Below are 69,891 nucleotides of genomic sequence, written 5' to 3' on the forward strand. Positions count from 1 at the left end.
GCGCCATTGACTTTAATGGGTCGCGATGACATAATTCATTGTCTTAAGTTGATATAGTAAATAAGGCTGTATTAGTATTACTAAATGTGTATGTATGAAGTTGATTTTTTAAAATACAGTTTATTATGTGTATTTTTACAGGACTTACATTTTAATAGGTAACGATGTCCAGTTATTTCTCAAAAATACGAAGTAACAACGGGCAAGCACCAGCTATGATAATCGCAGGGATTCATCAATTCGTTTCACAATTTCCTAGTGAGGTTACAAAGTTAAATTATGTATTTTTACTAATTTTCGAAATATAGTTTGTTCCTGAGGTCAGGTTGCACCCCACAGCACAACAACCTGAGCCCAACATCAGTCTGTTCATCAGTTTAACTTTCACTCCATTTGTAATCGGTGCCATATTAGCCAGTAAACACAAACCCAATAATAAACAAACACAGACCGGAAGTTAACTTAGGGCCAAGCGCACAACCTTGGCAACGCGCGTGCCACTGATGAAACCGTCTATACTAGAATTAATATTGTTTCTCAAGATGTATTCTACTGATTGTGCACCAGGTGTCGCTATAGACACTCAATATGGATTAACGGGTCCTAAACGTTCTTTCCACCTTAACCCCACTATAACTGTTTAGAGCAGTTTCAAAACATGGTCCTGGGGATCCATTTGTATTCTGGTCTATATTGAGCCAATCAACAGATCAATTAAGGGTGTTGTAAAAAGCATTTATATAACATACATATTCAGCACCATGCAGGTTTACCCCATTGCTCTGGGAACTTTTCATTTTCCATATAGTTTAAAGTCAGTGACCAGGAGACTGCGCACTTCCAGCAATTACTACCCCACTGATTTCACCTGCCATTGAGTAATCAATTTACAACTGGGAACTGACCGATGGTTAAAAGTTCTGGGATTTGATTATGGAACATGTATTTTTCATGGATTCTGTTTTTTCTGATTCAAATTTTTTTTAACCTCATTTTCTTCACAATTTGTAATACCCAGTAGTTTACAGTCAAGTTCATACTGCAGTCTCCCCAGCTGGTGCAGGAACGTGTAGAACACGGATACTGAAATCTGTCCCTCGAGGCCAGTAGTACTGCTGGGTTTCACGCTTCCCTTCTAATCAAGACTGGAACACCAGGTGAGCAAAATCTCTGGCCAATCAGAGCTAAAATTGATCAATTTTCAATCAATTATTGATCAGGTAAGAAAGAAACTCAGCAGTACTATTGCCCTCGGGGGCCAGGTTTGAGTATCACTGGTGTAGACAGAAACACTGAAGCTAACAAACCAAGCTTGTGTACAGACATCAGTCACAGGAGGACACTTCCTATGTAGCTTCAGCAAGCAGCCCGCAGGCAAGCGACCAGCAGGGGGTGCTAGAGAGCAATGAGAAGCAGAACCTGGACAAGTGAAGTGTCCGTGACCCTGGACAGCATTACTGTTAATAATGCATCGCCCTGTGAGGCTACTGGTCACTGCCGGCCTAAAGATGGCAGTCATTCAGCAGACATTAAAGCCTATAAAGCACAACTGAGAACAGTTAGTAGCGAGTCACAGTTCAGAGGTCAGGATGTGTCAGCTGACCTACTACACAGCCCCAGTGCCCAGAGAAATCCATACCAGGGCACCTCACTGCCAGGATACACTACCAATGCAACCTTGCTTCAGTGTGATGGAATTTACAGTATATATCTATACAGCAGGTGAACATGATCTTCTCACAACGCTAGAGGGCGGTATTGCCAAGGGAACAATCACATGGAGAGACAGGTAAAGTATGAAAGATGATCGGCTCTTCGTACATCTCGACAAACTGTACTTACTGGGGAAGGCTGATCCAAAGGTCCCAGTCTAATGGAAGCTGTGTACGCCGCTGATCTTTTGTCTGCTTCAAATCTACTTCAAAATGGAGTCTGTTATATTCCTTCATGCAAGGGTCTGGTGAGGCAAAACACGAACATCTGGCAAGTATAGGGAATATATTTCTGTGCAACCTTCAAGAAACAAAATCTTAATGACTAAAACAATCGATATATCTTATTTCTCCTTTGATTACATTACAGTAAATTACATATATATCTATTATAATACACTCCCAAGCCAAAACGGAATACATTCCAAGAGTAGCTTACCAAAGTACCCTAATAGGGGGCAGTATTCTCTTAAATTCTGACGCTGGCAGGAGGGTGTGGTCCTTCAGAATCAACGGAACAATATAGTTGCCACTAGCTAGCATGTCACAACTGAAGCATGGATCTGTGCTGTCAAGCACTAGTGCCAGTTAGTGGATCCACCCCACCCTCAGGTGAAAGACGGTATTCAGTTCAAAGGCACTTTCCCACTTGTTTCAATTATGTACAGGACACAAACTTATTTTCCAGTTCTCTCTTCAAAAAGAGTCCTTATCTCAGAAGAACTTTCTGGTAAAATGATGGTTCATTTATATGATGCCATATATAATCTGTTGCATGTATTGCAATATGAAATATATAAATATAACATATAAATACATTTTTGCAAATAGGTCAACAGTAAGTTTAAATTTCAAGAGTAGCTTACCATGGTTCTCCATTGGGGGGCAGTGTTCTCACTGTTGACACAAATGGGAGGGTGAGGAACTTCATGTTGTTGGAAACCCGCAAGAGCACAGAACTTTATTGTCTCCGCTAGTTATTATGTAGGGTATGAAGCATGACTCTTTAGGCAATTATGCTGCAGTGCATTCGGGTCCGCCCATCCCCGCAGTGAAGGGCTGCATTACACTCATCAGATTAAATTCTTTAATCATCGCTGGGCAGCTGCTCAAGTCGAGTAATACTAATTATCTTAGGAGAATTATTTGTAGATGTGTGTTGCTACTTGCACTTAGTAGACAGGAAAAGGGCAAAAGTTAGAAAGTCCCGACACATTTTAAGAAGGTAACCTCAGAGCTAATGGAGTCATTATTTTTCATTATTTGTGCCGTGAGTCAAGGTGTGGTTTCGGTTGACAGGTAACTTCTGCTACAGGCGGAAGAAACACAGAGCAGCAAAGTGAATTTTCCATTTCGACACTGACGTTCTTCTGTTGGGCCCACATTGCAACAATAATATTTTCAATGGTATGCTGTCTGACAAAGCTGTCATTGTGTTCACAAAGACAAGGAAGGATTAAATATGCCAAAATTGAAATATGTGCACATGCCTTCAGCATAAAATCATTCCATTTTTAAACAAACATTTATTTTACCAGAATGCTCTGCTGAGATACAGACTCTCTTATGCATGAATTGGTTTCAAGTTTTACCATTAACTGACCAGCAAATGACCAGGGAAAGCGCTTCCTGCTGCTTGTAAAGAGGTTGCATGTGTAGGTATAGGCATCACCAGGAAATATCTTGTGGTTGTGTCAAACTAAATTTTTGTTAGTAAAAGACAAATGACACTTGACTTAACCAGTGCAAATTTGGTTCATGCTTTGGGTTTCTATTAGTTGTTCATCACCTGTATATGCTTTAAGTTTGTCTTTTTGCCTGTATGGTTTCTTCGAATATAAGATAAACATAAAAATAAAAATCATATAATTTAAAATGTCTGTTAAAAACAATAGATATCAATAATGTACTGTACAAAACCCTTATTTCATTTCAAATTTTCACAGATTAACATGATCTACACCCTCCATGCCTTCATTATAGCTGATTTGTTAAATATAAATCACATCTTTATCACACAAAATGAATGACACTTTCATTACTAAACGTCATCTAGAACAGGTAAATTGCAACCATTAACCATATATATTGTTTATATTGTTTGGAACTGAGATAAATACATAGAGCATGTTTGGATAAAATGTATTACTATGTTGCTTTAAAATCCTAATAAGCTCCTGTGTATATTTGACACATATTGTATTCACAGGTGCATATTGTATTCACAGGTGCAGAAACTCCGGAATCTAAAAGTACCGCTTTTAAAATCACGTAAATCCGCGAAAAACCGCAGCTAAAAACCTGGATCAGCTCCTGTTTGTGGCTCCAAGACAGACGCGCCAGAACCCGCGCTCGTTAAAGACAGCGTGCCTGAGAACCCGAGCATGTTAGCCTGGCGCTCGGTAAATACGGCGTGCCTGAGAACCCGCGCACGTTAGCCTGGCGCTCGGTAAATACGGCGTGACTGAGAACCCGAGCATGTTAGCCTGGCGCTCGGTAAATACGGCGTGCCTGAGAACCCGCGCACGTTAGCCTGACGCTCGGTAAATACGGCGTGCCTGAGAACCCGCGCACGTTAGCCTGACGCTCGGTAAATACGGCGTGCCTGAGAACCCGCGCACGTTAGCCTGGTACTCAGTAAACACTGCGTGCCTGAGAACCCGCGCACGTTAGCCTGACGCTCGGTAGACACAGTCACGGAGTACCTGAGAACACAGGTACGCCAGCAGAAACCGGCCATAAAGTTGTTTTGTGTTCGGTGGATACCGGGTGGCTCAGTAGCCGAGGGCTGCTGTAGGCGTGAGGAGAGGTGTCCTCCGTGTTCAAGCATGTGCGGTGGTATTAGCGTCAACGTGAATACGGACTGCAGTTTGTTCTTACTGATGTCTCCTAAACAGCACCAGCTGAAGGGACAATATCCTGGTCCTACACATTGTTTTTTGCTAAATAAAGATGTCATATTTATGTATTACTGTATTATTATGTATTGTATTATTACACAAACTGTACCTCTGACACTAAAAACCTCTGGGACCCTAAAAGTGTACCTCTGGGACCCTAACAGTGCCCAAATGCACCCTAACAGTGCACATATGCACCCTAACAGCACACCTCTAGGACCCTAACAGCACACCTCTGGGACCCTAACAGCACACCTCTGGGACCCTAACAGTTGTGGTAAGTTATGTTATTTGGCCTGAACTGTAAGTTGCCATTCTTTTCCTCCAATTTGCTGTAAGTGAATCCACTCAAAGCCGTTATGCAAGCATGCATTCAACTTTATGGTATCTTAGCTTCCATAAAACAGGTCAATGATCGCATCTACTCACCAATGTATTTGATAACACAACATCTTCACCTGTCCCTTGTGCACAGTAAAATATCCATAATTAATTAAACTCTAATAGTGTTAACTAACACATAACATTTGGTTCCACTCGGGAATGTGGGACCAAATGTCATTTGTAAAGACTTGAATTAATACTGTTAAGAGTTGAATGAATACTGGACATTTTACTGCGTGGAAATGCCTGAAGTTAATTACACGTACTGTACACATGACAAAATCTTTCCAACAGCAATCAGCCCATTGTCTCTTCTCACCCGCCTTAATTAAATGGGCTGAACGATTAATAGACGTGGTAAAACAAAATCATTGATTATGATCATTTAGGGCCTAATGGAACTTGTCTTTACTTGAGATCACGTTGCAGAAGCGCCTATGGCTTGCAGTCCCATCTTCATCAGACAGCATGGTCTGTAAACGTTGACCATACACCTGCACAAGCCCATCCTTCATGCCCACACTCCATCTCTCTCAGGCCAGCACTGCTGTCATTATCAAACTGCGGGTGTCACAGCTGGGCCGAGGAATCTCAGCGGAACTGTGACGTGTGCACTGTAGCTCAAGCATCGGTTTATTTCAAAATCAAATGAGCGCATCGGAAGCCAGTTTGACAGACATTTAAAAGTAGACGGGACGTCAGATAAATTAAGCGAAGCTTTTCTCCCTCCTGCTTTGGAGCTACGCCCAGTGGCCTAGTTCGCCTATGCAAAGAAATGGGCCTGTGTGGAAGGCGCTCAACGGGAGCTGCTTTGGTATATGAGCAACTGCTGAAATGGTCAACGGCCTTCCCAGGATCAGGGGGCTAAATCTCATTCCCTGCAGACTACACAAGCACGCAGGCACACACACCCACACACACACAAACACAGAAACTCACACACACACACACACACAAACAAACACAGGCATTCACACCCACACACAAACACAGACACATAAAAAACACAAGAACGTGCACACACACACGCTCAGTTGAGAGACAGTGAGGACCACATGAAGGTTAGTCATGTCCTAATACGTAAAACCATAGAATTGAAAGACAGTATAATTTCTTTTTCTCATCACTGTATATACACCGATCAGCCACAACATTAAAACCACCTGCCTAATATTGAGTAGGTCCCCCTTGTGCCGCCAAAACAGATCTGACCCATTGAAAGTTTTTTAAATCATGTGGAAATAATTAATCCTCTAAAAATATCTTAGCTCCTTATAGCCCTGTAGCAACTAATAATGTAATAAAAACCAATAATGTAATAAGTAGTAGTAGTAGTGTACTTTATTGATCCCCGGGGGGAACTTGCACTGTTGCAGCATCAAAGACAACAAAGTAACACAATCAGATACAAATTTACAGCAGATACAAATATACAGTAGATACAAATATATACAGAAATCCAAATATACCAGAGGACACCTTCAGAGGTGGAGTCCATGCCTTGACGGGTCAGAGCTGTTTTGGCGGCACGAGGGGGACCTACACCATATTAGTTAAGTGGTTTTAATGTTGTGGCTGATCGGTGTATAGTAACCGCTCCACATTTTGTATTTGAATAATTGAGAGGCAATGTAATAATGAAAAACGTGTTTCTCCACTCATGCATGCTCTGTAGGAGACAGAACATTATGAACTCTTACATAAGGAGCCTGATGGGGGGAAATTAAACCTGCAGTGGCTTACGGGCTGTTCCTGGTTCTGGCAGTGGAAGAACTGCCGTAGCTGTCAGCTTGAATGAGACAAAATGGCCTGGGTGATCCCCAGCGTAAAAGGATAATGCCCGACAGGCCGGGACAGGCAGTAGAGTTCTGTCCCGAGGCCTCCCGGCTCAGGGGTTCGGCACGCGGTGAGATGGGGGGGTGGGGGGGGGGGGCGGGATGGAGGCGGATGGTACCTTCTCTGCCTGAGCTTGGATACCATTTGCAGGCACCTGTTCCAGCCTGCCTTGCCACGACTCATCTCCACGTGGGACCGGGGCGGGCCGCCCACAAAACTGCAGCGCTCACCACGCGCACCGTGGGCCCCCACCTGCGAGACGGGGAAGGTGGCGTACTGGCGGTTCAGACATGCGCATTGCGAACCTGGTCCTGAAGCAGTCCCTTGCACGTGGTTTCTTATCCAATTTACTTAATTCATTTTCATTCCTGAGGAATACACAGCTGATAATTGCTTTTAATTAGAGTCATTTAATGCCTAATGAACATTGATTAACCTTCTTAAGGAAGATGGGAGAAAGAGACATTCATGTTACAAGTAAGGGATAATCCACTACGAAGAGGTCAGCTATCGAGAAATAATGACCGACACGGAGGGGAAGGGGTTGCCTCCACGAAGGTCATTATTTCTCGATAGTTGACCAATTAAGAGTGGACAATCACACTAATTACACGGCTAATTATCTTACAAAAGAAAGCCATTAATAATTTGAGACAAAATATTGATTTAAAGTGATTTTTTTGAAGGAATATGAAACCAATTTTCCATGGCGATCTCATAGATAATATAGGTCTATGTGGGAGTATTGGCTGACGGGGGTATGCGATACGAGGCAAGTTAACACAAGAAACGGACTCTTCTTTATGTCAATGACATAACACCATTGTACAGCTGTACAGAGAACAACTTTTTTGCACTACCTCTGTAGCCTATTTCTGGCTCACCATCACACTCCTCACACTGTCACTGTCATAGATATTCATTTCCTCCCCAGAATCTGATTCACCCTCGTACCTCTAATAACATTGCTAACACTAGGTCAGTTTTCGCTTCGTCATTTTGTACAACTTTATATGACTCGGTTGTAGCCAAGCTAACTGAATATACTGTATGGCTAGCATGTCAAACTGTAGAAATTGTAATAATAACGATTAGATTTACAAGGCAACGCTAGCGTGTATAATGGCATGGCAGATTAATGCAGAATTCTCACTGACTCTGGTGAGTACGCATGGGGACCTGCCAGATCCCAACTGTCTGTTTTATGGCCATCCATCCATTATTATTATTTAAAATAGGGCACTTTGTCCATTGGTTGATTCATTAATATAGGCTACCTACTCTGAAATCAGTCAAATCCTTAATGCTGAGTGTGAAAATCTTGTCGTCGAAACTGAACAAATGAAGAGTTCAAGGACAAAGAAAACGGTTATGACCTGGAACACAGGTGGTAACGACCTTAATTAATCATGAGACTGGTCCAGAGGAAAATTAATATAGATTAGGGGTAGGCTACTTTGGGACTAAAGGTTGAGAAACAGTGGTCTACTGTAACTGGTCTACTATCAGTTGTGATCCTCATGCCACCCTAAAGGTGTACTGTATGTAGGCCTAATGCAGATAATGTACCAGGGTATATAAGTTTGTCTGGATAAGTGAACCTGCTAAATTTAGCCTAGATATAAATGTCATAGTTGGTCATTCATACTCCAGTAGCACACCAGAAGTTTGAATGCAGGAAACTCGCACTCAAACAAAGACTTTGCCTGCACTTGGTTTGCCCACAGAGCAGTTTACTCATTTCTTACCCCTCCAGGGTTACTGTTGCTCTTAACCACTGATTTATGCACTTGTTTTCTCATCATAAGTTATATAAGAGCATCTGTCAAATGGCAGTAATGCAATGTCAATGTGATGATGGTTTTCTCAGTTCACATCGCAGAACTGAGCAGATCAGAAGTCGCTAGCATTCCGTTAGTCCAGAATTCCACACAACTCACAAACTACTTCCCATCTATGCCTAAGGGCGTTTTTTGTGCACCATAATCAAAACTTATGACATTTTGACATTTACCCAGCTCAGATTTACAGTTCCCGTTTTGCTGTTCTGGGAGGGCGTGTCTTGCAATTTAAGGCAGTGGTATTAAAACTCAACCTTGGGTCATGCCCCTGTGTGCCCTTTCTTGTTAGTCCCAATCTTGTGATCTCAAATTGTTCAAAATTTTTTACTTATACTTTTTTCCCATGACACTTATGCATCATTTAGTTTCAATATCTAGTTGCCCACAGTTTCAGCAGTTAGGTCCCAGATTATTTAACCTGACAGTCTATAATTTAAACCAATGATCCCTAATTATTTTTTTAATTATTTAACCTTGATTTAAACATAAAAACCCCATTGAGATCCAAATCTCCAAGGGGGACCTGACATAAAAGACACAGTTACACAAGACAGTAGACAAACGAGTTACCAACATCAAATGGGGAATGAGACCTCTGTGTACAGTAACCGTGAATAAAAAAGCGGAGCAGAGGTTAAAGGCAGGAGCATATTTCAGTCACAGAGTCATGAATTACATCTTTAAAGTCAGCAATTGAAAGTAATTTGTCAAGTTTAAGATTTTTTTGAAGATTGCTCCAACTGTAAGGTGCAAAATAACTGAAACCATGCATGTAAAGCAGGTCTACATAGTCTAATAAGGGTTTTTTACAAACAAATTTGCTGAGTTTTCTCTTCATTAAGAGAAACTAATAACTAAAACAAGATTTATTATTTTCAATGCACTTGCCATCTAGAGTGGTGATTTTCAAATCATCAATGGACTGAGAATGAGACCGTGAAAACACTAGGCAGTTAGTTATGTTTTATGACTGCTAAAAATTAAGACAGAACAACTAGTTGGCATAAAAATATACACCCAAGACACATATAAGTGGAGAACCCCAGCTGGAGTGTGGAAAGAATTTAGGATGCTTCATAGCAGTGTGGACATATTCATGCATTTTTTCTGGCTGATGCTGTAACCCACCAGTTAGTCAAAGGGATTCATAGATTTGCTCAATTAAAAATGTTGCCCCTTCTAAAGGAATGATGTATCATAAAGCACATTGCAGAAAATTAAAAGCATTAGTTCCTGGCTTTTCAACATGAGGTCTAGGGACCCCTGGGGTCCTTGGCCAGATTTGATATGCAGTGACTGTACGTAGATTAGGGAAAATATTTCAGACGTTAAAGAAATGAACATTTTTCTCATGTGAGCAGAACAGCATAAATCAGATTCCACGTCAAGATGTTCCAGACTTCATTGTCAGGTGACCATCTGAGGAAATTCAACACAACATTTCTGACCTGAAGCTTTATTTCACCAGATTTTGCAAAATAATTAGCCAAACACGATGAAAGAACTGTTGGGATAATGTCAGGATAAATGTCACTATCAGTTTTACATATAGCTGACTGCTAATTTTAGGCCAGCCATGCAGCATGGATTCTTCTTGCTGAGCCCCAGATAACTGTGATTGACCATTAGTCACCCCAGATAACTGTGATTGGCCCTCAGTAATCCCAGAGACATGCAGTTGGTTCTCAGTTCACCCAGAGACCTATTATTAGACCTCAGTTGCCCTGGAGCCCAGTGATTGGCCCTCAGTTGCCCCAGAGACCTGTGATTGGTCCTCGGTCACCCAAGAGTCCTGTTATTGGACCTCGGGTGATCATGATTCTGTTACCTTCCCTGCTAAACCCTGGGCTGTGGCACAGGTCAGCATTGGCAATGGTCTATGGAACTACAGCTTAACAGGTTGGGCACACGTGCATGACAAGGACAAGCATCAGGAACACAAGAAACCATGATGACCTCCCTATATGGAAAATTTCATTGAATGAAGAAAAAAGTATCAAAAACAAAAACCTCTAAAGCTATTTCACAGCTAAGTGACCCCCAGAATTCAACTGAAATGTCCCGGTAATCCAGGGGTGAGTTGTAGTTACAGGGGAGTTATGGGAACCCTTAACGATGCTTCAGATTCGCAGCTTTCTCCTCCACAATGCCCCAAGGCTTCAGCGAGTGAATGCATCCCACAATGCCTCACGCTGGACTGTGTACACACACTTATGTAAACCTACTGCCACTCTCTAAATCACCAGTGCCACCACACCCCAATAGGGCTTCGTGGCTTCGTCACATAGATTTCCTTTTGTCTTTGCTTCATTGTACAAATGACAGTGACACCTTTCATTTTAAAGGGAGGAGGGGATTCTTTTGTTTGTGCTTTGGGAAGGGCAGGTGTCAAGTGCCTTTGCTGCACGAAACTGATGGTAGAGGTGGTGAGGGTGATGTTGCCTTAAATGGTGAAACATTTTCCATGCACCTCCCTCCATAAAATATCTCTGCGGTTGCATAAACCGGTTTCGCTGTTCATTAAAAAGTTCTTCTCAACCCTCATATCCTTGATAGATGCTTTTAGTGTATAGACTGAGCACATCTAAACAGGCTCGGCCACACCCTCTTTACACACCGATTCTTTCTCGCAGCCACTCAACAGTCATGTCTCTGCGAGTGAGCGATCATTCAAACGATCCAAACGAATCGCATAAACGAATCTGACGCAATTAAATCGAGTGAATCATGTGAGTGAACATGCTTTCTGCCACACTCAGTCTCTCCTGCGATCTCTGATCTTCGGGTGAGCTTTGGTCCTCAAACTGCAAGCTCCAAACGTGTCAGGGCATTAGAATTAAAAGTTCGACGAGCCGTGCGTCGACTCCACTACCCGGAGCTGTCATCTGCTGGAGGTGGAAGAGTTTTCATTGCCCGACCTACGCCCTCCATTTTAAGGAGAACAAGAAATCATAGTGTCAGATAGGAATTCCACCCATGGCACAATCTGTCAGCCCATGATTCTGACAGAGTGCACTGATGAGCGTGCGATACGTTACGTTGCATAACTTTACACTACTCCGCTTCTGCTCGTGGAGAGGGGGGCGTGGCTTTATCAGGTTAGGGTGGGGCCAGTAAGTAAAGCGTCCTCAGAGGCTGTCTGTCTGTTTCCCCTAGCGGGCATCTGACCAAACTGCCTCTCTGGCAAGGGCCGATGTCACCCAGGAGGCCAGACCCCTGCACTCTCAGAAATAAAGGCACAGTGGAGGTACAAATTTTTTGTTTTTCAAGGAGCAAATTTCCCAAATGTACCTTGAAGGTACAGTAACTTTCTATTTTGAGTACCTTTCACATGCAAAAAAGCTACAAGTGAATCACGTACTGCCGGCTAGCGGTTCAAGTTAATATACCTATAGGGTGCCACCCCAGCGATGTGCATTTGTACCATTTCAGGCCCTTTTTTGTACCCGTTTTATGAGAGCGTCCTGGTGGTCCGTTAAGCTCTCCATTCACTGCTCTCTTTCCCCAAAAATGGCTCGGTGTGCCGGGCGCACTTGGGGGGGGGGGGGGGGGGGGGGGCAAGCTGCTGAGCACACGGTGAACTTGTGTGCAGCGAGGGCTACGCTGAAGCCCCCCAGGTGAATTCTCATTGCGAAAAGCCATCAGATGATGGAACCGCCCAGGCGGGTGCATTAATTCTGAATGCTTCTCAGGTAAAAAGGTAAAACTTTTTTTTGAAGAAGAAGTTCCAAATTATGCAACAGAACAAATCTGCAAGATCAGCCCCGTGCTTGCAAATGTCGCACGCATTTTCTTAGCTTTGAATTTTTTGATGCCTCTCTTTGCATCAATCAAATCAGTATGCAGCCCTAGCGCAATGTGCTAGATTTTCCCAAGGCCTTGGTTTGTTTCTTCTCGATTAAGCAGCGAGATCGTGAGAATCCGCGAATGCAGTTCATCCTGCAGCGCAGGTTGCGCTGTTCGGAACATTCAGCCGTTTGTTTGAAACTATAAAAACCAGTTACAGCAGGTGTGGCCGACCTCGGTCCTGGAGATCCACAGTTCAAATGAAGCAACCAATTCCACTGTAATGTCACTTAGCCTGGTTTCTTGTGTCTAAATTAGTTGCAGATTTTAAGGTGAAAATAAAAACCGGCTTTTACTTTTTCATATGGTTTCATATAAGTTTCCACATTGGCCTAAATATTGCAATCAAAATTCAACAGTTTTTACAAAGATTTATATTGGCATGACGTTGCAGTATATAGTTTTGTAATTTTTAGTGCATGCATGTGCATGATGTACTGTTTCAATGCAATTCATTTTACTGTAAGTATTTTACATACTATCTGGTCCACATTAGATCACGTAATATTCCAGAGGCAGACAGTATTCATAATGCAAATGCTGTCATACTGAGTTTAATATGTTGCAGGCAAGAGTGTTTGAAAAACAATAGGTACCCAGGTCAAGTAAAGCAATGCACTGACCAGCTATTGTTTTCTTTTTAAGGGTAAAGCAATATTAACACATTAAGCATGCACTCATAGGGCTTCTACCACTGTTCCTTAAAAAATAATCAGTACTGTACCTGCAAATCACTGGTGTGTGTGTCCCCGCAGGTACATGACTTGTGAAAGGGTCAAAATGAAAAACTAGATCCTGCAGGAATGGCAAATGAGTGAGAGAGGTGCGTGATATTTCGAACGGAACCTGCTTTGTGTAGTAAACGTCAAGCGAGGCAGTCAATGCCAAGCTGAAACCTGGTAATGTACTGTAAGGTGCGTGGCCATCTGACGTGTGAAGAGCAGAGAGCCCACTGAACGAATGCGTTCGCTACAAATCCCTCAGACCCAGAAATTAATTAAATGCAAAATGATTGTTATATAAGGTGCTGAACCAAAGATACATGCCTGGAAGTTCACTCAAAAAAAGCTGAGTGAAAAAACCATCCAGCCAATGAATAGATGACCTATGGAAATTCTATGAGACCCTGCGGGGTACTTGCCAGTAACCGTTGGTGAGAACTTCTCTTATAATACATTCTGAAGTACAAATTAAAATGGATGGATTTTGCAAAGCAGCAGTGCCAGCAATTTGCCTGCCTCAGAGGCAATGTGATTTTGACAGCATATTCAGTGAATAGAAGGCTCACATTGATGTGCCTTTGAAATGACATTATGCTGCAGGAGATCGCTAAAGTATTGAAGGATGCACAGCAGTCGCAAAGTGTCTCCCATCTTACAATATGTGTCTTTTAATTCAACAATAAGTGGGAAAGGTGAGCATTCTAATCTTCTTCAAATGATCCTTTTAATGGTACTATACTGTGCATTCCTATCACATGATTCAATTGGCTCCAGGCTGAAAAGTATAACAGTTCCCCTAATAAATAAACTGCAAGGCCTTTCTATCTGAGTAGAGAGAGATTTAAAAGTTTAATTATATTTTTAAGGAGGTTGAATAACCATCTGAACAAAAAGAACAGAGTTTAAAAAGTTTGATGTCTTTTTTTAAGGAGGTTCAATAAGATTGGTTGGGGGTGAATTTCACAATGACTGACAATTTTGGGGTGCTTTCTCACCTAAGAGTCTGATTGCTTAGTCCAAACCAGAATGATATTGATACATTGTTGTTTTTTTTTTCTTGGTACGTAATGCTTTCACACAGCTCCAAACCAAGTGGATCAGGATTTGTCCTCAGGTCACATGTTTGTAGATGTCATTTGTTCATTGGTCAGGAATTAAGCAGGGACACACAAAAAAAAAAATTATGGAATGCCGTTTCGTTGTTGCATTTATAGTCGCCATCCTCCTTTGGTGTTCTTACCAAAGGTGGAGTTATGTGGAGGATGAATGGGAAAGACTGCAGGACTTACACATGCATTCCAAAGCAGATGCGCTGGCATCATACGCAGACACGAGCAGTGAAGGCTGTTTGTGTTGAGATGATATTACAACCTGATCACAACTGTGTTGGGATGAAGATGACTGAGGTACGCATAAGCCAGGTGCTGACAAATGAACGGATGACAAATGTCTATGTAGCTAGTGCTACACTGTTCCTTGCAGATTAATTAATAACATACAATTTATCAAAAGTAAACTATTTAGGCTACACAAATGAAAAAAGGTTAATTGTATAATTAACCATTACCATAATCTTTGAAATGGCTTCACCTGAAAATAATTATTTAATTGTAACTTAATTATGTACATTTAATCACAAATGTACGTTTCAATCTGAGAATCAGTAGGCATCTGAAATCTTCTGGGCTTCACATTGATCTTTGTCCACTCATGTTTTGGCTTACAAGTGCATTGGTGCTGCAGACAGATCAACAGAAGAGCTATATAATCACTAGCCTACTATCTCAACCTATGTCAGGAGCTGCAGAGTGCGAGAGTACATTGAGGAGTAGAGCTTTAGCTAGCCACACCCACTGTAGCCACAGCCAGATGAACCGCATTCACAGCAGCCACACCCACAGCAGCCACACCCACATCAACCACACCCACAATGCCCACACTCACATCAGCCACAGCTCATGTATAGAACCCTTTGATTAACACAGACTTCCAGATCCAAGACTGCTGGAGATAGAGAAATGAAATAAACAAGTGTTTATACTACTGTATATCAGAGGTACATTAGTCACTTCAGTACAAAACTGAAGAATCATTTAAGCTGTTTAATAACTGACATGAAATTCTAGTTGAAAGTCTGGTTGAGGCAAAATGTCATTTCATTTGTTTAGTAAAACAATGACCAGCAATTGTTAACAGTGGCCAAGAGGCAGCATTAAACAAACTTCTGTAGAATTTGATTACCGTTTCTAGTCGTAAGTCAAGCTCGAATCATTTATAAACATTCCTTTCTTGCTTCTAATCATCTCTTGCTTTTAATCATCTCTAATGACTATAAATGTCTGTTTTTTATTTTATTTGGCTTATACAGACACAGTATATATATATATATATATATATATATATATATATATAAATATATATATATAATCTGCACCTTAATTGTGTTCATCCAATACCATCACACTTCCATACTGCCCCCCTTGCGCAATGGAGCGCAGGCGGCACCTCCCCCAAATATGCGGAATGCTCACTTTCTATTCTACTGTTGGAGTAAACACAATGACGCATCATCGAGTGCAACTCTGCCAATCCAAACGCCTCTGCTGGAATGTCTCTGTGCCCGGGAGAAACGCATGGCCTTTCTGCAGACGATCTGCCCCACGCCAACCTGAGGACGGCAGGCCCTGGCACCAGCAGCAGTTTGGAGCAGGGGCATGTGGACCCTGCAGATTACTCATCGGGTTTGCCGATGTCCTGGCTGCTATTGTTTTGTTGATCCTGACTCTATTTATACACAAGTTTCACCTTATACAAGTTCATCCAAAAAAAATTATGTGCTATATCTGTAATTGGGTATTGACATTCCTGCCCTCAACAGTGCAGTACATTCTTGTATGTTAAAGGATCCATGCATCCATTATCTATACCTACTTATCCTAGGCAGAGTTGCGGGAGGTGCTGGAGCCTATCCCAGCATGCATTAGGCGAGAGGCAGGACTACACCCTGGACAGGCCACCAATCAATTGCACACAAACCATTCACTCACCATTCACTCACACACTCATACCTATGGGCAATTTACGTGGAGACGAGGATAACATGCAAACTGCACACAAAAGCACAGGCCGGATTCTAGCCCAGGACATTTTTGCTGTGAGGCAACAGTGCTGCCCACTGCACCAGCGTGCTACTCACTGCACCAACGTGCTACTCACTGCACCAACAGTGCTGCCCACTGCACCAACGTGCTACCCACCTGTTAAAGGAGCATTTTTTTTCAACCCATTTTTTCCTCCATGCTGATTGATAATAATTATTATTTTGTCACATCTTTCTTTGTGGAGCTTTGGTCACTCCGTGAACTGCTCCACTCTGCTTTGCAAATGGCTTTGCAATGCAGTCTAATGGGGCCAGGCCATAAATTAAACTTCCTCAAAATAATGACTGCATTGCCTGAAGGGGACATTCATTTACATGATTTTCCATCAGTCCATTACTGGCCATTTGGTGACTCAATTGACGCACTACTTTTTTTAGCGGAAGCATACATCATTCTCAATGAGAACTACGGCAGGCAGAGAAATGCGCGATGCACTGCCAAGAAAGTTACAGTAGTGAACAATTCTACTAACACACCCCCTGTGCACATGAATACAGCCTGCAACAGTACAAGTAAGGACATGTGTCTACAGTGCAAAACCATTTCAGAAATGAACATTATTATTAAAGTTATTGGAGCAATAACTGCTCACGGTCATCTGTTAAATACATTTGTATATGCTAATCGAGCTTTCATTGGGTGTAAAACCACATTTAGAAGGCATTTCACGGCTTGTTTGCATGGTCCCATTAGACTACATTGGAGTGACTTACGTAGTTCTCGGGGTGACCAAAGCTCCACAAAGAAAATAATAGACAAAATTATTTTCAATACCGATCAGCACGGCGGAATTAGTTAGGAAGAATGGGTCAAAGTAAACAAAAGAAAAAAAAAAGCTAAAATTATCCATTAAAATTGCGGCAGTGATCACAATTATAGTGGTTGTTTTGGAGCTGTTGTACCAGTTTTTTGTAGCAGTTATTGAGGTTACTTTGTGGCAGTTATTGCAGTCAATATAAGTCAGTTATTTGTGGTCATTTTTTGGCAATTATTACATTTTGTGGCAATTATTTGTGCAGTTATTCCAATTATTTTGAGGCACTAATGATGGTCATTTTGCAGAAGATGAGGCAGTTACAATGGCCTTCAAAAGTATGGTAATGGTAGAGTGAAATTTGTTGTTTTTGCTGTAAAATTTTAAGGTATTTGGATTTGAGATCAGAAGATGAATATGACAAAAGTACAGGATTAATTTCAAGGTCTTTACATGCACATATGTTTTGCCATTTTACAGAAACAGCTGTTTTTGTGTTGAGTCCCCCATCAGCCACACAAAATTAACCCAGCAGGATCGATCTCTTCCTGAAGTCTTTTTTCTTTAATTGAAGCTTCACATTTGAATAGGGTCTTCAGCTATGCTTTATCTAAAGCCTGTAGAGATCCACATTTGAGAACTTGATCACTGGCTCAGTTTGAAAAATGTGCTAATTATGAGTTTTACATCTCCTTGCTCATATTGTTGAGTGATTTCAAATGTTTTGCATTCTGTAATGAGACACAGTATTCTTCTGAGTTTTTTGTTTTCCTCTGCCACTGGACATCATGCTGAGGGCACTCTACAGGCTCTTTTCTTTTTCATTGTTTCCAGACTATGTGTATATATCACACATCACAGTAATGTACGCACATTGAAAGAATGGGTAATAAGGCCAGCAGATAGAGAGATGCACTGTAATGGTGAGAAAAAAGTTCCGTGCTCTAAAATTGGAGACTCTTAAAAAGACGATACCCAAGATAGGGCAAGTACAGTATGGTATGCCAAATAAAGGTCAATGTAGGGGTTTATGCCAGATTTTAGGCTTGGCCTTGGGCCTGTAGAGGTTTTAGGCAAGGCCTTGGGCCTGTAGAGTTTTTAGGCTAGGACTCGGGCAGTAGTAGTTTTAAGAGGCTTTAGGCTAGGCCTTGGGGCTGTAGAGGTTTTAGGCTAGGCCTTGGGGCTGTAGAGGTTTTAGGCTAGGCCTTGGGCCTGTAGAGTTCTTAGGCTAGGACTCGGGCAGTAGTAGTTTTAAGAGGCTTTAGGCTAGGCCTTGGGCCTGTAGAGGTTTTAGGCTAGGCCTTGGGCCTGTAGAGGTTTCAGGCTAGGACCTGGGCAGTAGTGGTTTTAAGAGGTTTTAGGCTAGGCCTTGGGCCTGTAGAGGTTTTAGGCTAGGACTTGGGCAGTAGTGGTTTTAAGAGGATTTAGCCTAGGCCTTGGGCCTGTAGAGGTTTTAGACTAGGCCTTGGGCCTGTAGAGGTTTTAGGCAAGGCCTTTGGCAGTAGCAGTTTTAGGCTAGGCTTTGGGCAGTAGAGGTTTTAGGCTGGGCATTGGGCGTGTTGAGGTTTAAGGCTAGGCCTTGGGCTTTTAAAGTGGTAGGGCAGGAAAAAGAGTATGAGGTATGGTGAGGTCAGAGAAACGTGGCCTGGAGCAACTCTCATGCCGGTACACTGAGCTTATTCTGCCAAAAAAAGTGAAAACACAGAAGTAAGAGAGCAACAAAATTGCGGACACAGCATGCCTAAAGGACAACAGGACCAGAACAGTACCCTGGTGTACTCTTGCAGTGATCACAATGAGGATATCTCCAGCGAACCTAATACACAGACTGACAGGATAAACGGCGAGTGATTTGGCTGCTGGGTGGCTCACCATGGCAGAACGCTGTGGTGCATGGTCTCATATCAAATCCATAACGTGCCGGTGCTGGCTGTGGCTGGTCAGTTCCATAGGGTGAGGCCATCACCAGGTTATGGGAGGGTTCACGTTAGTGGTCTGCGTTTCATCGCAATCTAGCGACCCCTGCTGGTCAATCGGATGACTGTTGACTGCATGTTAAAGCTGCATATGAAAGGTCTTCCTCTGAATCCACTCTATGCAAGCTTTGTTGTAGTCTACGATGTGAAAAGAAGCTTCTGGTGACACTGTGCGTTTCATTGGAGAACCGGGGACGTCCACACTTTCCCGAATTGGTAGCGGGTATGGCGCATGAACGTGGATGCAGTTGCAGACAATTGGAAATTCCAAATTTGGGGAGAAATTGGATATGTATAGCCCCACATAGGGTGCCAAATTTATATATATATATATATATATATAAAACAGCAATTGATTATACTGTCATAATCAATAAGATGAGATTAACACAGAAGACATATTAAGAGAAATGCAGCAGGAATTCAAAACATATTCACCCCACGTTTTCAGCAGTGGACTTTTATTGCATTGTCAGGGCGAGGCTCGTTAGCATAGCCATCACAGCTGCCTCCATGTTTATGAAAATAAAGGCAGTTTATTCCAGGAAAAGTGAGGTGTGACAGAAAGGCTTACGCATTGACACTATCTTGGCAGTTCGGACGAGGAGGGAGCAATGAGAGAGCAGTTGGCTGCGGGAAAGCAGGCTGAGTCTGCGCAGTCCTGGAACGGTGCGCAGAGAGAATTTGTTGGCCTCTTTCTTGAGTGACTCTTTCTCACGGAACACGGCATTCCGCCTATTCAATGCATGGACAAAGGGGTGACTACCTGTGCACCACCTAACAGCAGACCAGTAATGCGCAGAGAACACAAAGCGTACCCTAAATCCACCTGCACTCACACATATTGGGTGGGCCATTAGCCTGGAGCCATTTTGGAGCCCTGCTTCTGTTTTCGTCCGTGCCAAATGGCTGGAAGGGAGCGAGTGGGTGTGGCTTAATGACAGTGTGGCTTTATCTCAGTTTTCTCCAGCAGAACTGGATCTGACAAGGCCCCATCATATTTTGCAATTTACATTTTAGCTAAGGGGAGAGCTGCAGGTGCTCTTTGCCAGAATTTCCTCACTGAGGAACTGTGAAAGCCTCTGCCAAGTTTCGACGGCTTTACAGTTTGATCAAAGAGCTGTCACACAGCTTCACACTTTCAAATTTTTCCCACTCAAGAGAGAATCATTAAGCTCAGAAGTCTTGCCACAATAAATCAATGAATAAACTACTTCTCAAAGTTGTGAGTAACACATTTCCATTCAATGCTACATATAAATAAAATTATCGGATACGTTTAAAAGTAAATCAAAGCAATAAAGTCAAATATTTTGTAGCACAGCCCTTAAATGCAATAACTGCATCAAGCCTATGACCCACTGATATCACCATATGTGTGGTATCTTCTTTGTAAATGTTTTTTCCGGCCTTCACTACAGCCACTTTAAATAAAGTTTATATTTATTTCACAGGGGTTCTGCCTGCAGTCTTCTCTTCAGCAATTGCATGCTTGATTTGATTTAAAACAAATGACTGACTTGGCCAGTCCAAAACGTTTCACTTTTCCCACTGACGAATGGTTTACTTGCATAGACAGTGTGTTTGGGGTCATTGTCATTGCAGGATGAAGTGTCGTCCAATGAGGTTTGAGGAATTCCTTTGTACAGAGCCAGAGGAAATCTGTCAGTACACTTCCGAATATATCCAACTGCTGCCATCCTCCATTGCATCATCAATAAAGACAAGTGAGTGCGTTCAAGAAGAAAACATACAAGCCCAGGCCATAACACTACTTCCTCCATATTCCACAGATGAGGTGGTATGCTTTGGATCATAGGCTGTTCCTAGGTTTCTTCACACTTTCGGCTTTCCATCGTTTGGGTAGGGGTTTATTTTAGTCTCACAAGTCCATAAAACTCTAATCTGGCCTTTTGATTCTTGCTGCTGATGAGAGGTTTGCATCTTGCAGTGTACCCTCCATAATTCTGCTCTCAAAGTCTTCTGCGTATGGTGGCTTGTAATATTTTCACCCCTGCCATCTGGAGACTACTGGTGATGTCACTGACCATTGTTTTAAGGTTTTTCTTTATAGCTCTCAGGAGTCCTTGGCCAACTTGCATGGTGTTCATTTCAGTGCTTTCTTTCTTTTTCATGACTTTCCAAACTGCTGTATTTGATATACCCAGTTTCTGAGCTGTCCATCTTAAAGAATTATTCTGCTCTCTCAGCTTATAGCTGTTTTTCAGCCATAGTTAGTCTTTAATTATGTATCCCTTATCACTCCTAATGGAATCACCACAAATGAAAGCAAAGGCTGGAACCAAGACCAGACTCTCACTACTCTTTTGTGCCTAAACAATCTATACAAAAGGAAACAATTCAGCAACAGGTAGCATCTGTCAGTCATCGGATAACTTAATTTTGCACAGCTGAAAATGGGGAACTCAGCACAAAAACAGGCATTTCTGTAAACTGGTAAGACATACACGAATGTAAGTACCATGAAATAAAATATGATTGTCTGCTCATTGTTTCATATTCATCTTCTGATCTCAAATCCAAATACCTAAAGCATACAGCACAAATAACAAATTTCACTCTATGCTTACCATACCATTATCACACTAACATATTTATGTATAGAACTTGTAGCTGAATGCAAACATCTATCACACCGCATGTGTAAACACACTCACTCACGGGCACACAAACAAGTGTGACCTCACAAAGAAAAAGAGTGGGGTGTGACACACAGTCTTCCCCAAAAGTGAATCATGCCTTCTTCTGTGCTCATGCCTTCGCTAGACCGAACACCTGAAAAACGACACTCACCCTGAGTGACAGGGCGTGACACACTCTCACCTCCGCAGCTGTCAGCCCTGTGGGAACTGCGCTAATTAGCTCCGTGGGTAAGCCTCTCACTGTGTCCTCGTTGGCAGCTGTTCTGGGAAAGCCGACTGGACCATGTCCTCGTTGGCAGCTGTTTCTTTCCAGTCCGCCGACTGGAAAGAAATCGATACCACTAACAATGAAAACCGAAGGCCGCTTGGACACTGTCGGCTCAGAAGTGGCACGCAGGGCAGGTTCTCCGTGTTCTCCCTCGTCGTCCCAAAGTATGTTTGATTTTTGTGGTGCACATTGAGCATAGGACCCCAAATATAAGCACCAAAGAGCCATTTTTGTGCTCATCTCCCTGAGACAGAAGCTGAACACTTCCAATTTTCCTGACTGTCATACATATGATATGGTGGTAGTAGACAGTTTATCTCCTGTTCCAATTCCCCAAACAAAATTACAATGTCTATTACATTACATTTATTTGCCAGACACTTTTATCCAAATCAACGTACAATAAGTTTATACCGAAGGTCATTGGAACAACTACAAAACACGGGTCCGATAAGGTACAGTCCTGATTATGTAACAGTTATTCCTATTGTTTTGCATATGAATAGATATCACATATCACAGTCACTGACTCAATCTCCTCGATTGCCATCTCGGTAGTCATGTGCAGTGCATGAACATAATTTGATTATTTCACTGTGTGCAGTCTTCCACTCTGGAGAGAGAACTGTCAGAGAAAAGGTGAAAAGGCCCAGGTTTGGCCCTGGAGCGGAAGGATACCAGCCCAGGGGCGATGAAACCGCCTCCTTCAGCAGAGGGGATCAGTCAACATGTGCCCCCGCAGATAATGAAGCCGGTTCTCTTTTTTTGGAGGAAAAATAAACACCAAGCGTTTGAGTTCAGGGAATGCAAAACTGGTTCGGTGATCAAAATGAACTCTTTAAAAGAATGACTGTGCAAGGCACCAAAGAGAGGTCCAGTGGTGCAAAAGGTAAGCAAGTAAGCAGTTGATTGGGTGGATAAGGGGATGAGGTGCCAGAGTCTTCAGTGGCTTAAATGTTATTTATAGATGGAGAGTAACACAATATTTACACAATAACACTCCCTACCCCACTCCCCCTAAAAAATATCATCTTATTTGGGCTTTTCTTGACATTTTATGCCCATGAGCTCCTGACCTCCGCCTTACCTACAAAATTTCCCATTGGACCCTCCCCTTAAATTCTTTGTAGATCAGATTTAATTATAAGCTCAGCAAAACAGGTTTTGAGATGTTTTGTGCAAAAGGGCAGAATTATACGAAGCCTTATGGAATTGACACACCGGAGGGAATTTTCTTCCTTTGTGCCCCGCTCAGTGGAAAAAGGTGTGCCAGTTCGGCGGGTGCCCACGTGACCTTTTCGGTCACCATTTGTCACCGTCACTGTTTTCATTAAAGTGGCTCCACTTAGTTGGTCTGCACAAGTCACAAGTACTGTGACACAAAGTGCTTGGCTCAAAACTGTCCAGGCGGGCTGCACGGCTGGCCTCTCGTGGCGAATAAAATGGGAACGAACAGACCGCATGAAAGGTAAGCTGTTATGCACTCTCTCTCTCACAATGTCTTCCTCTCACAAAGGTGATACTTTCTTTTTTTTTTCCCTTCATCCCTTTTCTGAGCGGATTAACTGCGTGCCAGCGAATGACCTGAAGTGACTGGGTGTGACACACTGGCAGAAAGAACGCAGGCTTACTCATCTGTTTTCAAATGCGTGTGTGTGTGTGGTTTTCATACACTCTCCTCTTTGTCTTAACCTGCCATCAAAGTGTTTGCTCTCTCTTGACTGTGAGCTCAGCAGGGGCAAAACCGTGACAGGCGACGTCAAAACTGGCAGAATTCCAGCGCAGTGATTGATGGTCCCAGTCTGGCGCTGCATGCAGGGCCTTGCTGATACTGTCGGGATTCAATAGTCTTTAAATCATCCGGACGGCTCTTTCCAATTCGCCGCGCCCATCATTTCAGCCAATCGTCTCAAGCGAATCGTGAGATGGTTTGAGTACTGAGGTAACTCCCAACGAATTGTCAACTGGGGAGAGCAACAGCACTGTCCAACAGGGTGCGGGTGGGTATTATCCAAAAATGTCCTTGGAAATGTCACATATTTACACTTTTGCATCTGCCTGTATAAATAAACTTGTTGCCTTACATGCACACCCAGTAAGAATCCGCTCAGTTGATCTGTTGGGGGTCCACCACAGTCTGAGTGGGGTTGACCTGGAACCCTGTTATCCTCCTCTGGATCCACCAGTCACTCTTAATCAAGATCAAGATTTCATACAACATGGCACTCAACAAAAACGCCACTGTTTACGTGCAATCATTTCCTGATTATTTCATTCTTACATAGTGTTGTAGTTAAAGCTTTCTTCAGAAACTTTCCTTATCAAACATTATGATGACAAAATCACTTAGACAGCTTAAGATTAGCCCAGCAGCCCAGTAAAATTAAGAAAAAGGCAGTGATTGTTGAAATAGAAGTGGCTTGCTACAAATTAGAATTGTAAGGAAAAGTCTATATCACGGAATGCACACGGTGCCAGGATTCAATTTCTTTTCAAATGAATCAACACTTTTTGTTCAGTAACACTCATTTGAGAATCCTGGGGCAATACAAAATTCTATCCAAGTGTTTTAGTTTTGTTTTTTCCTCACGATTCATCAAGATGAAATAAAGTCAGCCAGCAGCAGGAATAACACTGAGTAGCAGAGACAAACCAAGCCAGTGATGTCACAACCTAGCTTGATGCAAGATGGCTGCACCCTGTGCCCACCTGCTAAAACACCTGCTTGGCAGGATCCATCTGGCAGCCCTTTGAAGGTTTATTTTCAACACTGGAATAAGAGGTGAAGGGCACAGGGATGCCAGGCTGAATGTTGATCCAGGCTCAGGCAGAAACTATTGAGTTTTAAACAACAGTAGCGCTCCGCCGTACAGGAGCAGCTAAAGGTTGATGAAGGACTGTTCTTTGTGAGCCTTTTTTGATTTTGTCAGGCTCTGCCATTGGCTTTCCCCTAAAGCCTGCCCTCAGCCAATGTAACTCAGGTGTTACCGCTGCCATAGGCAGACGTGGAAAGATCAAAGGTCAAAAAGTAATAGTAACTGCCATGCATTTCTTATACCCATGGATTAGTCACTAATTAGTTCTACTTACTGGCTGAAGAATTGTGCTAATTAGCAAATATAGGTGACTGGAAGAAAATACTGGGGAGGACTTTGACTTTCTGAACCTGGCTACCTTCTGAACCTTCTGTTCCACCTCAGGTCATTCGGTAGTAAGATTACAGGCCCCTTGACACATCATGAGGGGGCATTATTAAATAGGAGAAAGAAATCACAGTGCAGATGGACACACATTATTTCATGGCTACTGGGGTTAGCCATAGCAGTGCTATATTACATAAGAGTGTGCACTGCTAAGCTGTGTGTATGTAATGTTTTGGCATGGTCACTGAGTGGCAAGGTACAATGTACTATTTGAACAGTATGCATGTGTTCATGCCTGTATGCACATATGTGTGCATGTACACGCACAGTTGTTTGCATTGTGCATGTGACTGCATGTACATATACATGTGTGAACATGCATGCATTGCATACCGTATATGTGCATGTGTGTGCAAGCATGCATTTATGTGCACACATGTGCATTTGAGTGTGTATGCACGCATGTGTTTCTGCATGCTTACATGAACATGTGTGCGCGTGCATTCAGGTGTATACATGTGCTTGTGTGAGTGTGCATGCAAGTGTATATGTGTGCATTTTTGCATTGAGATAAACCTTTAAAAAATGCAGTGAAAGGGCACAAGAAACAGATGGCATGTAATCTTAATGGTGTATAGACTTACTCTAACTAAGGCCTCAGATGAACCTCCTGTTGAGAGGAAGACAAGAGCCTTATAGACTCATGTGAAAGAGAGCTGAAGGCAGAGTTTGCATAGCATCGCCCGTTAACGAGCGGTGGAGCCAAGGGAGGAGTGAAAACTAGATACAGTCGCAAATATGGCAATAAAACTTTTTAAAAATGCAAATTTTGTAATGCAGAAAAGGCCCTGAAGCATGGGTGGCTCCAGCACATTTGCTTTCCATTTCTTCTGTTGTGAGCTTCCCAGGCTGCAGTGCCATTTTAAGTTTTTGGCAGAAACTTTTTTTTTTGCCCCTCAGTTTCATACCCAAGGTGAAATGCCTTTTGTCGTGTGCACATTGCAACCCCAGAAGCTGCATGCAAGCACACGCACCATGCTTGCCTGATCATCCGGAGGGGCTTCCCGGAGCATGAGGAGCCTACCGGAATCCCTCCTTACTGGGGCAATGCTGCAAGAGCCCAGTTACACCGATCTTTTGTGCTACACTTCCAGTGCATGTCCCCTCCCACCCCCCCACACCCCCCCCCAACTCTTTTTGCTTTCTTTGAGTCAACATTTCCATTCACTAACTCAAATCTCTTTTGGGCGGAGGCTATAATCACCTGTGTGCGCTGACAAATCATTGGACCCACCCTCGCAGATATGCTCTAGGGGAGCACAAACTGTGTGCGTGCGCGTTTGTGTTTGTGAGAACTAAGCGCAGCTGTGTGGCATGAGCCCAGTATTGTTTTAATGTCGGACCATACTCCCCCGTTATCAGTGTGGGTGGATCCCCCATCATCAGACACATTAGGGTGCCATTACACTCAATTTAGCAGAAACAGATATACCTCAGTGGGACATTCCACCGTGGCCCTGAAAGAGTTTCTCTCGGCCCCTTGCTGATATGACACTAAACTGATGCATTGGAATGGGGAAATGGGGCGTTGTCTTTCACACATTCCTCTCCTAAATAAACAGCGTACCAAAGAAATGCACATACTTCGTTGATAGCACTACTGTGTGAAGCATTCGGAAATGGGGGTGAGGCGAAGAAAATAATTGCTAACTATTTTTATTCCTAAGAGATGCTGCAATGAAATACATTTCGCCATTTCCAAGGGCACAAAAAACCTTGATGCAGCTGTTAGCCATAAACAGTTTGAGATGCTCATTTTAGCTGTAGGCCTGCGGAGTTGGAGGTGCTGAGTTTTGGAGCCGCGAGTTGCGACGACGCCACAGTAGGGTCTGCAAATGCTAGCGCTAGAGATGCAAAGCAGGAGAATGCGCACATGCAAGCACAGAATAACAAATGAGCTGTCTGGGATCGGACCCTTCATGGTTACCAACAGTGTTGGTAGAATGAGCTTATAGGTTTCAATAAGAATACGAAATACTCATCAGTTGTTCGCAAGAGTCATGGATAAGCAGTGGTAATGGCAATAACATAAACATGCTAGTTTTAAAATACTTTGTGTGCAAAAACCACTGGAATTTGCTAGCGCCACTGCATTAACTGCATTTGGGAGTAGACGTTTGATCTCTGATGTTGTCAAAATGAACAGCTCATGATGTGTACTCCACACCATTCTGCTCAGCACCAAATCCTGTCCACTTCAGCAGAAAACTAATGTGAGAGGATCACAGGGAGGTAATTCAAGCAGTGATAACCCTCATTTAATTTCTTTAATCTACAGGCAAAGAGGCACAAAGATTCACGGCAAAAATAGCTAAATATGAATGCCATTGTGTTGCTCTCTGGGTGTGGAACTGTTTCAAAATTTCAGCGTGGTAAGGGATTCTGTTAGGGGTTTTTGGTAAGAGTGGTCTAAACTCTATTTACATTCAGAAGTTCTCCAAGGGTTCTGTAAAGGGGTTCTGCCACAGGGTTCTGCCAAGAGGTTCTCAGTCCTCCAAATGCTGAACCATCCAACAACGGCAAATGAGCGAAACCTTCACTCTAGATAAGAATATCTGCTTAATGCATGCAATGTACTGCAATGTAAAAGCAGTGGTGGAAAATCCAGGTTCAGAAAATTAAAGTACACCATAATAATTTGTTACAATTCTTCAACCAGGAGGTACAATTAGGGAAATCAGCTGGCTGAGTTAATGGGTGGAAGAAAAACATGTCTTCTACCCATTAGGTGAAAGGACTACTTTCTGACCCCTGGACTTTCAACCCATGTGTAAAAGATACATTGCACAACCTGAGAAAGTATGGTAAAAGGATACCACACCCAGTGTGCTGCATCTTTCAAAGGTGTGAAATGTGCAAGGCTTTCCAGTGGTGTTCAGAGGTGACCTGCCACTTCCAGAACCAGTACAAGCACAAACACTGCCAAGTGTCAACAAAGCAAACATCCTCCATGATGTCTGTCAACCACTCAGTCAATAAAACTGTTGTCAGATGTGTGTTTTAACAACATGTGCTCCATGCGCACTTCTGTTCCTCTTTAGTTCATTTTAGGACATTAGCCCCTCAAATAGCAAAATAACAATGCCTATAGTTTATAGCTAATAACAATGGATTTCATTCATATTTTTTCACCATTTTACACCTCAACCATCACCCATGTGTAGCACCCACCTGGTTGATGCACAGAAGCCCTTTGTCCCAAAGCCCTATTCACACATCAGAATGTCTCACACAGGTCCAGAGATACACCTGTAAAATTGTACAACATAACAGGAAAACGGTAAAGCATTTAAATTATTGTATGCAACAGCTCACTGAATAAATTCATGTATAGGGAGTGGTCTACAGTGGGCTATGAGGTGGGAATCATGGGGTATGAGGTCAATGTGGTTGGCTATGAGGCAGGGATATAGGTTTTGAGGTGAGAATGGTGGGGAGGGTAGGCTTTGGGGTGGAAATGGTGGGGTATGAGGTGAGTGTGGTTGGCTATGAGGAGGGTATGGTTGGGTTTAAGGGGGGTGTCATGGCTATGAGGTGAGGAGGTGGGTATGGTAGGGTGTGAGGTGGATATAACAGGCCAGGAGAGGAGTCTGCAACCCTGGTCCTGGAGAGCCACAGGGTCTGCTAGTTTTTTTTGCTACCCTTCACTTCATCAATTATAGCAGTTCATTACACAGTTAACTCACTTAACCTGATTACTTGGGTCTGAACTGGGTGCTGATTTTAAGGTGAAAACAAAAACCAGCAGAGCTTGAGGCTCTCCAGGACCAGGGTTGCAGATCCATGGGCTAGGAGGTGGACATTGTGAAGTTGTACCATGTGAGACGAGACTAGACTAGACAGACTAGAGACAGTGCACGCAGAGGAGGATTGTAGCTCTCAGGGTTAGTTAAATATGAACAAAAACGCTCAATTATACAGAGCGTATACAATGCTGACAGATGCCCTCACTTTACTGCCTGCTGTGTGATGTACTGTATATGCAACACAGAATGGCCCACACTTCTCTGTAATAAATAATTGCAGTGCTCTGAAGCCAGACCGCATAAAACCTGCAAGCCCTGCAATACATTTAAAATATTCATTTGAATACTCAGATTAAATAGCATGCACACGTGCGCTGAATGCAAAATAGTCAAATCGCTGCCATCAATCAGCACACCTTAACTACATGCATACACATGTGCACCGTGAGAACAGGCGAAAGCAGCCGCCCCACTCCCTTTTTTGTTTTTTTGCGGTAGTGCATTCTGGGAAGGGATCAAAGGAGCTGTTAAATGTAAAACCGATGAGTTGCGACATTCCAACGCACAAAATTCTGCCAAGTATAACAGTTCTATTCATTAGTATCGCCAATTCTTACCTCCCCTCTATGCTCAGAGCTTGTGTTCTGTAGTTTTTTTGTGCTCTGACATATGAAAATAATGACAATTCTTTTTGCACTGTTGATTAAATCCTATTACTTCACATGTCTCTTAATGTTGCCATGGGGGACTTTGTACAGGAAAAGAGTGCAGATGGTGTTGCACATGTGGTATATGGTCATCAAAGATTCCATGGCACTGACTGCAGATAGTAAAGGGGTTTTCTGGGATCATGATAAAATTCACAGTCTGGCAGTCTGAATCTGACACATCAGTGGTCTGTCTAATAAGCCCTACATGAAGTTCATTAGTAACTCCCCCCAATGGGAAGCGAGATGTCACAAAAAGGCTGCCACGCATCACCCAGGAGGCAGTAGTGCCCACCTATCCCCTTTACTTAAATCTCAGATGAAAGGGGTTATTACTAGTTTCAGGCAATGTGCTGTTACATATCTTCAAGATATACCCACTATTTGTTACTAAAGTTACTTCTGGGGTTGAATTTGACACATTGAAATTCACTGACTATTACTGCAATTCTGACAAACATCAACTCTTCACCTCAAGCCCATACTTGCTGCACCCCTAAATCCAACCATACTGTAAAAACCATCTGACCTTTTTTGTTATTAAACACCTTAAGAAATTGCCCTAAGAAGCAATTACACAACGACATGTAGGTGTGCCAAAAGTGGCCAATACATTTCACATACCTTTCCATGGGTGGCATGCGGTTATTTTAACATAATTTTTTTGGTCCTCATTGCTATGATTATTAGTTTGGATCAGTGGGCCATGTGAAGGAAAGCCAAAAGGCGAGGTGATGCTGATCTAACTACACTTGAGGCACAAGAGTGTTTTTGTGCTCTCGGCCAAATCTCTCCTCTCAGAACCCCAAGTTTTCAATTACCGTTGAAATGCCATTGCCTAACGTGTTTGAGCATCACAGAAACAGAATTTGCCGAAGAGTTTTTATGCTAATAGGCCGTTAAATGAAACGTCTAAGGCAGTGGTTCCCAAACTCTGAGCCCACAACCTGCCTAACACTTTTTCTGTGACCCACCCTTATTAAAATTTTGATTGACACACACTCAAATATGGAATTTAAATGTTTTCTTAACGTATGTCTGCAAGCACACTAACCAGGTGGAAAGATCTGTTTATTTTCTCTGGTGAGAATGTCAATGGAAAGTGTTACATTATAGAGTAAGATTTATTTAAAAATATTTATTTTTTTATTATTGTTAAATACTATACAGTACATATTAAAAGCTTAATGCATCAAACTGTTTTAATGCTTACTATATCTTTGAATGGGGAAGGGAAAAATCATTGCCTTTACTCTCATATAAAGACCTTACATGTCTCCATAGAGCTATTGCGCTCAAGACCTGACCTAGCACGATCAGAGTTTATTGGACACAACTACACGCCACACCCAAGGATTACCTTAATGAGGATCAGTATGAATGTGACATTTTTCTGATCGATGTACCGTTGAGTCACATTATCTTGGACACTCCTATTTTTTTGTTGTTAAAGCTGAAGTGTGGCTGTAGGTGCAACAAACAGGAGGATAAACGTTAATGGGACGGACATAACGACGATCTTCCAAATGACTCGATAGTTAATCAGCCTATTTAAAAGGTTACTTTATCCTCATCAGTTAAAAATGTTTTACAAAGCATCAATAATTTCATTTTACATTAATAAATATGTTGCGGATGTTAAGTCTAACACGGAAAAGTTTTGGAAGGTTGAGGTCCCTATTGCAACGCTCATGCAATTCAAACTCAAGGTTCAACTAAAGGGTTATAATTCAGCAAAAGGGGTCTTTGATGCAGATATAGGACTTTAAAAAAGGGTGGCGCTCTCCCTACCAAGGCTTCCTTCCAACTCATGAATGTCTTGGAACCCAAAGCGATGTCTTGGGCAAAACATGCTAAATTGATTTATTTTGCTAGCACAGGTATTTTGCGGGAAAGGAATTTGGGTGTACAAAATAAAAACTGCCCCACCCACACGCCTAGATAATAAGATCGTCAAGCACCGATGACGCTGTGACGGAATCACTCTGCAGTGCCCATTAATCCCTAAGACCATGATTGTCCGGAATTTGTTATGCATGGCTTTAGATGAATTTCCTATTCCTGTGATTGTTGCAGATTCTCACCAGTGCCTCTCTGTTGCGACACTGCCTGCTCATTCAGTGTGCCAGTGCAGTTTAGAAACTGATATCTTAAGCAGGTAGGGAGGGGCTGAGGGTGGACCGTGGACCCACTCTGACATGCCACCACTGCCATTATTCCAGTTGAGTATTGGGGAATTGGTATCAATAGAGTCACTGTGCGACAAAACCGCTGTTACTTGGCAAGGTGCAGCCTAGCGGGGGAACCACATTTCCTGACACATACTGTATACAGTAGAATAGCTCCCTTACCACAACATAAACACATTACCACCTATACCCTCAGGGCAAGGGTGAAGCCTGAGGTATGAGCTGTAAGATCTATCAGAGATAAATTAATGAGGTTTTTTAATGCTGGAATTGGGTAAAAAAAAACAGAAGCTTTTGATCCATCAATAGGCAATGTACTCAATAGCTGGTAACCAACTGTGAGTTAAATCAAACCATATTTTTAAGCCCTCATCTTTGAAAATTAATCACACATTTCAAAAAATTTTGGAAGAACAAAACGAGATTGTGCACTAAATAACATGGCATATTAGTTTTATTTACAGTGAAACTGTAGCCTCGAGTAAGTAAAAAGATTGTTGATTGCGGGTTGCCATCAAGCCACTAGGCTATCGGCTATAGACACTGAAAAATTCTCCTACAGTGCAATGTTCCCATCGTGGCACTGATTCTGCTCAGTCCAGAGGAAAGGCCATCATCTTCTGCCTCACTGTCACTTCAAGTAGAATAGTAATTGTTCAAGGGCAGGTTGCATGCAGCTTAGGCCATCTGGCAGTATTACCAGGAGCCATCACTGCTGTCCACCAGAAAATGAGTTAACTACTTTCTGAAACTCATGTAGCTCACTGTTTCACTGTTTTATTGTGAAAAAGACAGCTCTGTAATAGGAAATCATACATTAAGTCATCATAACGAACGGTACTGCATTTTTTTTTTTTTTTAAACATTGAAAACATACAGTTTTAAATAATTCTTGCGATGTTGATTTTCATTTACCAAAGGTCTAACTATATATTTGTAACAAGCTGGGTAGCTGGCTACCTTTTTGATCAATTATTTGTGTGACAATTTAGCTAGCTACTCCTCAAATGCAAAGCAATAGAAATTCCTTCTATTGATGCTCATAGTATAGCTAGCACAGTTCATAGTAAACTTCAAGATGACATTTTATGTACATAGCATAAAAAAACAGTATAGTGAATTAATTCAATACATCCACATTATCATATGTGGTGTCCTTTGAACCCATGGAATATGCACAGGTTCCCATAATCTTGGGCAGGACATTGTGGGGCATTACCATCAAATTGCTTTTAGTTTTTTGTTAGCATGTGGTTAAGAGGTATATAAAGCCTGAGTTAGAATGAGAGCCATCTAGTGGAGCCACTGAGAACTGCACAGACAACCCTCAGATGCTGGGGTACTTTGTGGATGCTCTGGCTGCATGGTGAGAACTGAATAGGGCTATCAGTATGATTTTACTACTCCTCCCTTCCCTTAGGGTCCCTCTGTTCTTCATGCAACCCCGCCCACCACACCCGACTCCCCACTCCCTACTCCCTACTCCCCACCCCCTACCCCCAGGAAAGCTGGATCCTGTCTGTTTATACTCTTCACTTGTCCCACAGGATGCGCAGATCCACACAGCAGCAGCATGTAAATGAGGTGGGTGGGGCCATTGAAAGATGAAAGGTGAGGTCCTGGCCCCCCTCCTAGAGCCAGAGAGATTTAAAGTGGGCACCCTTGTGGACTGTCACTAAGAGGGGTTTGACTGTCCTTTGCGAGCTGGTCCTCTTCTTGCTCTCTCGTCTTGCCGCTCAAAGTGAACAGCAGCTTTCTCTTCTTTTCCTTCTGATACCTGCACCAAACTCACACCATGAGCGCGGGCTTTAGATACGGCAGCGGAGCATCAATGGTCGGTGGCTATAGTGGCTTAAGCAGTGGTTATGGTGCTGGCTACTCTGCCAGTTCCAGTGCTGCTGGTTTGAGGAACTTCTCCAGCAGGTCATACAGCGGAGTCACCAGCTCCAGTGGCATAGGCATGGGTGCCAGACGCTCAGCCGTCGCAGTTGGAAGTAGCAGCGGGTTCGGGATGAGAGCGGGCAGCGCTGCAGTTGGCGGAGGCTACGGCGTTGGCGTTGGCGTTGGTGGTGGTGGTGGTGTCGGCGTCGGCGGCGGCGGATATGGTGGTGTACTCTACGGGAGCGGTGGTGTGTTGGGAGCGAGCGCTGGGCTGGGAGGGGTTTCTGGGTTAAGAGGCCCCGGGTTCAGTGGCCCCGGCTTGAGCGGCCCCGGGTATGGTGGCCCTGGGTATGGTGGCCCTGGGTATGGTGGCCCCGGGTTTAAAGGCCCCTCACCCTTAGGTCCCGGGTTCGGTGGCCCAGGGTTTGGTGGTCCTGGCTCGTTCGCGCCCCCCATCTCCGCTGTTACAGTCAACCCCACCCTGCTCATGCCCCTCAACCTGGAGGTTGACCCCACCTTCCAGAATACCCGCACCCTGGAGAAGGACCAGATCAAGATCTTGAACAATCGCTTTGCCACCTTCATCGATAAGGTCAGTCCCAGTTTTTCGTGTAACGAATGCCTTAACATCACGCAACTGATCAGGACTGCAGGATTCATTAGTATCCAGATGTTGCAGTGACCAAAAACAGATACAATTTTAGGATAGGGAATCTGTTCAAGGATAAATAAATATGTTATTGCCACAGAGATTTTCTATCCCAAAAAATAGCAAGCATCCAGGTGCAAATACTCCTCAAAGTTTGCCTGGCATCTCTGTCATAATGAACCACAAGCTAATTGCACAGCCGTTGACTAGAAATACTGAGAGGGTAGATTGTAAAAGATCAAGCCTCAGAAAGAAATATTAAGGGGCTGGAATGAAAGTAATATTAACTAACAAATATAAATTACATTTGCCCAAGAGTCAAAGCCTTTTCCATGCAGAAGACCCTGAGGTTATGCTTTGCTAACCAAATGCATAATGGTTATCTCTAGTCTCTGTGTCTGAGGATAGGTGGGAGGGAAGCTATGGGAGTTTGCAAATGATTGAATTTTCCAGATCATGCGCTTCCCAGTCCTTTTTGAGGGAGTGACTCGAGCCCTGTTATAATGAGAAATTTTTTTATGACGAATCGAAAAATGATGCCCTATTCCTATCGCCAAAACAAGAAGCAGTAATAATCCTGTTGTTCAGTAGTTCAGTGTCTTTTTTCAAAATGGATTTGTCCATTTGGCCCCCGTAGGTACGTTTCCTGGAGCAGCAGAACAAGATGCTCGAGACCAAATGGATCTTGCTCCAGGACCAGACCATCACCCGCTCCAACATCGACACTATGTATGAGGCCTACATCAACAATGTACGCAGGCAGATCGACAGCCTGACGAATGAGAAGATCAAGCTGGACGGAGAGCTGAAGAACATGCACAACGTGGTGGATGAGTACAAGACCAGGTGAGTCTAAGAATTCCTCTCAACCACACAATAAGAACCTTTCCAGTGTTTGCCAAGATGTGAGTAGACAGATCTGTTCTTTGAGCATTAGCTGCTTTTGGTTCAAGGTTGAGCATTTCAAATGGTTGCCAACATTATGTGTGTCATTAATCAAGCAAAACTCTAAACAAGTGTACTGCCTCTGCAGATATGAAGAAGAAATCAACAAAAGAGCATTAGTGGAAAATGAATTTGTCCTACTCAAGAAGGTAAGGAGCATTCAGATGCAATTTTTTTTTAGCAAAGAACACAGCAGGTACAAGACACCATCAATGCAATCTCCCGCCCCCACCCCCCATTCCATGTAAACATCAGTCTAACTCTTCTGCTCTCTCAGGATGTTGACATTGCCTACATGACCAAAGTAGACCTGGAGTCGCAGGTTGACAGTGTTCAGGATCAAATTAACTTCCTCAGGGCTGTCTATGAAGAGGTAAGTTCCACCTATGGATTTACAAATCAAAAAGGCACCACTAGTATAAAGAGATTCATGCCTTTTCTTAAACATTATCCCAATACATTTTTTATTAACTTGCACTTAATTTATCTAATCCGTGAGCTATCGCTCTCTCTCATCACAGGAGCTGCGTGAGCTGCAATCCCAGATTAAGGACACAGCCGTGGTGGTGGAGATGGACACCAGCCGCACTCTTGACATGGAGTCTCTCGTGGCCGAAGTGCGCGCCCAGTATGAGGAAATTGCCCACCGCAGTCGTACCGAGACTGAGGCATGGTACCAGCAGAAGGTGAGAGGCAGTTAGTAGATCCTGCTGGGGAAAGTTGCCAGTCTCTTTTGGCAGTCTTAACCTTTGTGAAGTGCACATGGTGCTTGGAGATTCTGAGACATTCCACTTCTTCCTCCCATCCATAAAGTTTGAGCAGATACAGTCCACGACAGGCAAATTCGTTGAGGATCTCAGGACCTCCAAAGTGGAGATGGCAGAAATGACTCGCACAATGACCCGTATACAGACAGAGATTGAGTCCACAAAGGCGCAGGTAAGAAAATCTTTATAATAAGACAAATCTAAAGAGTTGGCATTTCAAAGCTGTGGGCAACCATTGCTGCAAGTGCATCCATCTTCAATGAGTTGACAAGTCAGATGAGGACAGGAATCAAACTGTGAACGGGACCCAGATTTCCTTTATTCACTTTCCAAAAGAACGGGAGCCTGCAGGTCCAAATGACAGACGTGACAACCCGTGGCGAGGAGGCGATACACGAGACCAAGCTCCGCATCAAGGAGCTGGAGGACGCCCTGATGAGAGCCAAGCAGGACATGGCCCGCCAGGTGCGCGAATACCAGGAGCTGATGAACGTCAAGCTGGCCCTGGACATTGAGATCGCCACCTACAGGAAGCTGCTGGAGGGAGAAGAGTTCAGGTGAGCAGGGTGACAGGTTAGCAGGGAACCAGACAAAAGCCAGGACACCCTGGTTATTAAAAAAACGTAAAAAAAACATTTGGTGTTGAGTTATGTTATGAAGCACAGTTCTTTGACATAATGAACCCTTAAACTCTAAGAGCACAAGTTCTAAAAAGCCCTTTCAAATCTCTCCAAAGAATATCCACTGGCGGAGGCCCGGCGACCATCCACGTTCAGTCTGCTAATGGAAGTGAGTACTCTTCATTCTGAATTACCTGAATCAATGGATTTTTGTTTGTACAATGCTGATTGAAACTGCCCATACTTCAGATTACAAACAACATAATACCTGTGATAATTTGGGGGAGCATTCTGGAGCATAGCATACCATTTTTGCTAAGCATTGAATTCAGGATGCAACATACATTTTCCTTTCATGAACAGAAGGACAACATATTTCCTGATTAAAAAGTAAAAACAACAGGGGTGTAGTGCTGATTGCGGGTTGTCCCAGATATTTAGAAGGGTGACATGTCTATTCCATCGCTGTGGACGCAGTGTACAGTGTGGACACCATTGGAGGCGGGCTTGCAGCCGCGGCTGGAGCAGTGGCTGGAGCCAGGGGTGGTGTCAGCGGAGTCGGCGGCATGACCATGTCCATGGCCGGAATCGGAGGCGGAGTCGGAGGCGGAACTGGGCTCGGCTACGGAGGCGGCATGGCCATGAGCAGTGGAGGCGCCATGAGTGCCGCCTCCGCCGGTGGTGGCGCCAGCTCATTCGGCTACGGCAGGAGCAGCATGTCCATGATTGGGGGCGGAGCCAGTATGGGCATGGGCGGAGCCAGTATGGGCATGGGCGGAGCCAGTATGGGCATGGGCGTCATGGGCGGAGCCAGTATGGGCATGGCCAGCATGAGCGGTGGCATGGCCAGAGCCTTCTAAAGACAAGACACGCCTACCTTCTCCTCCCGACCTTTCACCTTGTGCTTGCACCCACCTGTCTTAACCTCTCCATACTCATTAATAATACAGCCCTAACTTCATCTGGCCCAACCCACACCAAAAGAGACAGGGCATCTATTGATTCAAACATGTCATGCTTACACACATCTAATGGCCTTCCGACATTAGTATTGTGAAATAATATTCTAGGAAGAAAGGAACAATCAAAAATTGACTTCAGATCTGTTAAAAGCTGCACAATAAAATAAATCCACCCTGTTGTGGGATGTCACGTTCAATCTTTCTGTCGGTCTTATGTGTCATTTCTCATTATACAGCCCTCCTTTACTGAAATGGCTAATTTAATTTAGAATGTAGATAAAGATTCAGAATGAATAATCTGCCAACTCCGTTTCTGTCAGCCTGGCTGTTAAATCGGTTCTTCAGAGCAGCAGAGTGAGATAGACACAGTGCTATTTACATTCTCCAGCAGCAAGGCCAGCAGTGCCACAGGCGAGCGCAGTTGGCCGCATTTCGACATTTGAATGTTAAAGAAATAAGTAGAACGAATTTGCTTGTTGGACTGTGGGCACTTAATGCAACTACATTTAAATTATTTTATATTTAAACTACTTTTAAATATAGCTGTAAACGGGTTTTACAAGTTGTGAGAACAATTTGCAAACCAGGAGTGTCAAACTCCAGTCTTGGAGGGTCTGCAGGTATTTGTGTTTTCCTTTTAGGCAGCAGCCAAGTACAGCCTTGGCAGTAAGGTGTGTGGACTCTTTAGCCAATGAAAGACTTAAACTAATCACCAGGAGAGACTGCAGCTCTCCAGGACCGGGGTTTGACACCCCTGGTGTATACACACTGTGGTTACACTCTATATACATCTGTAGTTACAATGTAATTACACAGGTATTATTATAAAACTACTGCGTACAGCCCATTGGAAAAAAGGTAGGAGCACTTCTAAGTAGTGGCAGATTCCCAGAAAGCTATCAAACTATAAACTAATCAGCTGTCAGCAAAATTATGAATGAAAAAACCTTTCATCACTCTTATCATACCTTATTCTATCAAGCAGGGACTTGAATTTTAGTTGTCATCCTTCAAGGGCACCTTAAAGATTGGTTCATACTTGGTGACTGTTCCAGGAATGGATGACAAAGACAGTTCCGATTTGGTCGACTGGTCTGGTAAATCAGTCTCGCCCTGCCGTTGTGATGGTGTGCACTAGGTGACTGGGAACAGATTATGTGTTTCACCCAAGGACACACTAGTCTGATTTTTAGTGTCTTGCATCAAACTTTGCAAAATCCTGCAGAAATGCAAAAAGGTTGGAATGGTTCAAAAAGGTCAAAGGACTCAGAGTGCCCAAAAAGTGGTCAGCACTCACTGTTCACTCCTGTCCATCTTCCTCTTGTGCTTAAACCACACTGGCTTTTGTCAGGGTCAGTCTTGGACCAATTCACACTAGGCAACTCAGTTTGAAAAAAATCTTGCCAACAGAATGTATGCAGTATTGTGCTCTTTTGCCCTGGAGGTTAATTAGTGACAGCCTTACTGGCCCCAGTCATCCCAACTGCAGTCTTATAATTGGGGGAATTATCACCAAGTGTGAACCCAGCACTTTAGGCACAGAACAGCAGAGTCAGGTCACTAATTGTACAGCTGAGTGGCTAACTGTGACGTTTAAAAAACAATCAGTTGACCTAACACAGGGAGCATGGAAGGAAAGAAAATGAGCATGGGTGGTGTACATGTACATGCTACAAAATAAATTTCTTTGATTAAATGATAGCAAAGGTATCCCCTGAAAACTGCACACAACTGATAGGACATCTATGACCAAAGAAAAATCATCAGATGGGATAGACAATTATGATTTGCATATTTAATTTCTTTCTACAAGAAAAAACCATCACAACTGATATAAAAGCTTTCCTTAGTCCTACACTGCCATGAATTCCTCTTCAATTTTGGATGGCAAATGGACAGCATGGGCTGGCTCTGCAGATGCACAGCACATACAAAACAATGAAACAAACTAGTCAAAATAATTACTCATTGAAGTTGCAGAGACACTCACAAAGTATTACAACCTTGACCAGCTAAAAAAACAGTCAAGTTTCAGCCAATCATCTGATACATTTCTAACGGCTATCAGAACTTGACATGACAGCCCTCCCTCTACAGGCCACACCTCAAAAAATGGTATCTCTGAGCTGACAAATTACAAATGATTTGCACAAGAAAACTAATGCCACTGGAGGAACGTGGAGGTACAGCTGAAGGAATATTTCCACTTCTTACTCAAAAGGCAAAAGTATATTTGTAACTAATTCCGTCAATTCAGAAAAATTCTCCATATGGGTGTTTTCACCTAACATTGTCAGTCAATGACAGAAGAGATCATTAAACAACGTGACCATGATCACATTTGAGTACCACTTTTTAGTTGCATTTTGCAAACATTTTTGGGCTTAGTCTAGTGCAAAGTTACTAGTATTCATGGCCCAAAATGATCTCATATTCACTTGTGGTACCCATGCGTATTAGCGAATTTGTATGTGTATGTGTGCATCAGGGAGAGAGAGTAGTGGCAAAGAGTGAAAGAGAGACATGGGTTGAGGTGTTCACCATAACAACGCACCGCACCACACACTTCACACAGATGGAAACAGAGCAGAGTTTTCATTAGCTACAGAAACACTGTATATGCCTAGGAATTAGCTAACACGTTAGCTCCACTCTCAACAATGAAATGCACTAGCGATGCCTTTTTCAAAACAGCGCGCGGAACCCATGCCAAAATTCTGGCGAGGACATGTCAGATGAAGAGCTGGCAGGTGAGCTCACGACAAATGCAAAGACCTACACTTTCCGACCGTAATGGCTGATGAAATTCCAGTGGCTAAGACACCACAAAGACAGGGACCTCATGTATTTACTGTATTCAATGTGGCCCAGCAGGCCAAGTTTATCCTTTCCAAAAAAAACTGGTAACATAAAGTACTCATAAATCACAACGCCGGTACGAAACACAAAATATGCAGGGACAGGCGCCTTGACTGCACAGCAGTTCCACTTCCAGCAGCTTTCAGCCACCAGGAATCTACCAATCGGTCTGCGGAAGAGGCAGAGATAATCAAATTCAACACAGCCAGCCACATTCCCTTATGAAAAAATCACATGAGAAACACCCAACATGAGAAACCCACCACACATGGGTACTATAAAAATAATCCCGTTTATAAAATGAGAGTGGATTTATTTTAAGTCACATGTTTTCTTTTCACATGAAAAACATGAGAGCTACAGGTCACATGTGGAAATGGGGAATCCCCAAGTGAAGATGAAGAATTTCATGCCATGTTTTGTTTTTGCATGTATAAACTGCAGCCAATCACGTGAAAATATGTCATTCACAAATAATTCACAATATGACAACTGAAGAAAAGATAAAATAATCCCCATATTCATTCTTCATAACTGATGGTGATGTGTCAACCAAGGAATATGAGACCTACACACAGATCCTGTACAATCGAGCTGGTGTTTTGATTGGCCACGTTAAAGTCTACAGCATTACTGCAACAGAATAAATAAAAATTCTGGCGTGGGGGGGGGGGGGGGGGGGTTGGGGGGACAGAGACAGAAAGGTTAGAGAAGACGGTAGCCATGGGAGTGGAAGGGACTGCCACCAGGGGGTGCAATTTCCCTCCCTCAAGTTGTGGCAGGAAACTTCATTGTGCCCCATCACTGCATGCCACACAGTTAGATTATGTGCTCAATCCAAGGACAGTAGCTATCCCAGAATGCACTTTTCAAGTTTAACCGCTTTTTTCGTTGTTTTGTTTTGTTTTGTTTTTATAAACCGAAGCTAGCACTGCTGTCAGTGCGAGGGAAAACGCTTGCGGTTGACTAAGTCTACAACCTTCTAAGCCGGGTGGGGAAGACCTAGCATTTCAACTCCAAGTCAATGAGAGAGCTCAGAGCCAATGGAGTGGGGTTGCATGCCAGCATCAATGTCCCGAGTGGTGTCAAAGGGCTTCCACATATGACCTGGGCTCTGCAGAACCCCCAGGGCAGTTCACAGCAGCCTACTGCCACACAGATCATTTGGCTGGATCACCAGCCAATGCAGATGTTGCAGGAAGGTCCATATCTATTATCAAATTTCATATTTATTCTCGGGGATTCAGCAAGACTTAAGAAAATGAAGATCATGTCACGCAGATCAAACAGTTGATGGAAGACAGAATTTCTGTCGCTTATTTGCTGACCTGTTTGAATTCATCCACAAACACAGGCTCTTGCTTGTGAGGAACAATGTCATTTTACCTCAAGACAGGCTGCATTACCTTAATTTATTCCAGGGGTGGTTTTGCCGCAGTGCCATTAAAAAATTTATGGAAAATGTTTTACAGGCTATCGTTGGGTTTGAAAATCTCCTTGTAAGTATTGAGGCTACGTCAGTGATGTCCAAGCTGGGTGGCAGGCGAGCAGAACTACAGGTTGACATTCTGGTGCAGACAAGAAGTCAAGAGAATGACAGTGAAATTCTGCCTGGAGACAAATACCAGGTAACCCATCAATTTATACATCTTAGTTTTTGAATTAAGTTGTGAAAAAAGCCATTTGTCTTAAGCTGCTCCTCTAAGGTTTTACAGTAGGCAGTCAAGAAGAAGCTTTTGGACTAGCAGAGGGTGGGCACACCCTTAAGATCACACCAAAGCTGTTGAAAGCAGTGAAGGCAACAGTTGCGTCGACAGTGCAGTGTTTAAAGAAAAGATTAGGCAGGTGGAATTAATTGATGTCTTTAGAAAACCTTCACATGTTAACCATAAACACCTCACTGTCATTCATTTTTGTTTTATTTTTATTTTTCTGCTGTCTTTTTTATCCACTCCCCACAATCAGCAATCGGCAAGGCAGTGAAGTCTATCTAGACAGTCATGACTCCTGGCCTGTGCAGAGAGGGCTGCCCTACTGTGTTGAGGAGCAAAACTTCCTGCTGGATGACTTCTGCACTGTGTTACCATGGCAATTCACTCTTTAAATCACCAATCACAGGCAGGGTATACAAATGACAACAAAGACAAAAGCATATTCCACAAATGTAGCTTGATTGTTAGTTACAAACCAAGAGATGTTCAAATGGCAAACCAATATACGCATCAATGACAATTAATGCAAACACAAATGGCTAATCAATATACAGTAGCCTATGTGCCAATGACAACCCAATACATAATTATAGTAAACCAGTACATTAACAAAATAAATAATTATGATTATAAGACAATCAAACCAATAGATGTGTTAATGAAAAACCAATATATACACATATTAAATCAATACACAAGAAGATTAAACCCATGTACAGAGCTGGTTCTAGGTATAGGTGACATAGGTATGAGTGTCTAGGGCTCCAACTGTCTAGATATATCCCAGCCATCTGGAAGGGCCCCAAATGTCTGGAGGGGCCCTATCTGTCTCAAGCCCTGCCACCACCCCACCCCCCAGGCCTCCAGCATGTGACTACAGGGCCTGATATGTGCTCCTGGTATGCACCTGGCAGGGCCACTTGCAAGCTTTATGACTTCAAGGGCCAGTTTCACAGACACAAACTAAGTTAGTCCGGGAGAATCTCCATTAAAAATTGAATTTAGTCTAGGACTATGCTTAATCTGTGACTGTAAAACTGGCCCTAACAGTTTTATTTATGGTATGGTGAACCCAAATATAAATGGCGATTATGGGCCAAATTTACTTAGATCTCTAGCACAGTGGTTCCCAAACTCGGTCCTGGAGTACTCCTGGTTTTCGTTCCAACCACGATTGCAATTCCAGAATTATAACAAGTTGTAAAATTTTCTTAATTAGGTGCTTTTCGTGTTTAGAGGGATTATTTACCCTCTTCAACCACATTATGTAAGAAATAGCTAAGCATTCCATGAAGAATAAAATTCCCATGTTCACACTGTGCTTATTGTGCTACACTGCAAACAATTACATTAAAAGGTAAATTATTTTCAGTGGATCAAATTAAAGACTGAAGTGTGTCAATAGGCTTCTAATTGGTCAAAGTGTGGACATCTGGCCACTAAAACTAATCATCTGGAAGATAATGAAGAGTTTAAAGACAAAGCAAATGATAACGAGCCGAACCTGCATTGTGTCAATAAGGAACTTAAATGTTCAGGGGCCTATTGATTAATTTCATTCTTTAAGTTGGTCCAAAAAGTTTGTTACCTCTTCTATGTAATTGTTTGCAAGAAAGCACAATAAGCACAATATGAACATGGTAACTTTACTGTTTATGGCTATTTTTGACATGAAGTGGGTTAATAATCCCTCTAAACATGCTAAGCACCTAATCAAGAAAAATGAACAACTTGTTAAAATTCTGGTATTGCAATTGTGGTTGGAACAAAAACCAGCATACACAGGGGTACTCCAGGACCGAGTTAGGGAACCACTGCTCTAGCATATGCAAAAACCTTTTTGCACACGCAAAACTAATAAGACAACCAATGGTTGGTACAAAACAAATACCAAGACCAGTAGTTGGTTTTGCATGTGCTAAAAGGTTTTGCACATGCTAAAGGTCTAAGTCGGTGGTTTTCAAACTCGGTCCTGGGGGACCACTGTTTATGCTGGTTTTCATTCCAACCTCAACTGCAATCCCAGAATTTTAACAAGCTGTTCATTTTTTCTTAATTATGTGCTTTTCATGTTTTAGAGCCTGGGTCTTGAGTCTTATCCAGAAAGGTCCAGTGTGGGAGCACACACCTGATTCTACTAATCAACCACTCTCTTCTAAGCACCTTGATTAGTAGAATCAGGAGTGCACCCTCACTGGCCCTTTTTTAATTAAGACAAATGAACAGCTTGTTAAAATGGGACTGGGACTGCAGTTGAGGTTGGAATGAAAACCAGCATACACAGTGGTCCCCCGGGACCGAGTTTGAGAACCACTGGTCTAAGTAAATCAGTCCCTATTTGTAGAACATTAAGGAAAAGAAGAACATGCGTCTACATACTATAGTTTCCATAAAGTATAATATGCTTGAATATTGTCTGAGATAAAATAGCTCATAATCTATGAAGGATAACACAGTGACAGTCCCTTTATTCTTCATGTTTGCCAGTCATTCACTTCCACTCAGTTGTGCACACTGCCCTCTAGTGTACAATGGAATTTCATTCAGAAGCGAACAACCACCACAACCCATTTTTCTCAACAAAAAAAAAAGAATTTTGATTTGATTTGAAAATTCAGTTTGACCAACAACATACTTTCGTATGGTTATTTAGAAACACGTGCAGTGTTTACTTACTGTATACCCAAAAAAACACAAAAGTGAATATTAAAATGTACAACAAGTAAATGAATATCCCTCAGAGGATCATCATAAATGCACACAAGGCTGGTTTAGACTGGTCTCTCAGAGTAGATCGTGCTGGTTTGGAGTGGTCTCTCAGTGCATATAAGGCTGGTATAGACTGGTCTCTCAGTGCAGACCAGGCTGTTTAGACTGGTCTCTCAGTGCAGATAAGGCTGGTTTAGACTGGTCTCTCAGTGCAGATAAGGCTGGTTTAGACTGGTCTCTCAGTGCAGATAAGGCTCGTTTAGATTGGTCTCTCAGTGCAGATAAGGCTCGTTTAGATTGGTCTCTCAGTGCAGATCAGGCTGTTTAGACTGGTCTCCCAGTGCAGATGAGGCTGGTTTAGTCTGGTCTCTCCGTGCAGATAAGGCTGGTTTAGACTGGTCTCTCCGTGCAGATAAGGCTGGTTTAGACTGGTCTCTCAGTGCAGATCAGGCTGTTTAGACTGGTCTCTCAGTGCAGATGAGGCTGGTTTAGAGTGGTCTCTCCGTGCAGATAAGGCTGGTTTAGTTTGGTCTCTCAGTGCAGATCAGGCTGTTTAGACTGGTCTCTCAGCGCAGATGAGACTGGTTTAGACTGGTGTTTCAGTGCCACTGAGGCGGGTATAGACTTGTCTATTAGTGCAGATAAGGCTGGTTTAGACTGGTCTCTCAGTGCCACTGAGGCTGGTTTAGACTGGTCTATTAGTGCAGATATGGCTGGTTTAGAGTGGTTTCTCGGTGCAGATAAGGCTGGTTTAGACTGGTCTCTCAGTGCAGATAAGGCTGGTTTAGAGTGGTTCCTCAGTACAGATGAGGCTAGTGTAAGTTTGACCGTTACATTTCCTAGTATCTCAGGGTTCATTTACTACCATTGCTACCCGTCAGATGGTGTTGACTCTTTGAAAAGTAGCTCTTATCAATAGGACTTGCAAACATTCTGTGTGAGGAGACTAGTTTTCAAGTAATTTTACTTGAGATGAGAGTTAACAAATATGCCAGAAAGCACATCCAGTGTTCAGAATGTTCTAGTGAATCTTACGGAATTGAAAAGTATTAAAGGAATTACATTAACTGAATGCTACAAGACAGCAGGTCCCGATGGCATACATCCAAGAGTACTCAGAGCTAGGGCAGAGCATCTATAAACCAGTGACAGGTATTTTTTTTGCACTCTATAAAAACTGGAGAAATGCCAGATGCCTGGAAGCAAAGTAGTGCAATAAAAAAATAATACATAAAAAGCAGGATTTCACTGCTCTATCAAATACAGCTAAATGCTCCTGCATGTAGGAAATTAAAATCGAAGGCAGGAGTATTTCATGAGAGTATTTCATGAGAACAACACAAAAGCATGTGTCCAATTTGAAGAAGACAGATGAAGATATTTGTAGTTGATACAAAGCCTGTCAGTGTTTAGGCCAACAGGATGCTGGGATATATGGCAAAAAGTATGGAGTGCAAATCAAAGGAAATTATATTGATGTAATACAATACCTTTGTATTCTGGGCAAAGCAATACAAGAATGATCTATAAGCTCTGGAAAAAGGACAAAGGGTAACTAAATTGGTTTCTAGCATGAAATAGGAAAGTTATGAGGAAGACTTATGATAACTTAAAACTAAAGATTTACTGTAATCTCTTCACGTTTAACAGCGGTTTGAGGTTTGTGAATTCATAACAGGGACATAAAGTGAGCTACAATGGTTTTTTATGGCAGCAAACTTTGCCATGCCACAATGGAGAGGCAGCAGTCCTCAGGGTTTTCAGGTCTGGGCTTGATGCAGTGCTGAATACTCTCCAATTTATAGGTAAATGGCAAGCCTAGATAGGCCGCGTGTTGCTATCTGTATATATTCCTACGTTCTTATAATTTATGCTTTCATAAAAATATATGATGACGAGCCATTTCTAGATTATCAGTGTCCACCAACAAATACACTATATGACCAGAATGATTTAGGCACCCCTTGGTCTGGGGCTGTGTTTCATATGTTTGGGCAAGGCCAATTAGTTCCAGTGAAGGCAAATCTTAATGCTACAGCATACAAACACATTCTAGATGATTCCGAGCTTCCCGAACAGTTTGGGGAATGCTCTTTTCTGTTTTAGAATGACGATGTCCCCAGGCACACAGAGAGGTATATGTAGAAATGGTTTTTTCAAGAAGAGAGTGGAAGAACTTGATTGGCCTACACAGAGCCCTGAACTCAACCTCATCCAACACTTATGGGATGAATGGGAAAGCCAACTGCGAGCCACGCCTAAACGCCCCATCAGTGCCTGACCTCACTAATGCTCTTCTGGCTGAATGGAAGCAAATCCCAGCAGCAATGCTCCAACATCTAGCATAAAGCCTTTCCAGAAGAGTGGAGGTTGTTATAGCTGCAAAGGATGTACCAACTCCAAATTAATGCCCATAATGTTGTACAAGTTGTCGGATGTCAGGTGTCCACATACTTTTGGCAATGCAGTGTGGACCTCAAAAAAATGTAATTTACTATTTTAAATAAATGTGAAAGAAAAACCAAGTGAGGATAAAGATATCACTCATCCATGATAGTCAATTAACTCATCCTTAGCTGATGAAAGAGAGAGTGCTATCTCAGGTACAACTTCAGAATTTCCCACACAGGCTCAATTGCACTCAGATCTGGTGACTAAGAGGGCTATGGCATATGGATATTGCCATGCACCTCAAACCACTGAACTGAAATCAAAAAGAGGAAAGGTTAAAACATTATTTTGGAGTCCGATAATCAAGATATCGTAAAATTAATCCTGTTCCAGTCGAACTGAAGATTACATGTGTTCCTTCACCACTCAGATACTTCCTTAGTTTCTTAGTTGGTGACCTCAATGTGATGTGTTCCTACCTGTGTTCTACATTCTTACTGTAGGCATATTCTGGCAAAATACAAGGCATGCGCTATTCTGAAGTGCTAACAACTGGATGATGTAATGAATGTCTGTGCCATTTTTCTGTTTATACACCCTCATCAGACATCCTCTATTCTGAATTACTAATAATGGTTACAATGTATGCAAATGTCAAGATTGTATTGGTTTCTATGAAACTTTTCCCTTTATACAGTAAAGCAGTAAAGGACCAAGACACCAGGTGAGACCATATCACTGGTTATATAACAGTTAGAGGTAACAATGCTCTGTTTACCACATGCTCTTGCTGCCATGAAACTGCTTGCTATATTATCTGTTTTTGAGCAATTGATCCAGGAGACTGCATAGCAACTGAATCAAGCTCAGGTGGAGGTCAACCTGGCCAAACAGACCATGAGGATCCTGACCAGTGCCTCTACACGCTCAGCCCAACACATCTACACCTGGTGGGGTTGGGTCTACCGAGGGTGCGTCATCGCCACTCTGCTTGTCTTCACCATCACACTCGCCAGTGCTGCTACTTCAGATGCCTCATCGCCTCTCTGCGATCAGCCTTGAACACTTCTGTTGGTGCTTGGACCCCTGTACCTCTCAGTGTTCCATTGGACCAGAGGGGGGAAACTGTTTGGCAGTTCACAAAAGTCTGCCGCTTATCAGACCTCTAAAAGGAAACAGACTGTTTACTTTGCTGACACGGTGTCAGCAAGTGTGATAATGAGACAGTCCTCGGTGGCAAAACAGCCCACTGGATCAGCATTATGTAAAACTTAGGGTCTCCATTCTACAGTGTAATCATGTTTTGTATTGTTGGAAACTGATGTCATGGGGAACAAGTTGGTGCCTCAGTTACAAAGGTTAACCCAGTGTGATAAGCTTACAGAGATAGCACAAGCAGGATCATTGTTATACTGTGTTGTCATGATTGTGCCTTTATTTGATGACTTGAGGTTTTTACTTGTACATAAGGAGAGAAGTTCAATAGCACATAGAGACTCGTCAACATAGTCTCCTGCACACGTACATAGCCATCGCACTACACACACATTTTGAACCACTGTATCCTGCCATTATTAACATACTGTACAATAAACTCCATTCACTTTAACCTGCCAATATAATTTGACTCTTACCACAGCACACCTAGCAGATTTAAGGTCATAGCATACACATAGAGCTCAGGACATCTGCACCCCATAGCCACTCACCTATACACTAGTGTAATAGCAGGATGTAATATGCAGGCTACACAAGCCAGATGCACTTCCGCGTCTACCAAGTCAGATAGTGATTCGTATAGAGCCACACTACTGGCAGAAAGCAGTCTCCTGCTTCTATGCGTAACTGTCAGCAAAGAGGAAAGGTTAAAACATTATTTTGGAGTCAGATAATCTAAATACCATTAAACGAATCCCGTTCCAGTAGCACTGAGCAAGACTGCACGCATTCCTTCGCCACTCAGATACTTCTAATAATTTCTTTTTCACATGGGTGATGTGGGTATGTGACAATTTTATCATTAAATAAATTAATAAATGGGTCTTGTGCTTAGTAATGTTCCCTTTGTGTAATATTACATTTTGTTTAAAGATCAAAAACCATTCAGTGTGACAAATATGCAATAATAGAGGAAATCAGGAAGGGGGCAAATACTTTTCATGGCCCTGAAGGTGTGCATGTGCATGCGTGCTCACACAAACACACACACGTGGTGCCATTTTATAATGAGAAGACAGCGTATAAGTTTTGCAGAGCTATTTCCAGTTTTACAATGCGTTACCATATTAGGACATGGATTCTACAATGTGCCCCCATACCTGAGCTGTCATGGGCGGAGATCTCGATTATGATCTGAGAGAGAGAGAGAGCGAGAGAGAGTGAACCTCCTGTACAATCTTGCCAGAATAAATCTGTTTCAACAGGTATTCCCCACTTCCCCACTTCATTCTCAACCTTACCGAAAGTACTGACAATCTCTCTCACTCTCCGTCTCTGTCTGTTTTTGTCTGCAGTTAAAATGGCATCTGTCCAATTCTCATTTCTCATCTTTTGAATTTGGTAGGATTTTCTGCAGGTTGTCAGCATGGCCATTTCTGCATGGATTCTGTTGGTCCCCTGGGTCCTGGAATTCAAAATATCAGTAGACCATGTTTGTTGGTAGCTGGAACCAAACGTGTCTGTTTGTATTTATTTATTTTTTGCTATGCACAAATGCAACATATTAACAAGGTGTGCAGTGACAAACTACTGCCCAACTACTAAACTGTGAAATCTGACACACTTACCATTGCAATCGCCACTAGCCGTTTTTCGCACATGTACGAAAACCCACCTTTTCGTACCCGCTTCTCTTGCTTTATTCTGAAGGTCTTGTGACCTGGTGACGGCACTGATTTGACTGTGAAGTAGCTGCACCGGTTAAGAGCATCTGCCAAACATTTTTACAATTGAAAATTGTATAAAAGGTGTCAGTGATGACAGCACGAAGTCACTGCGGTCCAAAGGCGTAAGCAGAGCCATCTCCAGGGGGAGGAGACCAGGCAGGTGAACGCATTCAGCACGCATCGATTCAATCACTTTTTGATGAGGCGGGTCGTAAATCACCCAGAGAACCTGTTTGCTGCTGAGGAATGGGGCTGTGGCTTTCCCAGGGCCACGGAGTCGACAGGCGAGGACACGAAGCGCCTCGCTCGTCGCCAGTTCCCTCGGGGCGTGTCCTCTGGCTCCCTGCCACGGCTCCTCCTCCTTTATTTCACGGCCTCCTTTCTCCTTTGTGCAGCGTAGCTTCCTTGCAGTGCGGTGGGGGGGGGGGGGGGGGGGGGGGGCAGAAGTCACAGCTTTTCAGTAGGCCCATGAAGGAAGACAAATAAGTCGCGTCCCCGTGCGCTGTTTTGCCACATTTTTTGTAAGCGCCCAGACCTGTGTTGCAGCAGCATGACCTTAGAATACCATACCCTTTCTGCACCTGCAGCACTAGCTGAAACAAGGACAGTTTCACTGTCTTATTTAATTCCATATCCCGTCCCTGGTCTTTGGAGCTAGCTGATTGGAGCAGGCAACCAAGTCCTCATCAGGCAGGTGCAACATCACCATTTACTGCAGATCTGCAGAAATATAATAAACGACAATCCCTAATGGCAAAATGAGGACATGTGTATTTTGCACCCTACAGGTTGTTTGGTGACTGAGCCACTCTATGGTCAGCCTGTGATCGTAGTCTGAGCCTTTGGTGACTAAGCTACTCAATAGGGCTCAGCCTGCAATTGTAGTCTGAGCCTTTGGTGACTGACCCACTCCACAGACCCCAGCATTTAATCGTGGTGAGGGCCCTTACTAACCGAGCCACTCCATATAGCCCAGCATGTACTCATGGTAAGAGCCTTTACTGACCAAGCCACTCCACAGAGGCCAGCATGTACTCATGGTAAGAGCCTTTACTGACCAAGCCACTCCATAGAGCCCAGCATGTACTCATGGTAAGAGCCTTTACTGACCAAGCCACTCCATAGAGGCCAGCATGTACTCATGGTAAGAGCCTTTACTGACCAAGCCACTCCATAGAGGCCAGCATGTACTCATGGTAGGAGCCTTTACTGACCGAGCCACTCCATAGAGCCCAGCATGTACTCATGGTAAGAGCCTTTACTGACCAAGCCACTCTAGGCCGTAGTCTGTAGTGACAGGCTTTATTAACTGAGACACTTCTTAGGGCCCAGCATGCCCTCATGGGCTTTATGGACCGGGCCAATTAAAAGCCCCAGCGTCCTTATGATTACCTATTGATTACTTTCCCTTTTTTAGCTTTTGCTATAAATTCATTGTTGCCTGGTTCACTTTCCTTTCACGAGTACTTATGTAAGGGGACCAAAGTTGGGAGAGAGAGAATAGCAGGAGCGCAGTAGGAGAGGGAGTGAGAATGACAGAGAGGTAGCGTACCTGCATGTGCCACTCCCACAGGTCTCCCTCCAACTCCACGGCATACACACCCTTTCCCTTCCCAACGTGCCACACCCGAGCCCTCTGCAGACCCAAAGATTTCAATTCAGCCACACGCAGTAACAAGTCAGGGCTAATCCACACCCATTCTGCCTCATTCTCTGAAGGAATATCACACTCATTCATTCCCATGCAGAGAAGGACAAAGATTTAACACCAACCTGACTAAAAATGTAAATGGAAACGTTCATTTTACCTGTACAGCATGATCATAACTAATCAAGGATATATTATGATAATCTAAGCAATAGGAGGTCTTTAAATCTTTTCCACTTGGATTGAGATTGCAATTCATGCCATGGATTTGTGTGCCTGAAGTCACTAAATAAAGCATATAAATCAACAGGGAGAAGAGAAGTTAGCACTCTTGCACTCCGCAAATACCTTGCTTTTTCTGGCAGAATTGTTACATGCCACTGTTAATGGGAAATATCAGTTGAACAATCTGAATCATGTCATTTCTGCAGTACCTCTTCTCACTCCCCAATAGTTTGGATCAGAAGCACACAAAACAATTGATGCAACAAAAAGGTTGAAAATTAAATTGTGCCTTTCCACAACCCCTTCCCCCAAACAACAAATATTAAAAGTTATCTTCACCTGATCAGCTGAAATATGACCTCATATTTTTAAAAATCTCCATAAGGCATAAGGGAATTCATGTTTCCCCTCAGCCCCATTCTCCAACCACTGGTCATATGCCCAGTCAGAGAAATCAAGTTGAACTCATATACACCCATTGCATAACATCACCACCTGGAGGACATGGGGTGTACAGCATCACATAGAATACAGGCTCCTGTCTTTTATTTTTAACTCTATTTTGCCGGATTGCTGTGGTGCTCCATTTCATGTCAGGGTAGGTTGGTAAAAAACCGTGATGATGCCCTCTGGAAATCAAATCAAAAATGTTTTTTTGCTGCGCAGTGCTTTTGCAAATTTGCGGAAACAATTATGCAAACTGACCATTTTTGCGGCACTATGGAACTCGACTGAGCTCCAGGAAAAATGAACTCGGTGCCAAATTCTCATCCGTCCCCAGAGTTCTGAGCCGAGAGTAAGGGTGACGGTAAACTTTGGCAGTGGCTCACTTCAGTGTAGCGACACAGCAATGCCCGACTCAGCCAGGAACCCAAGGGTCCGTGTGTCAGGTGTGTTTGTGGTCCATACCGTGTCCTGCCGTGTCTTCGCTATGAATACTGACAGCTGTGCTAGTGGGCGGCAGATTAGGTTAAAGTTCAGTGTACAAAGTACAAAGCAGGCAGCTGTGTCCTAGCACAAAGCAATTACACACAAAGTCTAGCAGACACCTAGTTCTAAAAACAATGTACACAAAAAGGGAATCGTAAACCTTGCGAACACAAAGATGCCAATGTTTATGCTCGTCCTCGAGACACAGAGACACACAAAGAAAGATATAATAAGACTGTCACCAGTAAAAACCGGTGTAAAATCCAAAACAAACATACAATATAAATCTCGTTTTTGCACTTTTCGAATGAAAGGACATTAAAGATTAACCAGTGTAGGTGTATGTGAAGGGGAATGAGGAAAAAGCCTTGACTGCATTTTTTTGACTCCTCCACCCTTCCCCCAGGATGTCTCCGCTCCCCCCTCCCCTCCCAGATTCTCCGATGTCTCCCAGAGTACCCCTGAGAGGGCTGGAACCTATCAACTTACGCTGGGCCCCATACCTGTCCGACAGGATGGGTGGGTCCCTCCGGCAGCTGCATGTACCCTAGGTGGGCAGAGCCAGAGAGACAGGGCACGTGAGGCCCCGCCCCCCTCCATGAGCCGCAGAGATTTAAAGCGGCCACCCCGAGCGGTCTGTCACTAAGAGGGATCTGACCGTCCTTCTTTGTGAGCTGACTCACTCCTCCTGGTCCTCTCCTCACTCTCTCGTCTTCCACTCAACCCAGACGGCAGTTCTCTCTTTTTTCTTTCTTTTTTCTTCTCCCTCCGACACCCACCTACCCTAACCATGAGCAGCAGATCCAGCTTCTCTATTACCAAGACCTCATATGGAGGAGGCGGCAGCGGTGGTGGTGGCTACGGAGGTGGCGGCGGCAGCGGGAGGGCTTTCTCCGCTAAGTCGTACGCTGGGGCCTCCTCCTCCCGCATGTCCGTAAGGTCGAGCGGTGGCGGTGGCGGCGGCGGCGGCTTCGGCGGCGGCGGCGGTGGCTTCGGCGGTGGAAGCATGAGGATGGGCGGGGGCGGAGGATACGGTGGTGGTGGCGGCGGCGGCGGATTTATCGGCGGCGGCAGTGCATACGGCATTCCATACAGTACTGGCGGCATGGGTGGTGGTGGTGGCATGGGCGGCTTCGGCGGCGGCATCACTGCTGTTACGGTCAACCACAGCCTGCTCGCCCCCGTCACCATGGAGATCGACCCCGACATCCAGGTCGTCCGCACCCAGGAGAAGGAACAGATCAAGACCCTGAACAACCGCTTCGCCTCCTTCATCGATAAGGTCAGTCCCAGTTTTTCTTGCAGTGTGCGCCTTGCCATCAGTGATTAGGAGTGCAACACCCAGTAGACTGCAGATGTTGGAGTGACCACGTATAAGCACATATTACGATGGGTTATCTTTTCAAGAACAAGCATCAATAATCAGATTGTTCATAAAGAAAAAATGACGATTAAAAATGAACCGCTGAGTCCAATCTCATCTATGAAGCGTGAATGTAAATCACTGCAAGCTTCTTTTGTCTTTGGATGACTCTGGTTATTCAAATTCATTAAACGGGGAAGGTTGCCCTGGGTTTTGGGGGTGTGTGGTTTTTTTTGCAATTGCTGGAGATATCCAAAGGCAAATACTTTACAATAGCAAAATGACAGTATGTCCACACTCCCACACTGCTGGTTCAACAAAATTTCAAATCCACTGAAAGGAAATCCTGAATGCATAGGTGTGGCTCTAAAAATTGTAAAGTGAGAGATGCAGGGATAACAGAATGTCTTTTTGCTTTACTGCGCTAAATACAGTGTGATGTTTACTGTTGCCGTAGAGACAAAAGACTCATCTGGACGTAGCACCCTGAGCTTATTCTTTGCCTGGCAAATGCATAGTAATGATCTCTCGCGTCTGCACGGGGGGTGTTTGGAAATCCTAAACCTTGCACACCCCACTGCTGTTGCTGCTGTCCATATAAAGGCAGACATCAGATTATCACCTGTTCCAAGGCAGTAGTGTACCTGGGGTCTTTGTATCAAAGGCCAGAGGGCGACTGAACCATAGCCCGGGGGTGAGGTTGGGTGCTGACCGCGGCACGTCTTACCGCTCCAAAATGCGGGCGGGTTTTCTGCTCAGCTTCTGCCAGGCAGGAAACGCGGGCACAGCCTTAGCCTGCAAGCTATTTTTACAGTGGTATTTGAAGGACACAGCAAGCAGCGTACACGATTACGGTAAAATAAATGCCTTGGCTCTCGGCAAAACTGCACAAGGAAGGGTGAAAATAAAGCCAAGCATATAAGAGACACGGCCACGCCTCGCTCGAAAAATGTGCAGCCAGCTGTCGCACCTGCCACACAGCTGTAAGCCGCACCTGTGGTCGCGGGGGAAACGAATGCCTTGATTTTTGTAATTGAGCGCGCTGCATCGCGCTCAACTGACTATCAAACGTTTCATTTTCATTCAAAGACTAAAATACATTTAAAGAACGCATTAGCGATCTTTGAAAAAATATTTACCTTATTACCATAGATATTTTTCGATGGCTGCAATGGTAATGAGCGGGTAAATATACTTTATATCTTCCCGCCAAGGTCTTGCTGGAAAAAGAGGTGTGGACATGACACAAGAACTTACTAAAACTGTGAGAAAAAGGGAACAGTATAATTATTAGTACAGTATGGTCCATGGGTGGCAAGTCGGGACAGGACTGCTAAGTGCTCCTCTGCCACGCCTGCATGGGTGTTGGCTCTATCCTGCCTTCAGCCCTTCCGGCTACAGTGTCTTAAAGGAATTTTGGAAAACACGATGTGAAGAGGAACAGTTTGAACATGTCTTAAAAATCACGGCATGAGCTCCCAGAAGAGACCTGCCAAAGACCCCTCCCCCCCCCCCCCCCCCTCCCCCCTCCCCCCTCCTCCCCCCCCCCCCCCCCCCCCCCCCAGGATCCGAGTGTGTCACGTGTGCCCCGCCCACTGCGGTAACGCCCAGCCCAAATGCCAATCACAGCTAGGATGAGAGCCCGATGGATCCTGCCCCTGTGTTCAAGGCAATGATGAGATTCTATTCAGGACAAAATTTTAAAAAACTATGCAATTTAGTTATTTATTTATTTATTTTTTGTGAATGATTTTAAACAATGTATTTTATAGCTTTTTACGAAATACATTTATATATTTCTGAACCACAGCAGATAAAGTAGTGGGCCAAAAAATCTAGGTGGGGTCACAAAATAAAAAGCGCAATTCAATTTTGGAATTAAATCAATGACAAAGTGCACACTACACATCAAACTATTAAAACCACCTTACTTTATTTCTCATCAGAACCGAAAGCTCTATTTTTACACGATGAAACAAGATCCAGAAATCCTGTGGCCTTCCACAAGTTACAGTCAACAGCTTTTGCCTTTTTTCATAAATTTCGTGAAGCATTCTTAATTTGATCCTCCCTCCTATAGGTACGTTTCCTGGAGCAACAGAATAAGATGCTGGAGACCAAATGGTCCTTCCTGAAGGACCAGACCGCCTCCCGCTCCAACATCGACGCCATGTACGAGGCCTACATCGCCAACCTGCGCAGGCAGCTCGACGGTCTTGGCAATGAGAAAATGAAGCTGGAGGGAGAGCTGAAGAACATGCAAGGCATGGTGGAGGACTTCAAGAACAAGTGAGTACTGTCAGACCAGCACTAGCTGAAACATAAACCCACTGCATCAGCCTGTTTCCATAAGCACTGGCTGCTTCTGGGTAAAGACACAGTAAGAAAAGCATGTTTTCCGAGTAAATGCATCAGGGGTCAAGTAACAAGTTTAGCTGCTCCAATCAGAACCATTATAATGTTTTCTATTAGTTGAGTTTAGCTTTCCTGGTTAAGCAAAGTAAAGAAAGAAATACATTTGTGCACTTCTTACAGGTACGAAGATGAAATCAACAAGCGAGCTTCAGCAGAAAACGAATTTGTCTTGCTCAAGAAGGTAAGGAGATTTCAAACTTTGAGAAGAATTCATTTAATTCCCCTTCACCACCCACCGGCAAATTAATGTTCTCTCCACTCCCCCAGGATGTTGATGGAGCATACCTGACCAAAGTAGAGCTGGAGGCACAGGTTGATGCTCTTCAGGACGAAATTAACTTCCTCAGAGCCATCTACGAAGCGGTAAGGTCAACCTGCTGACTTGTGAAAGAGATATTTTAATATATCTGCCTTTATATTATCAAAAAGCTTTCCATCCGTTTTGGAGATCTTTATCCCTATACATTCCAAATTCTTTAATCCATGGACTCTCTCTCTCCCTCCCTCCCTCATTCCAGGAGCTGCGTGAGCTGCAGAACCAGGTGAAGGACACCTCCGTGGTGGTGGAGATGGACAACAGTCGCAACCTGGACATGGACTCCATCGTGGCTGAAGTGCGTGCCCAGTACGAGGACATCGCCAACCGCAGCCGCGCAGAGGCCGAGTCCTGGTACAAGCAGAAGGTGAGCATTGTTTAAATCAGATCCACCTGGAGCCCCCACCGCCACCCCCCCCCCCTCCCGCACCTCATCTTCCTTTATCCGCAGTCCAAGTCAAAGCCACCGCAAAGAATGTGAGTCTGGAAATCCCATGACAAATGACCCTTTTTGCTTTCCCAATAAAGTATGAGGAGATGCAGTCCTCTGCCGGGAAACACGGTGATGACCTGCGCAACACCAAGTCCGAGATCGCCGAGTTGAACCGGATGATCAGCCGTCTACAGAACGAGATCGAGAACGTCAAGCAGCAGGTGAGGAAACGGCCACTGCGTGTCGGACTAATACACAGTGGGGATTCGGCGGCTGCGACCTCCAGCTAGCAGAGCAGCCTATTTCCAGAAATCTGAAAGGCCAGAACGGAGCGAAGGCAGAGGTTCAGTCTTTTTGCTGTCCTTTGTTCCATAGCGTGCCGCCCTGGAGGCTCAGATCGCAGAGGCCGAGGAGCGCGGGGATCTTGCCGTAAAAGACGCCAAGGCCCGCATCAGGGACCTGGAAGAGGCCCTGCAGAGAGCCAAGCAGGACATGGCCCGCCAGGTACGCGAATACCAGGAGCTGATGAACGTCAAGCTGGCCCTGGACATCGAGATCGCCACCTACAGGAAGCTGCTGGAGGGAGAGGAGTTCAGGTGAGCACGGAACCAGACAGAAATGTCTGGCGTTGAACCACTCGTGCAATCCAGCGGTGTGCTAACGCTGTGCCAATGTAAAGCAATCCTGCCTTGTGTGACGAAGCTTGGTACATATTCTAAAAAGCTTTTTCTGATTTCTCCAAAGACTGGCCGGCGGAGGCCCTCAAGCAACCATCCATGTTCAGTCCACCACAAGCACTGTCAGCGCTGGTGGCGGCGGCGGCGGTGGCGGTGAGTACCTTTCTTTCATTTGAAGCACATTCTTTTAACCAGGTTGTGCTGTGGATTTTGAAGCGCAGGAATTTAAGTTACTGAAATGGTGGTTCACATTTCCACCGCAAGTGAAGGAAAAAATATCATAGAAAATTGGCACCGCCCTTCTCTAGTGCATTAGATTAAATGTTTACCCATCTTTTCCGAACCATATGTGGAAATCTGAATTTTCTGTACTGTACCACAAGCAGAACTGCAATCACATGAAGAGGTTGTATTTGAGCAGCACATTGATGTTCCTTGATGTTGGAAGAGTGGTTAATGTCCACCTCTGTGTGTGTGCAGGTTACGGAGGCGGTTATGGCATGGGCGGCGGCGGAGGCGGCGGAGGCGGCGGTGGATATGGCTACAGCGGAGGAAGCATGGGAGGCATGGGAGGCTACGGTGGTGGTGGTGGTGGTGGTAGCATGAGCATGAGCAAGAGTTCCATGGTCTCTCGATCTAGATATTAAAGCTTACAAAGATGAGCCCCCCTCACCTTTTCCCCCCTTCTCCCCCTCCACCCCTCCTTTCCTTCCAGTCTCTCTTGCTTCTCCATACACACGATTCATTCATATGACCTGGCCCTCATCAGGGCATCTATTGATCCATGTCTGAATATATTGCAATGAGTCTCCAGAAACCCATGGTACCCATTCCCGAATGAAACAAATAACAGAAATTCCAGTCAGTTCAGGTCAAGTGCCATAACTGGGGTCAATTGAAGCCCTTTCTCGTTCAAAGGTGAAAAACCGAAACCAGACTTTTTGTTTGTTTTCCTACGTGCAATTTCTCCTTATACAACAGTTCTCCTTCACTGACACATACCTGATTTCAAAAATGCAAAAAAAAAAAAAAAAAAAAAAAAACACAAAAAAAACCAGACAAGATCATGAGGACAACCAGCCAGGAAGATCGTCAGCTCCAACCTGGCTGTTAAACTGTTGCTCCAGAGCAGCAGAGTGAGACAGACACAGCGCTATTTACATTCTCCAGCAGCAAGGCCTACAGTGCCACAGGCGAGAGCCGTTAGCCTGTGCTCTCCTTGCTGTTGAAAGTGTGAAGGCAGAAAGTGCCTCAAAGCAAGCTTGTGCTTCCTTTCTTCTCACAAAGCAGAAAAACCTCTCTGCCCACCCAGCTTTGCCATGTTTTGAGTCAACAAAAAGCAGTCTTTTTAGTTTAAAAAACCAAGCGGTGCCCCCTCCCGTTAAGGAGGTAGTCTGTACTGAAGTAGGTCTGACATTTTTTCTTTACCGTTTTCCTCCTCTCCCAGGGATGTTGGGTTCACCACAGAGGTTTTGTTTTTGTTTTTTTTGGAAAATGCTTAAGTTTTGTTTTCTTTTTGATTTCACTTCACAAGTAAAAGGCTGACCACTGTGACCAGATTTAAAACAGATTCAATTGACTGTACAACACCAGAACTCTGAATAAATCTGTGTTCTATAATCACTGCCTCTTGCCTCTTTCTCTGGTTTAACTTACATTCAATGCACTTGTGTTCATACTTAAAATCAGGGTTTGTATTGTCAGAGTCTAATTTGCACATTCTAATCAGTGCAAATGAAAGGTGCCTATGGAAGAAAATAAAGTTCAAAAAGATTTTAATTTAAAAGCACATTCATTTTAACAGATTGATTTTTTTTGTGTAAAATTAATATATTTGAAATGTTTACCATAAATTCAATGCTTTGGAATTCATTCACGTAAAATCTGAAGGTTTTGAGCTCACATTTCAAAACTTTTGATTCCCAAAAATTAAAATCTTAAAAAACAGGCTCTCAAAAATTCAGGTTCCATATTTAAATGCCTCAAATTTAGTTTTTAAAAAACTTCAGTTTGTAAAAAGTTTGCAGAAATTCAGTTCCAAAACAAGTAGCCTAAAGTACATCCAGGTTACTCGGGAAAAGGGGTTAAACATGGATGCAATTGATTCTATCTGTAGCCAATCAACATCGATCTGTGATAAAAGGGCCAAAGCATGAAGATTCCAGATAATCTGACCCATCTGCAGCAGACACCTACAGCAACTCTCGAACGTTAGCAAGGGAGGCATAGATGGCGAGTGCAGCCAGTTTCAGGGTTTTTCCTGCTTTGAAAGCTGCCTAAGCTGCTGATAGGAGAAATCGTGCGCATTGCAAGACACATGACCATTCCAAATACTGCTATTCGTGTAGAATGACCCCCTTACAATGTGTAAATCCTTCAGTATACGCCTTATTTCCACTCCAATTCTGGCACTATAATATGTATTTATGTGAATAGCTAAAAATTGCTGCCATTAATTGCTGCCATAAATCTATACTTACACATAGCCTTCTTTGAAGTGCATTAGCAAGGCATCAGAACGTTATTGTGAGGGGGTGGCATGGTTATGGTGTTGAATTTGGGCACAATCAGGTTACAGTTATCAATAACAAACAGCTCCTCGTTGTGTAAACTGAGGCTCATGGAAGCATATGTATGTTTGAGGGATATATATATATATGGGAAAGTTTATTCGCCTGCCACTGTCAGCTTTGATGGATCTGACCCTTGATTTCAGAGTCTGTGAACCTAGCAGCTCTGAAGATGCTGCACCAGTGGAGGACTGATCATGAGAATCTGGGAGAATGCACGTCATTGTGTGGTTCCATCTAACAGGAAATCAAACATAAATACAGGACATGTACTGTAGCATGATTGTTGTTATTTAAATATAGAAAATGTAGCATATATACAATTAGAAAATGTTAGATGGATGCTGTTATTTAGACATAGGAAATGAAGTACTGAATCCACTAATCGCATAAACTGTCAGTTGGAAATTTAATGCACTATTTTAATGTGACAAAATGAAGTCATTGGTGAAAATGATTGGTAATTCACACCGATGTCTGTTTTAGCTCAGTTGTCCTGCCCAGGGTTGCAATCTTCCTATTTTTTTGCCAAATTGCCACTCAATTAACACAATCTTGTGTGACTGAAATGTGAATTGGTGTATTGCCTTCCTTTTTTCCCTTGAAGTGTCAACATAATGGTTTGATTGTGGAGTTGAATTGGCCATATGTGTTCCTTCAGTGACTTGTTTGTTGTAAGAGCCAGTTGGTAGTTCCAGGTTTTCAGAATGTTCCAGAATAAGCATTGTTGTGAGCACTTACACACCATAGCTTTTGCTTCTTTTATGGACAGGTTGGGCAGATTGCTCCTTTGGCTCTGGATTTTCATTTGATCTGGTTTGATCTGGATTTTGATCTTTCTTCATAGTATAGTAAAAGTGTTGAATTGTGAGATTTAAAAAAAAAGAAATAAAGTAAACCAGCTATTCTATGTTCCCATTTCTCCAAAATCATTCAAAGACTAAAGAAAAACATGCATACATGTTTTATAGCTAGAAATTAATGGATGAATATTCATCTGATGTTTCATTCACAGACTATATCAGGGCCAAAACGATGTGTGGATGCTGGTTTTTGTCCCAGTAATTTATTACAGGGTTAATTTTAGAAACAGTAGCATACACCAGTGTAATAGGTGCAGTGTTCAGCTGTAACTCACAGCTTTATCAAACAAAGTGATAAAGCCAAATAAAATAAATGGATTAGACTTACTATAGCATTACAAACAGAAGTTGGCATGAATCTTGCATTGAGCAAGACCTTGACTGAAGACTATGATTAGTTAATTAGTTGAATCAGGTGTTGCAATGTTAGGCTAAAACAAAAAAGCTGCACCCACGCCAGCCATTTCAGGGTAAGATTGTAACAGAGCTTTAATTAACCAATCATAATCCATAACTTTGCAGAGGGTAACAGGTATCCCATTCATTCACTTCGTTAGGGAACACTGACCTCTAGTGTACAGTACCATACTACAGAGTCTCTCCATTGTAATGTGTGATAATCCAACCAGGTACAGTTGTGAGCATGTGCAGTGTGTGAAGGTGGGTACCACAGTTCCTGTATTAATGGTGTAGCATGTCTCTTTTGTACACCAGCTAATGGATTATTAATACTGCCCGTACCATGAAGAGAAGAGGACAGAGCAGTTTTGTGATGTGATATCTGTAAAAAACAAAAAACAAAAAAAAAAACAGCTAAATCTTATTTAATAGAAGGCACCATTTAGGCCTTATGTACATTTTGCCTGTGTATCCTAGTATCCTGCAATTAGATGTTACATCAGATGTAGTTATTGGCAGTATAGTATGGGGCGACATAGCTCAGGAGGTAAGACTGATTGTCTGGCAGTCGGAGGGTTGCCGGTTCAAACCCCGCCCTGGGCGTGGTTCACAGATGCAGAGCCTACGCTTCGGGCGTTGCCACCCCGCGTGATATTACACTAATATTTCCAACTGTGACTTCAAGCTGCCATTCGGAAAAAAATGCAGCCGGCAAACGCTTTCAAAGTTCAGTAGCTCCCAGACAATAGGGCCTAGGACCGTAAAACCACTGCTAAAGTGTTCACAGACAGCGGCCCCGAGACTCAGAGCCTATGCTTCAGGCGTTACCACCTCGCCCGATATTACACGAATATTTTCAACTGTGACTTTAAGCTGCCATTCGGAAAAAAACGCAGGCGACAAACGCTTTCAAAGTACAATAGCTCCCAGACAATAGGGCCTAGGACCATCGAACCACTGCTAAAGTGTTCACAGACAGCGGCCCCGAGATGCAGAGCCCAAGCTTCGGGCGTTGCCACCCCGCGCGATTTTACACGAATATTTACAACTGTAACGTTTAGCTGCCATTCGGAAAAAAACACAGCCGGCAAACGCTTTCAAAGTTCAATAGCTCCCAGACAATAGGGCCTAGAACCATCAAACCACTGCTAAAGTGTTCACAGACAGCGGCCCCGAAACGCAGAGCCTAAGGTTCGGGCGTTACCACCCCATCCGATTTTACACTAATATTTACAACTGTAACGTTTAGCTGCCATTCGGAAAAAAACACAGCCGGCAAACGCTTTCAAAGTTCAATAGCTCCCAGACAATAGGGCCTAGGACCATCAAACCACTGCTAAAGTGTTCACAGACAGCGGCCCCGAAACGCAGAGCCTAAGGTTCGGGCGTTACCACCCCATCCGATTTTACACTAATATTTCCAACTTTGACTTTAAGCAGCCATTCGGAAAAAAACGCAGCCGGCAAACGCTTTCAAAGTTCAATAGCTCCCAGACAATAGGGCCTAGGACCGTCAAACCACTGCTAAAGTGTTCACAGACAGCGGCCCCGAAATGCAGAGCCTAAGGCTCGGGCGTTACCACGCCGCACGATTTTACACGAATATTTCCAACCGTGATTTTAAGCCGCCATTCGGAAAAAAACGCAGCCGGCAAACTCTTTCAAAGTTCAATAGATCCCAGACAATAGGGCCTAGGACGGTCAAACCACTGCTAAAGTGTTCACAGACAGCGGCCCCGAGACACAGAGCCTATACTTCGGGTGTTACCACCCCGCCCGATTTTACACTAATATTTCCAAATGTGACTATAAGCTGCCATTTGGAAAAAAACGCAGCCGGCAAACGCTTTCAAAGTTCAATAGCTCCCAGACAATAGGGCCTAGGACCATCAAACCACTGCTAAAGTGTTCACAGACAGCGGCCCCGAGACGCAGAGCCCATGCTTCGGGCGTTACCACCCTGCCCGAAATTACACTAATATTTCCAACCGTGACTTTTAGCTGCCATTCGGAAAAAAATGCAGCCGGCTAAAGCCTTCAAAGTTCAATAGCTCCCAGACAATAGGGCCTAGGACCATCAAACCACTGCTAGAGTGTTCACAGACAGCGGCCCCGACAAGCAGAGCCCATGCTTCGGACACTACCACCACGCGCGATTTTACACTAATATTTCCAACTGTGACTTTAAGCCGCTATTCGGAAAAAAATGCAGCCGGCTAACGCTTTCAAAGTTCAATAGCTTCCAGACAATAGGGCCTAGGACCATCAAACCACTGCTAGAGTGTTAAAAGACAGTGGCCCCGAGAAGCAGAGCCTATGCTTCGGACGCTACCACCCCACACGATTTTACACTAATATTTCCAATTGTGACTTTAAGCCGACATTCGGAAAAAAATTCAGCCGGCTAACGCGTTCAAAGTTCAATAGCTCCCAGACAATAGGGCCTAAGACCATCAAACCACTGCTAGAGTGTTCACAGACAGCGGCCCCGAGAAGCAGAGCCTATGCTTCGGGCGCTACCACCCCGCACGATTTTACACTAATATTTCCATCTGTGACTAAGGCGCCGATCGGAAGAAAATGCAGCCGGCTAACGCATTCAAGGTTCAATTGCTCCCAGACAATAGGGCCTAGGACCATCAAACCACTGCTAGAGTGTTCACAGACAGCGGTCCCGAGAAGTAGAGCCTATGCTTCGGGCGCTACCACCACGCGCGACTTTACACAAATATTTCTAACCGTGACATTAAGCCGCCGATCGGAAAGAAATGCAGCCGGCTAACGCTTTCAAGGATCAATAGCTCCCAGACAATAGATCCTAGGACCATCAAACCACTGCTAGAGTGTTCACAGACAGCGGCCCCGAGAAGCAGAGCCAATGCTTCGGGCGCTACCACCCCGCGCGATTTTACACTAATATTTCCATCTGTGACTAAGGCGCCAATCGGAAAAAAATGCAGCCGGCTAAGGCATTCAAGGTTCAATTGCTCCCAGACAATAGGGCCTAGGACCATCAAACCACTGCTAGAGTGTTCACAGACAGCGACCCTGACAAGCAGAGCCTATGCTTCGGGCACTACCACCCCGCACGATTTTAGACGAATATTTCCAACCGTGACTTTATGACACGGATCGGAAAAAATTCAGCCGGCTAACGCATTCAAGGTTCAATAGCTCCCAGACAATAGGGCCTAGGACCATCAAACCACTGCTAGAGTGTTCACAGACAGCGGCCCCGACAAGCAGAGCCCATGCTTCGGACACTACCACCACGCGCGATTTTACACTAATATTTCCAACTGTGACTTTAAGCCGCTAATCGGAAAGAAATGCAGCCGGCTAACGCTTTCAAGGATCAATAGCTTCCAGACAATAGGGCCTAGGACCATCAAACCACTGCTAGAGTGTTAACAGACAGTGGCCCCGAGAAGCAGAGCCTATGCTTCGGACGCTACCACCCACTACGCAATTTTACACGAATATTTCCAATTGTGACTTTAAGCCGACGGATTCGGAAAAAAATTCAGCCGGCTAACGCGTTCAAAGATCAATAGCTCCCAGACAATAGGGCCTAGGACCATCAAACCACTGCTAGAGTGTTCACAGACAGCGGCCCCGATAGCAGAGCCTATGCTTCGGGCGCTACCACCCCACGCGATTTTACACTAATATTTCCAATCTGTGACTTAAGGCGCCGATCGGAAGAAAATGCAGCCGGCTAACGCAATCAAGGTTCAATTGCTCCCAGACAATAGGGCCTAGGACCATCAAACCACTGCTAGAGTGTTCACAGACAGCGGCCCCGAGAAGTAGAGCCTATGCTTCGGGCGTTACCACCACGCGCGACTTTACACAAATATTTCTAACCATGACATTAAGCCGCCGATCGGAAAGAAATGCAGCCGGCTAACGCTTTCAAGGATCAATAGCTCCCAGACAATAGATCCTAGGACCATCAAACCACTGCTAGAGTGTTCACAGACAGCGGCCCCGAGAAGCAGAGCCAATGCTTCGGGCGCTACCACCCCGCGCGATTTTACACTAATATTTCCATCTGTGACTAAGGCGCCAATCGGAAAAAAATGCAGCCGGCTAAGGCATTCAAGGTTCAATTGCTCCCAGACAATAGGGCCTAGGACCATCAAACCACTGCTAGAGTGTTCACAGACAGCGGCCCCGAGAAGCAGAGCCTATGCTTCGGGCGCTACCACCCCGCACGATTTTACACTAATATTTCCATCTGTGACTAAGGCGCCGATCGGAAGAAAATGCAGCCGGCTAACGCATTCAAGGTTCAATTGCTCCCAGACAATAGGGCCTAGGACCATCAAACCACTGCTAGAGTGTTCACAGACAGCGGTCCCGAGAAGTAGAGCCTATGCTTCGGGCGTTACCACCACGCGCGACTTTACACAAATATTTCTAACCATGACATTAAGCCGCCGATCGGAAAGAAATGCAGCCGGCTAACGCTTTCAAGGATCAATAGCTCCCAGACAATAGATCCTAGGACCATCAAACCACTGCTAGAGTGTTCACAGACAGCGGCCCCGAGAAGCAGAGCCAATGCTTCGGGCGCTACCACCCCGCGCGATTTTACACTAATATTTCCATCTGTGACTAAGGCGCCAATCGGAAAAAAATGCAGCCGGCTAAGGCATTCAAGGTTCAATTGCTCCCAGACAATAGGGCCTAGGACCATCAAACCACTGCTAGAGTGTTCACAGACAGCGACCCTGACAAGCAGAGCCTATGCTTCGGGCACTACCACCCCGCACGATTTTACACGAATATTTCCAACCGTGACTTTATGACACGGATCGGAAAAAATTCAGCCGGCTAACGCATTCAAGGTTCAATAGCTCCCAGACAATAGGGCCTAGGACCATAAAACCACTGCCAGAGTGTTCACAGACAGCGGCCCCAAGAAGCAGAGGCTATGCATCGGGCGCTACCACCACGCGCGATTTTACACGAATATTTCTAACCGTGACTTTAAGCCGCGGATCGGAAAGAAATGCAGCCGGCTAACGATTAAAAGGATCAATAGCTCCCAGACAATAGGGCCTAGGACCATCAAACCACTGCTAGAGTGTTCACAGACAGCGGCCCCGAGAAACAGAGCCTATGCTTCGGGCGCTACCACCCCGCGCAATTTTACAAGAATATTTCCAACGGTGACTTTATGCCGCGGATCGGAAAAAAATGCAGCCGGTTAACGCATTCAAGGTTCAATAGCTCCCAGACAATAGGGCCTAGGACCATCAAACCACTGCTAGAGTGTTCACAGACAGCGGCCCCGAGACACAGAGCCTATGCTTCGGACGCTACCACCCCGCAAGATTTTACACGAATATTTCCAACCGTGACTTTAAGCCGCCGATCGGAAAAAAATGCAGCCGGCTAACGCTTTCAAGGTTCAATAGCTCCCAGACAATAGGGCCTAGGACCATCAAACCAATGCTAGAGTGTTCACAGACAGCGGCCCCGAGAAGCAGAGACTATGCTTCGGGCGCTGCCACCCCGCGCGTTTTTACACGAATATTTCCAACCGTGACTAAGTCGCCGATCGGAAAAAAATGCAGCCGGATAACGCTTTCAAAGTTCATTAGCTCCCAGACAATAGGGCCTAGGACCATCAAACCACTGCTAGAGTGTTCACAGACAGCGGCCCCGAGAAGCAGAGCCTATGCTTCGGGCGCTACTACCGCGCGCGATTTTACACTAATATTTCCAACCGTGACTTTATGCCGCCGATCGGAAAAAAATGCAGCCGGCTAACGCATTCAAGGTTCAATAGCTCCCAGACAATAGGGCCTAGGACCATCAAACCACTGCTAGAGTGTTCACAGACAGCGGCCCCGAGAAGCAGAGCCTATGCTTCGGGCGCTACCACCACGCGCGATTTTACACGAATATTTCTAACCGTGACTTTAAGCCGCGGAACGGAAAGAAATGCAGCCGGCTAACAGTTTCAAGGATAAATAGCTCCCAGACAATAGGGCCTAGGACCATCAAACCACTGCTAGAGTGTTCACAGACAGCGGCCCCGAGAAGCAGAGCCTATGCTTCGGGCGCTACCACCCCGCGCGATTTTACACGAAAATTTCCATCTGTGACTTGAAGCCGCCGATCGGAAAAAAATCCAGCCGGCTAACGCTTTCAAGGATCAATAGCTCCCAGACAATAGGGCCTAGGACCATAAAACCACTGCCAGAGTGTTCACAGACAGCGGCCCCGAGAAGCAGAGCCTATGCTTCGGGCGCTACCACGACGCACGATTTTAACACAAATATTTCTAACCGTGACTTTAAGCCGTGGATCGGAAAGAAATGCAGCCGGCTAACGCTTTCAAAGATCAATAGCTTCCAGACAATAGGGCCAAGGACCATCAAACCACTGCTACAGTGTTCACAGACAGCGGCCCCGAGAAGCAGAGCCTATGCTTCGGGCGCTACTACCGCGCGCGATTTTACACTAATATTTCCAACCGTGACTTTATGCCGCCGATCGGAAAAAAATGCAGCCGGCTAACGCATTCAAGGTTCAATAGCTCCCAGACAATAGGGCCTAGGACCATCAAAACACTGCTAGAGTGTTCACAGACAGCGGCCCCGAGAAGCAGAGCCTATGCTTCGGGCGCTACCACCACGCGCGATTTTACACAAATATTTCTAACCGTGACTTTAAGCCGCGGAACGGAAAGAAATGCAGCCGGCTAACACTTTCAAGGATCAATAGCTCCCAGACAATAGGGCCTAGGACCATCAAACCACTGCTAGAGTGTTCACAGACAGCGGCCCCGAGAAGCAGAGCCTATGCTTCGGGCGCTACCACCCCGCGCGATTTTACACGAATATTTCCAACCTTGACTTAATGCCGCGGATAAGCAAAAAAATGCAGCCGGCAAACGCATTCAAGGTTCAATAGCTCCCAAACAATAGGGCCTAGGACCATCAAACCACTGCTAGAGTGTTCACAGACAGCGGCCCCGAGAAACAGAGCCTATGCTTCGGGCGCTACCACCCCGCGCAATTTTACACGAATATTTCCAACCGTGACTTTAAGCCGCCGATCGGAAAAAAATGCAGCCGGCTAACGCTTACGAAGGTTCAATTGCTCCCAGACACTAGGGCCTATGACCATCAAACCACTGCTAGAGTGGTTACAGACAGCGGCCCCGAGAAGCAGAGCCAATGCTTTGGCGTTACCACACCACGCGAATTTACAAGAATATTTCCAACCGTGACTTTATGCCGCGGATCGGAAAAAAATGCAGCCGGTTAACGCATTCAAGGTTCAATAGCTCCCAGACAATAGGGCCTAGGACCATCAAACCACTGCTAGAGTGTTCACAGACAGTGGCCCCGAGAAGCAGAGCCTATGCTTCGGGCGCAACCACCTAATGCAATTTTACACGAATATTTCCAACCGTGACTTTAAGCCGTGGATCGGAAAAAAATGCAGCCGGCTAACGCTTTCAAGGTTCAATAGCTCCCAGACAATAGGGCCTAGGACCATCAAACCACTGCTAGAGTGTTCACAGATAGCGGCCCCGACAAGCAGAACCTATGCTTCGGGCACTACCACCCGGCGCGATTTTACACAAATATTTCCAATAGTGACATTATGCCGCCAATCGGAAAAAAATGCAGCCGGCTAACGCATTCAAGGTTCAATAGCTCCCAGACAATAGGGTCTAGGACCATCAAACCACTGCAAGAGTGTTCACAGACAGCGGCCCCGACAAGCAGAGCCTATGCT

General features: G+C 44.1%; 2 protein-coding genes across 2 annotated transcripts; both read left to right on the top strand.

Moving 5' to 3' along the window:
• Positions 1 to 33,553: 33,553 nt before the first annotated feature.
• On the top strand, positions 33,554 to 37,929 carry LOC118208647 (keratin, type II cytoskeletal cochleal-like). Its single transcript, XM_035383521.1, has 9 exons — positions 33,554 to 34,381; positions 35,076 to 35,284; positions 35,472 to 35,532; positions 35,661 to 35,756; positions 35,905 to 36,069; positions 36,197 to 36,322; positions 36,487 to 36,707; positions 36,887 to 36,939; positions 37,248 to 37,929. Exons 1-9 carry the CDS (start codon positions 33,704 to 33,706, stop codon positions 37,628 to 37,630), a joined length of 1,992 nt encoding a protein of 663 aa, XP_035239412.1. The 5' UTR covers positions 33,554 to 33,703; the 3' UTR covers positions 37,631 to 37,929.
• A 15,791-nt stretch (positions 37,930 to 53,720) lies between these two features.
• On the top strand, positions 53,721 to 59,352 carry LOC118208648 (intermediate filament protein ON3-like). The gene is made up of 9 exons (XM_035383522.1): positions 53,721 to 54,373; positions 56,535 to 56,743; positions 56,990 to 57,050; positions 57,137 to 57,232; positions 57,388 to 57,552; positions 57,714 to 57,839; positions 57,994 to 58,214; positions 58,363 to 58,448; positions 58,776 to 59,352. Exons 1-9 carry the CDS (start codon positions 53,882 to 53,884, stop codon positions 58,940 to 58,942), a joined length of 1,623 nt encoding a protein of 540 aa, XP_035239413.1. The 5' UTR covers positions 53,721 to 53,881; the 3' UTR covers positions 58,943 to 59,352.
• The last annotated feature ends 10,539 nt before the right edge of the window (positions 59,353 to 69,891 follow it).

This window comes from Anguilla anguilla, chromosome 11, assembly GCF_013347855.1.
Source record: "Anguilla anguilla isolate fAngAng1 chromosome 11, fAngAng1.pri, whole genome shotgun sequence".
In the NCBI taxonomy this organism is placed as follows: domain Eukaryota; kingdom Metazoa; phylum Chordata; class Actinopteri; order Anguilliformes; family Anguillidae; genus Anguilla; species Anguilla anguilla.

Excerpts from the sequence above, each read along its gene's own strand:
- LOC118208647 (XM_035383521.1), top strand. The coding sequence starts at position 33,704 with ATGAGCGCGGGCTTTAGATACGGCAGCGGAGCATCAATGGTCGGTGGC. Across the intron at positions 35,533-35,660 it reads AATTTGTCCTACTCAAGAAG|GATGTTGACATTGCCTACAT; the intron begins GTAAGGAGCATT and ends CTGCTCTCTCAG. Across the intron at positions 35,757-35,904 it reads TCAGGGCTGTCTATGAAGAG|GAGCTGCGTGAGCTGCAATC; the intron begins GTAAGTTCCACC and ends CTCTCATCACAG.
- LOC118208648 (XM_035383522.1), top strand. The coding sequence starts at position 53,882 with ATGAGCAGCAGATCCAGCTTCTCTATTACCAAGACCTCATATGGAGGA. Across the intron at positions 57,051-57,136 it reads AATTTGTCTTGCTCAAGAAG|GATGTTGATGGAGCATACCT; the intron begins GTAAGGAGATTT and ends CCACTCCCCCAG. Across the intron at positions 57,233-57,387 it reads TCAGAGCCATCTACGAAGCG|GAGCTGCGTGAGCTGCAGAA; the intron begins GTAAGGTCAACC and ends CCCTCATTCCAG.